Source organism: Hirundo rustica, chromosome 1, assembly GCF_015227805.2.
Source record: "Hirundo rustica isolate bHirRus1 chromosome 1, bHirRus1.pri.v3, whole genome shotgun sequence".
NCBI classification, from domain to species: Eukaryota; Metazoa; Chordata; class Aves; order Passeriformes; family Hirundinidae; genus Hirundo; species Hirundo rustica.
The window spans coordinates 29,960,204-30,032,292 of NC_053450.1; the positions used below are offsets into that span (position 1 = coordinate 29,960,204).

The 72,089-nt window shown below is 37.9% G+C and overlaps 1 protein-coding gene across 3 annotated transcripts; it reads right to left on the minus strand.

Annotated features, from left to right (window-relative positions):
- Positions 1 to 12,507: 12,507 nt before the first annotated feature.
- On the minus strand, positions 12,508 to 56,833 carry PKIA (cAMP-dependent protein kinase inhibitor alpha). 3 transcript variants are annotated; one of them, XM_040069249.2, is made up of 4 exons: positions 55,979 to 56,155; positions 29,893 to 30,002; positions 19,880 to 20,057; positions 12,508 to 15,048 (listed from the first exon to the last, which is right to left on the minus strand). In XM_040069249.2, the coding sequence occupies exons 3-4, from the start codon at positions 20,028 to 20,030 to the stop codon at positions 14,969 to 14,971; spliced, it is 231 nt and encodes a 76-aa protein (XP_039925183.1). In that variant the 5' UTR covers positions 20,031 to 20,057; positions 29,893 to 30,002; positions 55,979 to 56,155; the 3' UTR covers positions 12,508 to 14,968. The 3 variants fall into 3 exon arrangements, with proteins under 3 accessions (XP_039925183.1, XP_039925202.1, XP_039925172.1); XM_040069268.2 differs by lacking the exons at positions 29,893 to 30,002; positions 55,979 to 56,155 and adding an exon at positions 56,736 to 56,833; XM_040069238.2 differs by lacking the exon at positions 29,893 to 30,002 and having other exon boundaries at positions 55,979 to 56,152.
- Positions 56,834 to 72,089: the final 15,256 nt, after the last annotated feature.

Genomic DNA, 72,089 nt, shown 5'->3' on the forward strand with positions numbered 1-72,089 from the left:
AAATCTAATGGTTTCCATTAGAAGGAAATCACATCTCCTGTCCTATAAAGCCGATGTTTCAGACAATGAGAAAGTCAAGCCTACTGATGATATCATGTGACCTCAGGAAACATCATTACTAAGTTCTAAAAAACCACCATGTTTCAGGTAAAAAGGAATTAGCATATGACACCTTCCTCTTTACCCTTCCCAGTGAAAAAGAGGTGAGGATGATGTAGAGTGGTGCCATTACTCAGGTTCATGGGTATGTCAGTCAGGGTGGGGTTTTCCTAAGGATAAGACTTGAAGGCATGTAGAAGATGACTGTTGCTAATGCATACCTTTATATTAAATTAGTCAGCTGCTATGTATTAAACATATGCATGCAGTGATCTTATTTTTTACTGTTATATGGATTTTACCACGGTTCCATTTAGGTGACTGTTTGTGAGAAAATTTTGCATAATCAAGCTATGATGAAAGAAAAATGAACTCAGTATTATATAATAAAAACAATAGCAACAACAACAATAATAGTAAACCTCCCTCATGACTTTTAAAGTCTTAAAGTTGAATGTCAAATAAATGTGAGGGGAATGAAAATAATCAAGATCTTTGAAGAATGGGGATTTTGTTTTTGTTTCAAATGTATTGTTTGCTCTTCTGAACTTTCAGAACAATATGGTATTCTCAGATACTGCCATACAGCTGTAAGCAGTAACAGTATTTGTAGTCATATGTTCAAAGAAAGAAGTGGGTTCTGAAATATCTTCACTGGATTCTGTTAAGGATAATTTTCTAGAATACAGATATTTTGCTTTAAAAGGAACCCCAGTGCACTGCTGGACACCTTCCCCTCCCCCTCCCCTCTACCAATGGATCTGTAGTAGCAATTTTCAGCAAATGCCTAAGAATAAATGCATCTAACACAGATTTAGATCCCGATAAGATATGAATCTGGTTTACAGCATGGGTTTGATGCAGAAATTACAGGGTACAGTCAATTCCTGTCCTAAAAGCTGATAAATAAATGTAATATTCACTTCAACACCATTACCCTAAATTTACATCACAGGAGCTGAATTTCCCTCAGCAGTCTCACATCTACTCAAGAACAATGGATTGTAGAGAGACGGACTCAATGGAAAATTGCCCACTTGTAATTTTCTTTTTTCAGATGACCACTTAATTTCAGTATCTCACTTCATCAATTTCTCCAGTCACAGATTTATGGTATACTTTTCTGTCAGATCTATACCTATTTATATGCACATTAGATAAACATTTCTGTTAAACATAACTGTATAAGTTATATTTTTCCTATTAGTTTTAAATGAATATTCTTGGTGAAAAATAGATCTTTATTTTTAAAAGCATTGTCAAAATATTTGTTTGGAGTACTATAAAAGCAACTGCCAGGTCACAAAAGGACTAATTCCAAGGATTTTGTATATATTTTTTTTTTTTCTTCATCTGTTCCCAGATTTCATTCTTCCAGTTTCATGTTTCTCTTGGTGACGGATGTTTTGAGATTTTTTATGAACTATCAGTATCATACATGAAAAAGGCAGGTTGTGTTACTAAGTTAAAGACCCTAGGACAGAGAAGCAGTGAGTAACTGCCAGCTTCAAAAGCAGCTGTTTGTCACTAACCTCTCCCCAAATCAGCCTGGAATATTAATACCAGAAGGAAATCTGCTCCTGGACGCTAATGCTTAGTTGAATAGTTATAGTTGAAGGATGTTTTATTATTCCTGCTGTTGGACAGAAAATGTTGGTTACATCTAAATTTCTGATCAGTTTTGGCTTGTGATGTTTCCCATGAGAAGAGTTAATAAATGCTGGACTCTGTTCATAAGGAAGATGCAACTTTTGCAATTCTTTGTCCTTTGAGGATGCCTAGACTAACCCTGGGTTATGGGCATAGAAATGGGATCTGCAGAAGTAGTGTGCCTGTACAAAAGCCTGTAAAGAATAGCACAAGGTGATGTCCAAGACCTGCTTCTCAAGGATGCAAATGTCTCCTTTTGAGCTTGAGACACCTTTCTCTTCTTTGGCCTGACTGCTCATATTAAGTATGCAAAATCCTTTGAGTACTTCCCTTTGAAGATGAGATTACCAATTCTAGTCTTTTTCCTTAAAGAAAATAATCAGTGTAGTTTTGGACCCATTGTGAGGTATTCTAGTGGTTATGGCATTCACCAGAAGGTAAATAAGGTCTTTAATTTATTTTTTCACAGTGGGGAAATGCTTTTAAAGGAAGTCTTGAGAATCTCAGCACCAGAATACTTTCTTGTCTGGAAGGTAGATGGTGGAAATTCAAAGCCTCATGGGAATTAAGCTAAACCTTTGATGCCATGGATCAAAGCTTTTTTTTTTTTCCCAAACTTTTGTGGAAACAGACACTATTGCTACATCCAAAATAAAGTGGCGTCCTAGGAAGAATGACTGTTAGATTGAGACACAGTGTACTGTAATGATCATCTGGCCTTTGTTTCTTTCATGTATACTTGAGATACTTTCTTTAAAGAGCAAAATGCCCCAAAGTTCCTGTGGCTTTCAAAAGAAAGAGGAAGAGATCTCACCTTCACACACAAAGGGACACGGCATCTGGACCTTGAGCTATGTTTAGGACACTTACGGTTTTGAGTTTTTACTTTAAAAGATCGTTGGTAAAAGTGACACACAGCTGTCCAAAAGAGTAGGAACTTGACTTTCTGGATGAATAAAGGGTTCAGGGAGCAGTTCTGAGTCTTCTACTCAGTGGCTGTCATATTCAGAGCCACTAAATGAGCTTAGTCAAAACCAATCCTTATGCAGAATGCTTCCCTCCAACGTTTATTTCAGCTCTCTGGCAAGGATGAGTGAGCATGATGGCTTATGGCTAAATGATGGTAATTGAAAGAGAGGGCTAACCTTTCCTATGTGTGAAGCTTCAAGGTTATATGTGGCACCTTTACTTCATGTACAGCACATTTGTACTTCCTTGTGACGCATCCTGGCAGACTGGTTCATAGAAAACACAAATTTCAAGGCCCAGGCTGTCAAACTACACTATGAAAAGTTTTAAGATAAAATTGCTTCCTTGTCCAGTAATGTGTCTTCAAAAAACTTAGTGTATTATCTTTACTGGAATATAAAAACTAAAAAAGACATTTGAACAAAGAAAAAATAATCTCATCCTACCTGGACTTGTTAGGTATTATAATGCTCCAGAAAAAAAATGTTCTGCTTTTCCAGTTGATGAAACTGAAAAAAAACCAAAAAACAAAACCCAAAAAACTGAATTGCCATGTGATTATGGTTGGTGAGTTGAGCAATTTCTCTGCTTGGGAAATTGTACTGTTCTACTCATTACACATTACAGAGATATGTAATATATACCTATAATGTCCTTATATATCTATATACTTATATCTATATAAATATGGCAAGTATATCTCTCTATATGGCTATATCTAATCCATATGATTAGATGGAGATATAGATAGAAATAAAGATACATAAGTCAAAAGATTAATAAAGATATTTTAGTCATGTGCTGCATGGTTCAAGAAACAAGTATTTAGATAGGGCACCTTTCACTGCTCTGAACTCATTCATGTATTAAGTGGGCAAAAACCTATTGCTCATGACTGAATAGTGGAACAGATTGATTTTCTTAGTCAGTATGTCCCTACATTATGAAAAAAGCCTCATTGGTATCCTTCTGAACCCATTCCTAAGTGTTCCCTGTGCTGTAGGCAAAAGAGCATACTCTCCTCTGTTACCTACAGAGTGCACATGCTTCCCTCAAATTGCATATTTCCTATGTAAAAATGTTCAAAAAGCCTTTATATTTGACTTAAGCCAAATGGGCTAATTTTCAAAGTATTAAAGTATATGTCTCAGGCTTAAACAAGCAATGTCTCTAGAAAGTGGAGAGAGAAATAGTAAAAAAGGAAATCAATTATTAATATTGATACATATATTGAAACATATATTGGCAAAAAAGTATTCAATTATATTTAATTGTATTGAATTCTATTAAATATATTCAGTTTCAGATATTACCACTGGTTTCATTCATTATGCTAGTTCTGCTACATTCACTTTGCTGCACTACTCAAGCATTCAAATAGGAAACAGCACAGCATAGATGGAAAGGAAACACCTTCCAAGTTGACATATATCTTCTACCTCCTTTTACAGGTGAGTACAAAGGAATAAGACAATATGAAATACAGTAGTGTCATCCTATCCCTTTAAAATAAACTCACTGGTACAACGCAATCCACAGCTTTTTAATAAATGAAGTTTTCAAGATTTCACATCAAATAGCACTGAAAGTAGTCTAGAATGACTCTCCTTGAGCAGGGAAGCTGGACCAGATGATCCACTGTGGTCCCTTCCAACCTAACCCATTCTGTGACTCTGAAAAGAGGAGACTTGTAGCTGTCACCATGGAAGACACTTAATTGTCAGCTCGGTCATGTATTTTATGTGCAATGCAGTTGCTAAAGTGAACAAACTCCCGATGCCTGTTATTGATGCCCTTTCTTTAGAACCTTGTACAGCTGGTCAAATTAGTGCCTTTTGAGGTACTGCTTTGATTTCCAGTTCAGGCTGGGTTTTTTCAAGTTGGTAGATTGTCAATGAGCAGTTGATTATTGTGTTTATGAACTGTGACCTTGTTGTGAATTGTCTTGTGTCTAAATCTGCAAAACCCCATTCACCCAGTTAATGTGGTTCATAAAACATAATGATGACTATAGTGAAACTGGTATATATGTTTGAAATACCTGTTCCACTTGCAATATGAGCCTTCGCTATCTCATTTCATGAGAAAAAGGGCAAAATTAATAGAAAGTGAAGGTGAAAAGACAAGTTTGTGAGCCCTGATTCTTCACTGCATAAAGAAATATTTGTGCTAGACAATAAAGGGAATTGTCCCTGTAACTAAACAGAAAGTCCCACCAAACACTTTTTATAGAGTGTAATTAAACGAACCTAAACTAGATTGACCTCTTTAATCACCCTTTGGAGAAGCTTCTTTCTCCCTGGATTGCCTCTCAGCCCAAACTCGTACAATAGGATTTTCTGGATTTGAACTGGGGCAATTTATTGGATGCAACTTCAGGGTAACAAATACCCCATTAATTTTCCTTGTGATTGAAACTCGAACACCAAAAATCTATCAGCTGAATCTGCTTCTGGTAGTCAGAGTGTATCTCCATATAAGTTTTATACTTCTCCAAATCTGTTATCTTTTGTGAAGAGAGTTTTTATGAGATTTCTCTATAGCCTGTATAAATGAGATCCGCATTTTCTTTTGAAGTGTCATTTTTGCAGAATGTGCTGAGCACAGTCTAGAAATTACTGTATATGTACTGTGCCCATAAAACTCAAAGCAGTTACTTGCTTTTTGTCTAGCTTCAAATTAACTGCTCAGTTCTTTACATTCACTATTACTGTGAAAATACTCAGGAAGCTGGAATAACAACTGAATAGTTTTACATGTCCTAAAGAAATAAAAACAGCAGAGAAAAAAATTGGTTTTAATATGGGAGATAAAAGTAGTAATCTCTAAATATTTTTGGACTTCACAACACACGAACAGCAGTCACTGAAGTATTTTAGAGAAACAGAATAGTGCTTCGGAGAGCAGCCCCGAAATATCTAATGGAAGACAGTAAGGAGGGATCATAAAGAGGCTAGGAGGTCTTGGGAAGATGTTGACTGACCTTGCATGTAGCTGACATGAAAGGTCTCCTGCAGGTCAAACAGTGATAAAAATATTATGTTGGTATATCTGCATACTATAATTAGGGTTACGGTTTCTTAAACCACCATGGTAGAACAAGGTACTTTGTCTTTTGAAAAGAGTGCCTTCAGGACAGCACAGTACAAAGTGCCGACATTTAAATTAATGTCAGATATCTTATGGCCAAAAATTTGGTAGAAGAATGCTATTTAGTAAAGGATGTGGATTTTCCTATAATATTTAATATGTGAACTTGTTTTTCTTTGACAAAGAATCCCAGAATAAGCTGAGTTGGAAGGCACCCTGAAGGATCATAAAATCCAGCTCCTGGCCCTACATAGCAACATTCCCAAGAGTCACACCATGTGCCCGAGGGTATGGAATGTCTGCCTACTTTTCCGGTCTTTGAATACTTTACATAAACACACACACACATATATATGTGGAAAGTCAATAGCTTTCATCAGACAGATCTATCATTTTCAGCTCTGAGAAAACAAGAAGTTTTAAAGAAGAAAGTGTTCCCAAACAAAAGCAACAGAGTTCACAACCGATAGGATTCACAGCTGGCTATGTACATTTACATTGCTAGTAACTCCTTGGAGAAAGCTGTGCATTCAATAGAACTTTGTTTGCAATACTGAAAGAGCAGTTTGTGGTTTTTGAGTGATAAAAGCATAACACTTTTGCTATGTATTGAAGAAATTCATTACTATGAAGGTGGCAAGGCATTGGAACTACCAGCCAAAGTACTTGTGGATGCTGCCTCTCTGGGAGTATTCAAGCATGGGGCTCTGAGCAACTTGGTCTAGTGGAAGGTGTCCATGCCCATGGCAGGGGGGTTGGATGATCTTTAAGGTTCCTTCTAGCTCAAGCCCTTGCATGATTCTGTTTGGAAGTACCACTGCAAAACAACTTACCATCCCTGTCATAATTCGTATTACAATTTTCTGTGGACTCTATTTGTGAAAGCATAGATAGGCTACTTTAAAGGGAATGAAATTTCTCTGTGGCTTTGTCTTATGAAGAACTGTTTCATAATCTTAAATGATTGGTCACAAGACTTGTCGGAGAAGGAACATATTCCAGATAGTGAAAAGAGAAAAAAATTATTGATATAAAATTGAACCCACTGCAGCACTAAGTCACCTTTCAAACATCAGGAAAGAAGTTAGAAAATAGGTTTATTCAACAGAGCTCTTCTGTTTTCCCCTTCTCTTTGAAACATCTTGGGTTACTTATGGTAATAGCCACCAAATTCCTTCATTATTTGTCTTAACCCCTAGTTGTTTGGCACAGACTATGGGAATAGCACAAGGAAAGAGAGGTCTATCATAAACACTCTTGTAATGCTTTGGAATTTCCGTTCTGAATTTGCCTAGATGACATTTCTGAGAGGCTTTTGTTTGCTTGTTTGGGTCTTTTTCTTTTTTCTCCCCAGGGGTAATTCCAGTAAGCACAAACTTTCCACAAATTTTGGATGACTATTCTTTGGTTTTGCTATGATGACTATTTAAAACTATTTATAGTCTGTTTGATATACTCAGACTGTTAATTTTCTGATAGTAAATGTCACCAGGAAGGTACAGTATTTTGTCTATGCTGCCAGACTGGTGAACACAGGCTAGGATTCTTTTGGTTGTCCTCAGAGTTGTCAGAGTTTGCATGAAAACCAGCCAGTAATGCATTTCTGATTACAGTTCATCTACAGCAACCACCTGCAAGGCCTACTTTAAAACCCCAGGTTTATTTCCAGTAGTTATAGAAATCTTATTTATGGGGTATAGGTGCAGTGCCTGGGGAAGTCCTGAAAATTAGTGTGTTTTAAGAGATTAAGTACAAAAGCCAAGGCCAGAATTCAATAACGTAAAAGATATAGTTACAATACTCTACTCTCATGATTTTCAAAGATTTTCCTCAACCCCTTAATCACCCTAGACCCATTATGGCTGTTTGGACCTTTGTTTCTATGGGTTGGTTTAATTTTGAATCCGTCTCTTTAAAAATACACCCCACTGCCACCAGGAGGTGTCCTTGTGCCATTTTTTGGTTACTTTCCGGGGTGCTTGCCTTTTTTTTATGATTGGGGGGAGAGCTCCATAATGATGCCATAATTATAGCAGTTTCTATAGAATCATCATTATTAATATTATTATACACTGTTGGTGTTTGCACTTCCAAACAAATGAGGATGTTGTGTTTGTGTTCAGAGAGTTCTTAATTCTTTCCATGGATGAGAGAATTACGGATGAAAAAGACCTGTTGAGTCATCCATCTTCTTCCCTTCTGGCATGCCCTGTTCTCTGAAATATACTGTATAATGTATTGAGTGAGGATATCAGTCTGTTGCTAGGGAAATGATGACTATAATCAGATGCTACACAGTCTACATTTTGACTGCATTGCAGGATCAAAGATGAGGCTGTGAAAACAAAGATTTTTACTGAAACGCTTAAGTTGTGCCTTATTTCTACTTATGTATAATTTCCAGGAAGACGGGAGTGTATACTTCAAAAAGCTAAATATCTCACAGTATTTTTATGTTGCATATTCCCATTTGGTCTATAGTGTTTAACTGGAAAGTATGTAGTGTAGTTTCAGTGCAATTATAGGCATAAATATATACAGATCCATAAGATATTACAAATAACTACAAGAAAATCTATTACACTTCAGCCTAAAGTAGAGCCATTTTTATTACCACTTGGATATTCAGCAGTATACATCAGAGGGAATACTAAATCTATTATCATTTGAACATCAGATAGGAAGAAAGAAGGAACTGATGAAGTATGCCTGGTGATAAAAGTTACGGTTCAGTTGTACTCCACGGGGTCTCTTGAAAGTCCTGTTCCAACCAAAATAAATACAGTGTTTAGCAACAGTCACAAGCATTACCTGCAGATGCTGTGTCCGAGGGAGGACTGTGTGCAGAAATGACACTTTCTTCATGGCTGTACAGCCTGATTGAGTTTTTCCACTTTTTATTGCATCTCCTAACCAATGTATTTTGATAAAGTGCACACAATCCTTGTTGAGAAGAAACTGTTAGCCTGAAAATAATTTCTATGTTAGCCCGAAAATAATTACAACAATGACATGTTGTATGGGTTATGGCAAAACTTCTTAAAATGTTGAAAGCTTTTTAAGTTTGCCAGATCTAATTTAGTAGCCACATTTCTGTGTGGATATGGTTTTCAGGCTACCCGTGTAACACTCCAAGCTTAAAGCCCCCCTCCCCCTCCCCAAATTTATGCATAGTGTTGGTGTTTTATATTCATCTGTAACTATAATATCATTCCCCCAAAAACCTAGCATAGCCTCTTCCAGGACCAGTTACTGGATTCCCACAGGTGACGGCCATCCCAGGACATTTTAAAGTAGATCCTGACCTCAAGGGCTCATCTGTGTTCTGTTCTATTGTTAGAGAGAAATATTAAAGCAGCAGATACATATCAGTACAGTATGTGTGTTCTTGCATCAACAGCCAGCTACTCACTGAATTGGAAAGAACGTGGATAACAGAAGACATTTTACAGGCAAGTGAGTTGACTGAACTAGTCAGAAACAGTGAAATTTCAGTGAAACTTACTGGTAAGATTCCGACATCAAAGACACGGCTAATACACATTGGCTAGATACTTGCCACTTGAGAACTGAATAATAACCGAATTCTACTAAGAAAAATGCATGGTTTTGCTGATGTGCACATTCTAATACTGAATTTCTTTGCACAATCATGTGTTGTTCTTTTTTATTGAAAAGAAGAACCTGCAAATAAAAATACACAAGTAATGAAATGGGTCTGTTAGCATGCTGTGTGGTTAAAGATATCGTATTTTCTTTGCTGCCTTGGAAGCCAAGTTTTTGGGTTCATACTTAAAAACTGTTTTGTGTATCTGTTTGCAATACCCATGGTTTGATGAACACAATGAGAAATAATTTATATGCTAATGCAACAAACCAGATGTGGAAAAGTTCAACTCACATGCAGAGCTGCTCAAAGTTTGATCTCTCAACAAGGATCTCCCATACCTCTTGTAGGTCATATGTCACTATTTCCTACAAATTACTGCCAAGCTACCCTTTTTTCTTAATTTCATCTTTTTTGTATGCAAATACCTAATTAATTTTTCAAGTTAAAAAGATTTTGTTTTTTTCATCAAACTAGATCTAAGCATTAACTGATTAACCACTGATAAAACAGGTTTATTATTTAGCAAATAAAAACCACTTACCATCTGTCTTTGCTATTGAAAGAAGGTGATGTGGATTTTTTATGAATGTTTTGGTCTCAGACATTTTGGAACCAGTCAAGATCATCTGCCTCAGTTGAACTTTTGTAAAGTTACTTGTTATCACACTACGCTCATAGATCAGCACCCAGAGAACTTCCTAACAGGAAATAGGACTGAAAGTGTATACTGATGGCTAATTTGCTAAAAGCTTACCTTAAGAACTCATAAGCAAGTCATCATAGCACTGGTCTTTTTAGAAACTGGTCTTTTTCTTCAGAGTACTGAAGCCTGAAAATACCAAGAGACCATTTATATACACGTCATGTGTTGAAAAGTCTGTCCTGTCCTCAATCCTAAAACATCAGCAGCTCCAAAGCCATAATGTAAAAATCAATGTAAAAGGATAGAACATGAAGTTCTGCTGCTTTAAAATTTGTTCATATTTTGTTAACTCACTGTTAGACAGTTATACTCATCGACATTGATAATTTCTGCCATTTCTGTCTCTACTCTCTTGCAGGAAAAAACAAGTTCAGCCTGAAGATGCAGAGAACAATGAGAATGTTCCTGCCACTACCTTTATTTCTATAATTTTCTAATCTGTTAAGTATTTCTGCTTTTTAAGAGTATTCTGTGTTCTCTGTTAGAGAACAAGAGGTATCTTTGCTTTCTTAGAACCTGGTGCTACTAGGATTGGTCTCATGGGTACATGCCAGAGATTTATGGATGATTCTGTTCTAGAGTACTGTTGAGAACCTGAAGTTGGTTCTGAAATTAAAACATCAACCAAAGTTGACAATTTGTTTTCTTTTTAGCTATTATCAACACATCCTGACTGTTCATCATATGATGGAGGAAGTTGTTTTGTGCACTGGGCCCACCTGCCTTACTATTAAGAAAAGATAGCCTTCTTATATTGCTGGCCTACCTTCTTGAATTCACACTTCCTTCCTAGCTCTATTGCTTCTCTCCTGAAAAGAACTTTGAAACAGATCCATCTCTGTGCATTGACCAAAAAGATTAAGTGAAATATTTCCACTAGAAGACTTTAGTCAGTCAATATACAGTCACATAGCACTCCATGTATTTCTAGGGTATTATTTTACATCAGGGAACCACAGGACAGAAATAAACCAGACAGAAAGAGATGCAGAGCAAAACAAGTTGGCAAAAATACAGCAGTTCAACATAGGAACACTGCTAAGTAAGGCAAACTGTCAAAGCTGAAGTTACTATACTGTGCTCACTCTCAACAGCAGCTCTCAGTCTTTCCTCTGAACAAAATCCAGTGATGTTTCTGAAACATAAAATACAATCATTAAGAACATCTGAATTTCTCCAATTTAACTGAGAAAGGCATTCATAATGTAGAAATTCCATCTTAACTCCTTTTGTAGTTGCTCCTTCTGGGCACCAGATAATTATCCATTTGCACTCCTACAGGGATACACCTTTTCCCATTTCAAAATCTTGGAAAAAAAATGCAAGAGAAATTACAGAGATGAGGACCAAGTATATTGACATTTTTTCACATTCACTAATTGTGTTATCAAAGATCATGGTGAACCTTTGGCTCTAAAATGATGGCTCTATGAAGTAACAAATGTGCGTGCTTGCTGCTGTCTTTTAACACATGCTTTTAGAAGCACATTGCCAACATTAATGGAAATAAGCAGAAGAAAGAAATGCCAGTATCTCTGTCCAGTTACAGCGCTAAAAGTTCTGTTTGTTTCAAGTGGACAGGGAACCTGAACCCTGCAAGTGCAATGCTTGTGGGTACAGTAATAGACTCTTTATCATGGAAACAAGAACATGAACAGAGAGACTTTTTTAGAGATGGTCCTTAGAGTGACCAAAGCACTGAAAACATCCAAGAGACTATGAAAAAAACACCAAAACCAAAAATGAAACAACAAACCCACCACCATCCCACCAAAGCCAAACCTTTTAAGGATAAAGGGTATTCTATTATGCTGTCTATATAGCTTTCTCTGAAGATCTTTCTAAGATAAGCATGGATTAAATGGACATTTAACTATCATGAACACAATAAAATAGAAAGATGATACTGGAAGAGAAGACAGAGTGTCAGGTTAACTGAAAAAGATAACTAACAAAAGCAAAAATAACCCGGTCAAAGTCTGGTTCTGCCATCAATGCCTCTGTTATGTGATGCAATTACACAGAAGTAAAGGTGTGAATATATTTAAAGCACCTCTTCTGTAACTGCTTTGGTAACAACAATACTCAAGATACAGTGCTGTGACTTGGCACAGGCTAAGCATATGTTTACATTAAGTGAGGCCTGCTTATAGATGCTACAGAAACATCCAAAATTAAGACAGCAAGCACAGTTCAAGTGATAAATCAAGCACTCATACATTTTTTCAGAAAAGAGGAACGTAAATAGCCTTTTACTCCACTAAAATTAACAACGCTGCTTTCCATCACAAAGAGAGGTGTTTCAAAAAAACAGCAAAAGCCTCCATAATTTGTTTAAAAACAAGAGGAAAAAAAGAGGAGAAACAGAAGAAACAGGTACAAAATAGAGAGGAAAGGCAGAAATTAATTTTATTTAACAACACAAAAGAATTAAGAAGGAAAGTATACTGAAATAAAGAAAAGCAGTGAAGGAAAATAAGGAAAACCATCACTTTAATATACTATTGCCTTTTTCTGCAACATTTTTCTGATGATGTTTCATAGATCATCAATAAAATAACACTATAAAAAAACCGCTAGAATCCTATTTCCTTCTGGCATTTATGCTAGGTTGACAATAACTAGTCCATGACACAGGGCAACCAGTTCAGCTTGAAGACTTGATGCAAGAGTGAAAGGGGGAGAAATAATTAAAAAAAGGTCAATCATAATGTGTTAAGCTTGAAAGAAACACCAAGTGAAACAAATGAATAAAAACTGTTTAAGGATAACGGTATTTCCAAAGCAAATGGACTACTTCTCTTACCAAGAAGATAGGGCATTTGACAGCTAGTAAGACAGCAAGGCATTCAGCTTCCAAACACTAAAAGGTGAGAGTTTAATATTACACGCATGAGCCACAAGCATACGGCTGGCTTGTTTTTTATTAACACTAATAAATGATCTCATAATACTGATCAGAAGTGGGTTTTTCCCTCCACAAATCTCACAAAAGATTTTCAGGTGACAAGTACTATGATACATATGGTAGAAACAAACAGCTGTGGCCACAAAGATGTTTTGTTAACTGATGATTAATATATTCAGGAAGCAATCACACTATTCATTAGTAAAAGTTTACAAACATTAAAAAGTGCATAACATTTGAAACCAACAACACAAAAATATATATAATATATATATACTATATATAAAGTGACATCACCTCCTATTAATAAAAGAAAACAAATCTTCTGACCTTGTGATTGGTGCTTGTGTGATTGCCATGGTTTACTATCAGTCACTCTCTTCACTCACCTTAGTCACACAGAGGTGTGGCTGCCCCATTTTGCAGCATTCAGCCTCATGTATAGCCTTGTCTATTGGGGCAGGATGAGGGGGAAAAACAAATCCATCAGCAATAGCTACTGCAGAACAGGTTATTAATTTGTAGATATTTTAAGTGATGTCCTGGATGGACAAGCTATCCTGGTATTTTGACGAAGGCCCAGTCTGGACTGTCATTTTGGAATAGATGAAATGGGAAAAAATCTAGTCTTTGGGTGCTAGATGCCAAGTCTCTCACCTCCCTTTCCAACTCCAAGCCACAAGGCTACTGTAGCAGATTCTAGGACTTGGCTGTTCTGGTGCATCAGTAGCAGGCTACTGGCTGTGCCACAACAGCCAGTTCAAAATTCAACAGCCTGATCAACTGAGGCAAAGGCAAGGAATAGTAAAAATCAAACCCCTTGCTGGATCCATCCCAGGAGCCATTCATTGGACTGTACTGCATTCTAAAACTCATTTTAGAATACATACTTGGCAATAACCTATGCCAGTTACTTTCCCATGTGTAAACAAGGCCTATCTTTTACAATGTGTATCAGGAAAACCTCTAGCACCATGGAATTAGTTTGAATTTTAACCCATATAAGGTTATAAATGTATTCTTAAAACTACCATAACAATAAAATACTTGGAATAACATTTTAAAAAAATACCTCAGAGAAAGATTACGAAATTGGGACCAAAATTAGAAAAATGGGCAAGAGTAACATAAAAGATTCAATTTGAGTCTCTGATATGCAACTAACTACAGGCGAGTGGCAGAACTGTACCAAGGACACAACACACGCTCAAGTATTCACATTAACAAATCGTTTTGAAGGCTCATCTAGTAACAAATTAGAGTGTTGCTGAGTCATTTAGGTTGAGGCATAATCAATTTAGCGGTTGACGTTTAGATCTATCATGTGCACATCACCACCTTATGCAAAAAACCAGCCCTTTCAAAACGTGTGGTAGAAAAATTCACAGTAACAGAAATATTCTTCATAAGCAGTTGAGAAGGGGCAGTGTGGAGCATCTAAGTTGTACAATACAAAAACCATTGTAAATAACAGAGCTGTAAAACAGATGCAAAGTTTTAAAAACAGTGCTTTCTTTACAGTTCTTATAATGGGCAAACACTTTGGCCAGAGAATTTTTAACTCTGAGGATCACACAAGCCTTTGCTTAAGATACACAATTAGATCCTCTGATACTTCAAAGGCCATTTGCTACAAGATTTACCTGTTCTACTTCCTAAAAGTGTTCCCATTGAGTAGTCATTACGAAGGGATCCATCTGATGACACTATCCCAAAGAATCAATACACGTTCAACCATTGCTAATGACAGAGGTAGAGAAAATTCTGTCTTCTGTCACAGCTTGCACCCAGATTTTTAGCATTGTGTTGAGTGGGTTCCAGCAGTGAAGACACATGCACTTTCTTTTCTACCAGCTTGCTCATGGAAACAAATTCGTTCCAGCACACTCTTGTAGCCTGGAAACATCCAGCAGCTGCTCCACTCGGTCAAAGTCGGATGTCAGCTTTCTTGCTTTGCTGCCTCCCCTTGGGCCTCCCCGGTCTGCTCACTTGGATTTCGTTGTGCATCTCCTTCTCCTTCTATAACACAGGAAAAAAGGATGAGAAACCCATCCTAAAGTAAAGAGAACCCTGATTGTTCATCCATCAGTTTCAAAAACAAAGTAAAAAGAAACTGACACTAAAGTATGAAACTCTTTACTACAGAGTTTTACTTTTAGAAGGTGTCTCTTGAGATGCAAATTCCTAGCTGTAGTCACAAGTATCACTTAAAATAAATACTGAAGGTAGCTAAAAATTAATGAATTTAACAAAAACAGTAGAGTATTTTTAAAAATTTCTTCTCTATAATGCTATAACAGTATAAGTGGAAAAAACCTCATTGCACCAATCTGAACAGAGTTTGCTACAAACTTCAATAAAAGCAAGAGTTTGTTAAAGCTGCTTTGGTTCTGTGCATCCATTTTCAGCATCATAGCCACAGCGTTCAGTCCAGCTGTCTCACTGCAGACCACAGAACGACCTGAGGAACAGATCATGTCCTACAGTGAGCAGGCAACTCACAGTTGCCTAAAGATGACTAAGAAAAGCATTGTCAAATGCTTTTACTATCTATATGCAAAGTATTGCATTTTACATAACAAATAAAGACCTCACAGGTTCAGGCAACACAAAGGTAAGTGAAAGTAAGATGCAAATCCCTGAACACTGGACTGATCAGCTATACATGCACAACAAGGAATAATATTAAGACATACATTGTCTCCTGTATGTTGAAAGGATTCTGAGTAATTTGTACTGAAATGGCTTAATAAGTTAAAGGAAGAAAATTCCATGGCTAGATTGTAAGGAGATATAGATAGATGTAGCAGCTTATTTACATATAGCTTAATTTTAATCTATAGATATTTAGAATGAAGGCAGGGCTTTCCATGCAGATATTTATTGTTTCCTCATTTCAGATCACATGGTGCATCTGCAGATTTATTTCTGTTTATAGAAACAAGCATCATAAACACCTTCTCTTTTCTGTGTTAAAGAAAGGGCACGCTGGTAGTGGAAAAAACGTTCTTTGCCTTGCAAAAAAACATTGCAAACAGCTTAGATATGACAGCTGTGTTTTGTGCATGCACTGAGTATATAGGTAGGAAAATGCCTCAAAGGGTACTGTGAATTCTCACATTTAACCTGATGAAAAGTTGTGTGGAAACTTGATGACCTATTAAACAGTGAATTTTTTAATGTTAATTATGGGTTGAGCAGTAACTGTTGAATACACAATTGTTTTGCAAGGCACTTTCTCAGAAAACTCTTCTTCACTTTCACCTCTCAAATTAGAAAGGAGTCCTTCAGGATGGCTCTACACGTGACTATTATTGGACAGAAATCCCTTTTGCCCCAGTTGTCCAAACACTTTCTACAAACCTCCTACATTTGTTCTGATACCACAGATGAGTATAATTTCAGGGTTTTGTTTCTTTTTTTGCCTGCTCTGCCCTCCATTTATTCTGACTACTACTACTATGTGGGCAAGCCAAAATTTCCTGGTGGAAATTTTACTAACAAAAAGAATACAAAAAAATCCCAAAACTGAAGAGCAAAAAACACTCTTGTAAGGTATTTGTGTTTAAAAGAAAAATCACTCCTAGACAAAAAGCCTAAATATTTCACTACCTTAGTGTTAAACACGGAGCACAGAGATCCAGGGAAAGAGCACTAAGGTTCTAATACACCACTTCTTGGAAGATTCTTCGCAACTTGCTGAAAAAACTCACTAATCTAAATCCATTTAATCTATAATACACTATCTTGGTATCAGCTTCTTCTTTCTACTGGCAGGGCTCTCCTATTAAAGACTTTAAAATATATTTGCAGAGATAGATTTGCTTTTAAGTTCTGAGAATCCCAAAACTGCTAAGCACATTGGTATTCTTCCTTTAAAATCCGATGGCTAGAAACTCTCAAAAGCAAGATTGTAATTTTTACATGGCATTTTGAAACCAGCAGGCAGTATTAAAAAAAGAAACAAAATCAAATAATACAATACTCTAACCACAATACGGTTGTGTGAGTTGGTCAGCTGGCTACAGTTACCAGTTCTGCTAATGTGAAGCTTTTAACTCAATTTTCTTCCTGTGACATTTCTGACTCTACAGTGTCTTTCACTATTTCCCTTGCTTACACCCTAAACATTACTACCATGGACTAAAATAATTTACTTTCAACCACTAATTTCTACAGTCAGTTCTTCATTCCAGTTCCATATGTCTTCAACACCCTATTACCCCCACTATTTGTAGATGCTTGGACCAAGCATCTACAGGTTTTACAAGGAAATGTCCTTTTCACTTCTGTCTTTTATATCACCTAGAAAACCAGCAGTTTGTTTTAGAGACTAGATCTGCAGAGACTTGTCCTCATTCTTCTTTTACTTTTTCCTCACTACTTCATTTAGTTACAACCTGCAAGATGATCAAGTTTCTTGGATTGCACTGGTTACCTTGAGAGTGTTGAGCAGGAGAACTACCTGCTGATTTCCCTGCTAAAAACCTTTCTTTTGCTTCTGTCTTATGATTCCTCTTCCAGTTTTCTGTCTATCAGATGTACACAATGTTGCTTTTACTTAATTTAGATTAAATGTGTTGATACAGTCCTTGGAACCTGCATTTTGGGGGCTGGTATATACATCCATTCCATAGATGATAACAGGTTGTTAACTTGCCATGGACAAAGAAAACTGGGACAGTTGTTTTGAAAGGAGAGTATCATACAGTAATTATACTTATTACACATCATTATGCAGTAAACTCTTGATTATCTGTTGTTGGCTCATTGATGAGGGGATTAACCAACACTCACTTCAGGTATCAGCTACTGACTAACAGAAAAATACATTTTCTCTGAACAAGTCTAGTGCTGTTAAAAGCTGATGTGTTTTTTTACTGGAAGAAAATCTGCAGGCTTTTCAAATTGAATGTACTAAACATGCTTGGGTAGTTTAATTTACATATGTTTTATAACCACCTTTTTTTCCTTTAACATCTGCATTATCCTGCTCTGCCATTACTCCACGTGGTTGAAAGCAAACACACTTGCAGTTTTGCAAGAAAATGCATGCAGCTGTAATAGGAATAAAAGGAAAGAATTGAAACTTGATGTCTATATTTATATAATTAAGTTGTACTTAGCATAAATTATTTGACATGCACCTTGAAAGAAAAAATATATATGTTTTCTTCTTAATCCTGTCAGGTGTGATGCACATATGCATCATACAAGCATTAATATATTCTGAACTGGGATTTTATATGCAAAGTATTTTGTAGCGTCTCTTGATTTGGAATGACATGATGTGATAATACACTAATTCTCAAATGAATACTAGGTAAGACAATGCCCTTTCCAGTATTTTTGGTTTGGAGGCTTTTACTTGGCCCCTAGTTGTACTCATAATACAGAATTTAAATGTATTTTCATTTTATCTAATGGAAACTGCATAGCCTTCTGAAGAAGTATGCAGACATTTCTGTGTTTCTGCTATCTAAGATGACTTTATGAGCAGCTCTGTATACTTTTCCGCATGGATTAAGGCTTCAAAAGGGATCACCAAGAAGAACTAAAGAGACTCCTGAAAACACATTCTGGCTTATAACAACTCCGCTGTTTAACTTAAAAATAGGGATTGTTTTTATCTTCTAAATGGACAAGATCAAAGACAGTTTTGATAAGCGCAAATCCGACTGAAGAAAATTGAAGCACAAAGGAACGTTGTCATTATGCCTTTCAAATAGCACCTACTTTCCATTTTTCCAACACTTTACACCTGTCCCCACTAAAATAAAAAGACACGCCTACACACGTACTTATAAAGCTTTTTTTTTTTTTTTTTAATATAGAAATAAACTAAAGGCTCTGCCCAGCTAGAATTGCATGCATCTAGAATCTACAGGTCCCAAACTGGCAACAGCAAAAGGAATGACTTAGGATGTACATTAGTCCAGAATCCCAAAAAAGCAGCCCTCCTTCAAAACAGCACTACAGCCACCTCTACACCATGCTGCCCATATGTGACTGTCTTGTCAAGAGACTGCCTCTCAGAACTCGTCTTCATCTCTGAGAAAACTATGTGCACAAACATGGCAGCTGCTTATCAACAGTTCCTTCTTTGCTGCACTTATTTTCTTCTGCTATTATTAAAATAAGCAAAACCATGCCTTCTCTAGCATCTGAAAAGGACTTTCTAATATCTGTAAGATCCATTCATTAGCTGCTACTCATCTAACATAAAAATAAATATCCAGTCATATTACTATTTTTATTTCATGTAAGGTTCACTCTCCTGCCTTCCTCTTAACTGAATATGCACAAGCATTTAAAAATGTTGGTAATATTAAAGATTTAAGATTGTAATACTGCTTATCACCCTAAAAGAAGGACAAGTATCAGCAGAAAAGAGAAAGAGAATTTACTCAGAAACAAAGATTCACGTAAAACAAACAACATTGCATTTCTATTGCTCTGTCCTTTGGCAGATGAAAAAAAAAGTTAATTTCACAACAACCTTTTAGCAGACATAAGGCTGCTACAAGCTTCAAATCAGAGCACTTTAAAGGTATTACACAGACTTGGGTTTTGATAAAGACTTCCTTATATTCTACTGATTTGGACCCTGCCACTAGGCACTCACTGCAGAACAACTTTTCTTTTTTCAGTGATGTGTTGTACTTGTAAATAACCACCCTTCCCATTTATGAAATCTGTGATTCTTATTTCAGGCAACCATGTTGATTAGAAAAAATGTATTTCTGCTGCTGAGGGACAAGGGAATAATGTGAGCACATAAACCACGCTTTATGTACTAGTTCTCATTTTAGTTTCAAATAAATATAATAAAAGCTCAAAACACACTCACCTGTTTTGTTTATATCAAGCTCTGATAACTTTAAGGCTAGTTCACTAGAGTTCCCACCCGGAGAGGACACAAGGATATCATGTAATGCATTTCTTCTACCTGTTCTTCCTGAAGCAATAAAGTCTGCATATGTAGATTCCACATCAGTCATTGCTAACAAATATCCACATAGCAGTACCTGGATTGAAGGAAAAAAAGAAAAACAACAACAAAAAAATCACCACTTAGACCACCAGAAAAAAAGATGACTTTATGGATCAAGAATAGAACTAGAAGGTTCCCATTACAGGGTAGATTGAGGCATCTTCTTTTATTGGCTAGCCAGTCCCAAAATTTGGAGAAATTGGAGAAAAAAGACAGTAGAAAGCAAAAACACTGTGTGTATTTTATGCCATCTGTATTCAACAGTATTTTAACCAACTTCCTTCTCCATGCTTCATAAAGTGATAGTGAGTACTTTATAAAAGCAATGACCTCAGCAACATAATTTCTTTATAGAGTGTCTCAGCTTTTAATATTAGCTGAGATGTAGGAGGTAGGCAGGGGTGGAACAAAGTTCTTTTCTACAAAAAGCAGAATGTAACAAGTAAGAAAGTACAAATTGCTAATGCTTTTGCATGCAGAACCCTGTGCTCATACACAGACACAGTTATGTTTTGCATATTTTCTTTTCTGTCAGTATTAGTTTTGGCATTGCATACAGACCTCTTCAGGCTCAACTAATTTATTTAGGTGTGGTAGTTTCCCTAAAGCAAATGCATTACCATAATGCTCCTGAAATGAGTGGAGATGTGCTACCAGAGCAAGCAGAATAGCTAAACTAGAATGCAGAGGTCTGAAAGCAGTGCTCTGTGAGCTAGATATAAACTCAGAACTTCTTTTCATTAGAAAACAATTATTTCTTGTGTCATTAGGGAATAATGTGATGATGTGCATTAATGCAAGATCTGACAAAGATACAAGGAATACAAGATGATATTTCAATCTCTTTTCAATCTCTGTAAGAGAAAGACTTGCCTCTCTGCTGCATTATATGCTACAGACCTAAGCTATTACATTTTATTTTCTTAATTTATAAAATGTTAAAGAGTACGGGAAGGAGCACTTTCCCCCGCTGATTACATTGCTTTTACTGTAGTTTCATATGTACGTGTCTAAGGTTTTCTGCAAAATGCTAGGCAATCATGCTTTCCTCACATTTTGTTTCCATGCCACAGGGGAATCAGTCAAGCTTTCTCCTAGACGAGTACTCCAAAGAAAAGAAAGACTACAGAACTACTAAACCAAAGCAGCACCCCCCTCAATTGTATGCTTCCTTCACTTCTAAGCAGAATTTCTCTGGATGTGCACACTGCAGACAGAGGACATGGCCATACAGGCAGCAACTCACAGCTGCCAACAGCGAGAAACTTTAGCTGTTATTACTAAAGTAACCAAAACTTCACATTTGCATAGAATGCACAAATCTTTTTAATCAGTTCCTACCGCAGATGCCGGACACTGAAGCAGCTCTTGAAGTCATCACAAACATTAACAGCAGCAAAAAGTTCAGCTTTCTCTCTTCAAATAAACAACAAATGCCCTCATTTTTTATTTTAAAAATAGATACAAAAAAGACAACAGCCAATCCTCCACCCTCACCTCTGAATAACTTTATTTATGAGGAGTGAATCCTGTTCACTCCTCATCTTCATTCCATTCCTCACCTCCCCAAAATTCAGTCAGCTGTATGAGGGTGTACATATGATGTGTGTGAGAAGCCAAGAAAACGGTTCTACACCATATTTTATTTAGTCTAAATAAAACTATATCAAGTATCATCGCAAGACTGACTGACTTGAAAAGAAGTTCACTGCTATCAAGCTTTGGTGTCCCATGCCAAACACTGAATGGCTGACAGGCTAATTTTACTCTTATGATCAACCACTATGATATAGGAAACTGCTTAAAAAAAAACAAACCAAGAAAGAAACAAAAACTCCAACAAACCAACAGCCAAAACAAATCAACCCACAAAATCTAACAACGCCACCTAGGGTGGGAAAAGAGGTGAGCACGACTGAAAGCCCGCCAGGCGCACATAAAATAGCGCAGTGCCTCTGTTTATTAACAAAAGCTTTTATGAGAATGAAACCGCGTGCATTTCTTCCTCTGAACTGCCCTGTTATTCAAACACTGCAAGAATATTGAAGCAAGTGAGAAGACTAACATTTGTTCTTCGCCCAAGGTGCAAACACTGCAATGGCAAATATATCAACCATGCAGTAATGCAGCATGTAACTTGCAAAGGTGAAGGGAAACAATGAGGACAGCTTTTAAAAGAAAACAGCACAAGTTTTCAGACTTATCTGACCCATTCACTGAACAGCATTCACCAAAATCAGAGACTTAAAGATTTTAAGCAGAATTCACTTATATTTGTACATGCTTTTTATTGCAACTGACTTGTAGTAAAGGAAGTGCAAACCATGAAAGCAATCAGTATACAGGCTTGGATTTCATATTAGTGTAGGATCAGTCCAAAGTCACCACAGCTATCACACCCATGAAGACATTGATTTATTTTTAGCATAGGAAAAAACCCGCTACATAGTTGTTTTCTTTTCTTCTTTGAAAAGTGCTTATGAGTGCATCAGGCCCAGAATAACCAGAGAAGACTATGACTGAGGTGGAACAAGTTGCAGGGCTGAAGGACTTGCAAAATAATCCAGGTTGTACTCCATGAGAAACTCCCTTGATGTACAAACTGCACTCCACAGAATATGCTTCTCTAAGATTATACTGCTCTCGAAACATTCCATAAAAAATGGAGAACACCGGGGGAAATCTCAAGCTTTTTTAGTTTTAGCTATGAAACAAGCTATAAAGCCATGGAAAAATGTGCTTTTAGAGAACTTGTTTTTAAGTGTTCACTTTCTGTACGCTCAGTATGGGATTACTAACAACATTCTGATCAAAAAAGAATGTTATCAAACATACATTTATGACACTTCCAAATTTTCCTGTCTGTGTCTCCTCCTAAATATCAAATACCATTCTGTTTTGTATTGGCATTATCTTGAGACATTACTGCATAAACATGGAACTCCACTGACATCACTCAAGAGCTCCCCTTCCAATGAATGGCTCAGTGCCCAGCAGTTTGTACTTATTCACTGAACTAGTCATTAAGGAATTAATGTTCACTTCAAAAAAAATCTTTTTCTTTTTCTTTTTTTTCTTCCTTTAATCTCTCTGGAAAGAGTGGAATTTGTGAATTATTCTGTGAAATATAATTTGAATTTCCTAAATAATTGCATTAACAGGTACTCCTGCATTAAAGATTATGGTCACCGTCCTGGTAGTTCTACGAATTCAATTTTTTCAGAAATTCCAAAACCAATACTCTGCTATGTGGAATTAAACTGAAATAAGAGAGGTGCAAACCTCACTGCTTCTGCCGACTGAACCAGCAAACTGTAGAAAGAAGCTCTAAGGGAATAAGGATTAATGAAACCTGCTGTTGCAAGATTGGATTCCTTGGTAACTGATAAGATACTATCCCATCAGAAATCCCCCTCAGCAGTGCTTTACCTTTCCTCCCATGTAGAGTCACTATGCCTGATAATGGGTTAGAGTTTGCTTCACTGCCCAGGGGATTTTCATACAGCATCTTTTATTTCCTCAGATTCTTCGTTTCATAAATGTCTAGAAATGTGGGTGTCTTAGAGTTTAGTCTCTTTCCCTTCCCAACTCCTTCCTCACAAAAAGTTGTGCTGGAAATTTTTTGCAAGTATTTAGGAAATTACAGAGGATGAGGATGGCAGAGTTGTTACCTTGGATTTTAGCCAGTCTATCAAGATAGGCCTGTATTGTTAATGAATATTCTGTATTGAACTTAAGGGGTAGGAGTTAAGTATCCAAGGAATGCAGGAGGAGAACAGAAGATGCCAAGGAGAGGTTCAACAAGGCCAAGTGCTGCGTACTGAATTTGCATCAGAACAACCCCACGCAATGCTACAGGCTGGAGGAAAAGTGGCTGGAAAGCTGCTCAGTGGAAAAGGACCAGGGGATGCTGGTCAGTATCTGCTGAACATGATCCAGAGAGTGCCCAGGTGACCAAGAAGGCCAATGGCATCCTGGTCTGTACCAGCAAAGGTGTGGCCAGCAGGATCAGGGCAGTGATCATCCCCCTGTACTCAGCACTGGTGAGGCTGCACCCACATCCTGTGTCCAGTTTTGGGCCCCTCATGGCAAGGACACTGAGGTGCTGGAGCGTGTCTGGAGAAGGACAACAGAGCTGGGGCAGAGTCTGGAGCACAAGTCCATGCAGGGTGGCTGAGGGAGCCAGGGGTGTTTAGCCTGGAGGAAAGGAGGCTCAGGGGGAACTTCATCACTCTAAATTGCCTGAGAGTTTAGCCAGGCAGGGGTTGGTCTCTTCTCCCAAGTGATGGGATGAGAGGAAATGGTCTCAACTTACACCACGGGCAGTTTAGACTGGATACTAGGAATACTTCTTTCTCTGAAAGGGTGTCAGGCATTGGAACAGGCTGTCCAGGGAAGTGGTCAATCACCATCTCTGAAAAAGTTCAAAAGACGCGTAGTTGTGTCACTTAGGGCCATGTTTTAGTGGTGAACATGGTGATGTTTAATGGTTGGACTTGAAGATCTTAGAGGTCTTTTCCAGCATTAATGATTCCATGGGGAGACATTTTAATTTAACAGGTACAGAAAGCATCAGTATTTGTGTTTTCAGAAATTTACCAGAACACTGCTTTAACTCCACAGTCCAATTTACGTTAAATTTTCAATTTCCATGCTACATATAGCAAATGTCATCCCACAAGTTTCTGAAGATAACTGTCAATTCTCTGTAATTGAAAAAACAACCCTAAAAAGTTACTGATGAGTTCACAAATGTAGTCCAAATTTGACTGTGTTCCATAATCATCCAGGGAAACTCAGTATTATACAGCACCACTGTTCTCAAGGGTTTGGGAGGAAAAGCACAGAAATTATGTGGTACACCAGCATGAATTAAAAATCACTGTGTCCACTGCTTATGAGCTAGAGGTACCTAGGGTTGTTGAACTTAAGTCTGTTTAAGGGACTGGATGCCTAAAAGAAGGCCAAGTATTGGGCTTTGGTACTTCAAGAATTTGAAGTACCTGTACTAATTGGTATTCGTTATTATTTCAAAAGGAAGACAGAACAAGAGGGGGCACTTGACATACATACAGGTTGTCCATGAATCTGGCACATGCTGCTGGCAAGCAGCAGAGAGCTGCCATTTTCTTGGCAAACCAGTGTAAGGCTAAGAAGTACAATCCTTCAATGTATACTCCCGCTCTTTCTCCATCTTAAAGCTTAATGGCAGCATCAAATAAGAGATTTTCAAATAAAACTCTCCCAGGCTTTGGCTGCTAAATGTTGCATCACGATCAGCACATTATTTAAATGTAATTATCTATATTCAGCTTTCACAAGGGAAAAAAAAAAAAAGGAAAAAAAAAAAAAGAGAATTTGTCATTTAATAGCATGTCTGATTTAGAGAAGGTGTATAATTATGCTTTTAAAATAAATTTTGGTTCCAAATCTAGCCTTACTTAGAGACAGGGCTACAGGGCTCTTTCCAGCGAGGATATAGATCTATTCCACAGCAACCTGTACCTAGATTTCTACCTTACGCATGGCCTTCTAAGCCGAAAGCAAAACCAGAGGAACAATTTAACAAAAGCATGTTTCTTCCACAGAGATTGTATCTATTGTGTTATGCAACAATGTGCTTTTGCACAGACACAGATGAACAGGAAAATAGCATTAACTCTTGAAAGAAAATTAAAGAAAATATTAATAACAATGCAAGATACCAAGCCAGGCAGTATTTTAATCTGCACTTTGAAAATCCCTCATGTATTTTTTTTTCTATCTGATGTTTCTGAAGTGATCAGCTCCTTAAAATAATAATGAAGAACAGGTCACTTACATTTGACAATTAGCATCCCTTTAGGGTGCACATTCTATACAAAGCAATCCTCGTACTAAGATCTCAATAGAAATTAGCAGGCAATTCAGCTGGTTAAACAATAAAACAGAACAAAGAGAATCACCACTGGAGATTTTTTTTTCAGTAAGCTTGTTTAAACCTGCATAAACCAGCACTATGAAGTTATATCCTTCAGCTCACAACCTATACAAGGAGATCATTCACCAAGACAGTTAAAAGGTTTTCCTTCTATGTTATCTAAGTTGCAGTTTCCCTAAAGAGATCTACAGAAATAAAAGCCAAATAGTTACAATTCTTACCATGTCCTTGCTCAGGCAAATTTCATTATGCTCATGACTGAAAGAATTTGTTCTTTCCTCCACCACGTAATCTGAGTTCACAAATTTAGTTTTAGCTTCCACTGTTCTATAAAACTGGGCAGTGAAGTAGCAGCGGCAATAAAGAAAAAATCAAATATAACCAATGAAGCAATGCTACACAGACGTTGGTTCTTTAGAAAGATACAGTGCAGATATCACTGTTGGTCTGGAGATTAATTAAAAAATAACAATAAACGCTTTGATATGTTGTAAATAACGCCCTACGGAAAAAACTAATCACAACATTTAAATATCTACATAGGAACACTATGTTAGAGTGACCCAGTATCTGCCATCACTGTTCACTGCCTAACCTAAAGAACTCTAATGGCAGACAACATGTTTGTGAGAAAAGGCATCCACTGCTGTGTGACTTTTTATTTGGAGCTTGTGAATGAACTTCTTGTCTTGTGAAGGGAAAGGAGCAAGTTAAAGCACTACTTTTCAGGACACTCTGATACTCTCTATGAACAACTAAATCCATTGCAAGCACCTTATAATCAAAAAGATAGATAAAGGCCTGAAGCCAGATGAGAGCATTTTAGCTCATCATGTGACACCTGGCAGCCCTGCTGAGCATTCACACTTCTATCTGAGCTGAAAGGAGGTCAATATTTTAAGGTTCTGGGAGGATGAGGCCAGGTACGCAGCATCTTAGAATGCTGTGGTGCTCTGAACCAAGGAACACAGGTAGAACACCACACTGGACAAATACAGTGTTTGTTCAAAAGGACCGGTTTCAGCCTTTGGAGAAAGCCTGTTTATTGGGGTCTTTATATGGGAATCCAGAAGCACTTCTTACAGAACAGCAAGATGAAATAAGCCCATGAAGACTATGACACAAAAACCAGCCCTCAACAACAAAACCAGGCTCCTTCTCAGCTGCTGGGTTACTGGGAAAGACCAGTCTATTGAGATTTCCTAACTGACTGGCAGCTTGGAGACGCTCCGTGCAGAAAAGACAACACTTGCTGCAGAAATGTGAAGTTGATGTCTGCTTAGGATCAGGATGTTTAGTAGAGGGGATGGGGGTTAGGGGGGAGGGAAATCTGCGTGCGCTTTGCTCATGAAGCTCTGCATCTTCCTAACCTTGCCTTTAATTAAGGATTCGTGCTGTAATCGAGTTTACTCTCTCAGACACTTCTGTCAGTAGTGCCAGCATTCACAGCCAGTGATTTAAAGCTATTGATCAACACAGGTCTCATTAGGTGAGACTCTGCTCCTCAGAGAAATTGATACAAGCACGGTAGTGACTATTTTTTTAACAGCCGCATCTCCTTTAGTCACTGTTACATGCAACAGTCTTAATATGGCTTCATGAGGGGAAAAAATCCCAAATAATTGAACAGTCATGATGAGTAACCTGCAAATATTTTGGGCCAAACTGCTGTGGGCCACTCTCTTCCTTACAGACAACTCTTCACTGTAAAAAAAAATACAGGTTTAGCAAACTTTTAACTGAAGTTCTAATAAAATTAAGACCTTCAGTTAAAAGTCTGGTAAACCTGTGAATTACCCACAGATAGGTATGAGCATTCCCATCAGTGGTACATAGGTAGTAATGTGGAAGCCACTCAGATAAGGGGTTTTCTATGAAACAGATTTCCAACTTTTAGCAGAAGTTTAATGCTGTGGAAGGGGCTAAGAATGAGATCTATTAGACCATGAGTACTGCATTTGATCAGCCTTGAGAAAAGAAGGTTTTAGGAGACACCTTATCACCATCTTTCAGTATCTAAAGGGTGGCTAGAAAGAAAATGGCCACTCCATTTTTAGGAGTCACATGGAAAAGGTGAGGGGTGGTGAGTACATGTTGTTACTAGAGAGATTACAGTTGGACACAAGAGGAACGTCATTCACAATCAGAAGACTCATCCAATGGAATAATCTCTACAGGAAAGTGGTGGATTCCCCAGTATTGGACACCTGTAAGATTCAGCTGAACAGGGTGCTGGGCCATCTTGTCTAGAGATGCTTTTGTCAAGAGAAGTTGGACTAGATGATGCTCGAAGTCCCTTCTAACCCGGTATCATATGATTCCATGAATCCTACTCTAGATGACCTAAAAGGATTCTGGTCCATTGAATTTTCTAATTCAGAATCCATAAAACTCTTATCCATGTAAGATCTATTTCCTGCACTATCTTTTATTATTATTATTTATTTATTAATTTTGCTAGATATAACTTTACTAGTACTCAGGCTTTTGAGGTAAAGCAAAAGCCCCAAACCACCCTCTGCAAAAAAACAAAAAAAACCAACCAACCAAACACAAAAAACAAACAAAACGGGAAAACCTTCATTCTAATTTTAAACAAACAAACAAAACCAAAAACAACAACAAAAAAACCCACAAAACCCAAGAAAGTCCGACAAACAAACAAGAAGGGGCACAAAGACTTTGCAGTACATTGGTGGTGCACTTTTCCATTTAAATGGGAACCAGCTGTGCTTTCAAAAAAAAAATAGCTCCATGGTGCAAGGCAGCCTCCATCTCTTTAAAAGGGCTCAAATACTCAGCTGAAGTATAGATTTGAAGGTCTAAACATTCCTAAGCAGTTCAACCACAGTTGTTGCAATTCCTAACCACAGACCATGAAACTAATGTGAAGATTCATGCTCTTTGTTACAGACCAAGAAAGGTAGCTCATCTCTTCTATATTAACTTATGCCAAATCAGATAAAACACTTTGTTACGCAACATACAGCTTTGTTATGCAAAGGGTAAGAGCTTGCTCTTCATTGTTTAAAAATATCAGTAAAGGTAATAGCTAGTAAGAAAATATCAACTAGCACTGCCAGGACTTATCTATGCAGGTACTGGGCTAGGGGAATATGATGACATTTATAAATATGGATAACACAATATGGATGTGAAGAATCAGATTTCAGGTGGCGAGGTACCATCCAAGAAAGGGTCTGCCTACAGAACAAGATCGGAAAGAAAAAAAAAAGCATATGGAGATGGGGATGAAGCAGCAATTGCCTTAGACAATTCAAGAGTTCAGTTACAGAAAACAGTTTACAACCAAAAAGGAAGGCTGTAGTGGACTCTTCCAGCTGATCAACCAAAAAGCTCCCAGTGGGATAACTTGACTCAAGGACTTCACACAGGGCCGCTAATTTGAATGCAGGGCTTGGCTCCCCCGCTGTAATGGGTTGCTCCCATTCCCAAGTTAGCTAAAGTTTGCATATTGTGATGCTCTGCATTCTGTCAATTTGACTGATATGTTTACAGCACCTATAACAGCCGCTTGCAGGTAACAAAAGCCTTGGAAAGGAAAAGCATGCAGTTCGAACAGAAAAAAGAAAATGTCTAGATAACAGTATCATGACAGCACTTATAACTTCACATTTATAACAGGAGGATGCACCAGCATTTTCATAAGGCTTCTTCCACACCTATTTGCTAGGATTCTTCAATGTTTCAGTACAATGTGTAGGCTGGCTATCAAATATTCAAGCTATCTAAATGCTCTGCCAGTTAAGTTGTTCTTAATTAAGTTGTCCTCTTCCTTATTATTAAAATAAACAGCTGTCCCCCCTCCAAGGCACTTTCCTCAAATCTTTAAGGCAATATAAGCTACTAAATAGAAGCAGCATTTGTTGTATTACGTATCTTTTCAGCATTTTCTGGTGAAGTAGCTCAACTGTTTGCATGTGATTACCTTTTAAAATCATGCAGTCATGACTCATCAAGAAAGTATGTGTTCCAGCATCCAGAACAGAAGAGCTTGAGCTTATTACTGTTTCTTCTCGGGCAGCGGCAAACACTGTACTGAAAGGAAAGGATTCGCCTTTTTTGGATAGCAAGATCAACCATAACCATGTATTTCTAAATATTAAATATTGGTTCCTATTTGCTTTTAATAAAATCAATGACCTCTCACAAAAAATAAAACTGCTAGAGGATATTATGCTTCTGTTAAGATCTCACATTTCTCGTGCAAGCTTGGAGTTTCCAAAAATACACCCAATGACATCACATTTTTCAGTATTTGCAAAGATAAATACCACTGGGCTAGCCTGAAGACCTGTGAACATGAGACATCTAAAGTATATTTTCAATGCCAGGCACAGAAAAAAAAGAAAAAAAAAAAAAAAGGATGGAAAAGGCAATTTATAAAATACTGATTAATGTATTGTGGCACAAAGACATTCACATTCCTGGTTTATCTGGTTGGCTTTTTGATTTGTTAATAACAAATTGCCTCTCCCGTCCTTTTTTTGTCCTGTGGCAGGCATTTGAAACCTATTTTACATTTGAATTAGTTTTCTCAGCCATCAGACATTCTGCCTTTTAATTACTATCTAGAAGCCGAAAAAAAAAAAAAAAAAAAAAAAAAAAAAAAAAAAAAAAAAGCTAACAATTCGGCTAAAAGCATTTCAGTTTTTTTAACTTAAAAGCAGCCCAATTTAATATACCTTAGGAAACAGATTCACATTTTATATTGTGTATCATTTCACTTTGGTTTCTCCTCTTCTCAGCCTTACATTTTTCAAGGTTTCCATCATTTTTGCATTCTGTTCCCATGTGTACACTGACTACTTTAGAGACTAAGGACTGCCTGGCTCTGTTGCTACGCAACAGCATAGCCTACTTAGGGCTTCCTGAAATAATTGTCTCAAATGTGCTTTTTTTAGACTTGTTTCCAGCAGGAATACTTTACAGATTCTTTATAATGGACCACTGATATTAGCACAGGGTTAGATAGTGGTCAACTGGGAAGTAGTGGTAGCCACTTATGATTAAAAAAAAAATTATACTGCTTGCAAAATTCCAGACATACCTGCAGCATTTTCACAGGGAGGTAAATATCACAAGTATCCCTATAGTTTTACCAGATGTTATCGCTGTGTATGAGAGCCATACATTTATCAGAGGAAAAAAATATTCTTAATTGTTCTTTGTTTCACTCTATTTCATTCAAGGGAAAAGTTCTCTATTTAGAGTATGTCACACACCAATCAGGCAAAATGAACCCTCTTTATATAAAGTATATTATACATTTAATCATCTCAACAGAATTAACACATATACAAATATTCTTTATTGCAATTCACTATCAAATAAATTGATGTTAGAATTCTTTAGGACAAGGTTTCAAATTTTTAAAATCACACTTTGGATGCCACAAACTGGATCTATATTTGCTTTTTTAGGTATCTTCAAGCAGCCCCTGAGAAACTGTCCCATGAAACCTTCAGTCTTTTCAGCCTCCAACAGTATTTTTCTTGTTATAACCTCTAGTGCTCCGGCTTCAAGAGAGGAAAAATATGTTTTGTTTTCTTATAGCTGGCATAATTGGGAATCTTAAGTTATTTAATCTTTGTAAAAATACATAGAGCAATACAAATAAAAGTCTTAAAAAAGCATTCATTAATTCCAGAGGGCCAAACATCTTGGAATACACCAGGCTGAGGGATCAAAGGAAGGAGGTCTAACAGTAGAGAATATTTTAATAAAAGGAAATATTTTACCTCTTTTTCTCTTTTCTCTCTTGTTCACCTTAGCATGTTCAGCAGCAGTTGCATCTACAGAGAGCAGCGTGCCAGTCCAGAATTGTGGTAAAGAGAAAGATGTTTGGTCAGAGCCAGAGAAAATAGGAGCAAGGTTTAAATTAAGGTCCCTGCAGAGGCAAGTCCACCTGCAGTCTTTCAAAGGAAGAGGGGGAAGAGAGCAGCAATTTCATACTGTTTGCAATATCCTAAGTCTTAAAGATGACTTTTTCTTAAAGAGAGTGGACTGTGCTGGGCTTCTCAAAACCAAATGCAGGAGGTGTCTTAAAGGGGTAATTTTCCATATTCATATGCATAACCACATACATGCATAATAGCCAAGCTATCCAAGAATATGAGTCAGCAAGGTTTAGTGAGTGGGACTCTCCCAGACTTCAAGTCTCTATTCTCTAAAACCACATAAGTAGTACAGCTCAGACTCAAATCTGTAACAATACAGTTTTAAAAGCAAAGAGATCAAGACCTGAAGAGCAGTAACACTTGGAAGGATCTCCTTTGGGGCAAATAATCAGTTTGAAACCTCAAAAATGACCCAGAATCAGGTGGGGGAGAAGAAAGCATTAATAAAGTACTCTTTATAATGGGGAAATCTGTGATTAAGTGCAATTTGTATTTCATGCTTTACAGTATTTATGGGCATTTCAAAAACAGACCAAATAATTTCTAACCTAACCAAAAGAAATCCCTTAAATTTGCCACAATATGCTTGAAGATAGGAACTGTAGCAACTTCTTTTGCCTGTCCACATTTAAAAAAGAACTTAATTACACAAAGAGGAAAAAACCAAAAGAGACTACAACTCTCTTGCTAAATAATCCTTTCTCACCTAGGACCATTTCGTACACTTTGTATTGAAAACTGTGGACTATAGAGTACTTTTCTGACAATTTTCCATGTGCTGGAACTAGATGGAAACTAAAAAAAGAAATAATTGGCTCGTACATACTAATATTTAATTAGCACTTCTGCTGCATTACACAATCTGTCCATGATACTCAGATCTAAGATGCATTTCTAGATGCAAACCCAGGTACCCTGACAGACACAATACCCAGCTACAATCGAGGAACATACAGGTTCTGCAAACCACAGGTACTTAAAATCACTGTAACAGCTTTGAACTTGATGGTCAAATATTTCTTTTTGCCTCAATTTCAAGTGAAGTTAAAGCTCAAATACTTAACCCATATTCATCTAATGTCCCAATTCTTAATCTACAAAGAGAAAATGATAGTTTGGGCAATTTACAAGCCAGTGATGGAAGCATATAAACAAAGTAGAATTTTCTGGAATCTCGCAGCTCATTGATTTCAGTCAACGCTAACAAATTGCTCAATCACCTTAAAAGATGGCCTATTAAAACCACATACAGTCGACATTTTATATTCATAGCAAGAAAAGTTATCCAATCAAACACATATTTCCTGCAGTTCAAGTTCTTAATTCTCCCTTGCAACTCTCCCTTTCACAGAAGTTGCTGACCACTAAGAGACATAAGCCTAAGAAGAATCTGAATAAATAGTTTCTGCCATATGCATAAACTCAATAAAATACAATAAAGTGCAAGCTAAGTTTTCTGGTTATGAGTATAAACAGAGAGGTATAAGCAGAAACAGGAGAACTTACAGAAACCCTTAAAAATTCCTGAGAGGAATTCTTGTTGTCAGACTACACAAATCCATCTGTATTTGAATAGCTTACTTGAGCTTCAGGGCCATGCAAATTGCAGATTTCCTCCTTTTTACTACCTGCTGGTGGATAATGAAAGGAAGTACCAGCTGTCTGCTTGCAGTAAGAATGCATATGTGGGCAGAATATTTCCTAAGACTTGCAATTCTTAAATCTTGGCACGGGGAAAAACCTTACAAGAACAAGAAACACCCAGAGACGTGAATTCCTGGATACCATATTCCCCATAGAAGGCAAGCTGCAGGTATAAATTCAGAGGAAGAAGGTAAAAACATAAAAAATGCTGCTCTAAATCTGAGGGAACAAAACCCACATTTCTTAGTCACTAAGGAAGTGCCTTGTTTGAGTAAAAGCTAAACTTTAGCAATAAAGAGAATAAAATAATTAAGTGATTGGGACCCAATGAAAAGACATACAGGCAGAGCACATTAAGAAAGTGCATGAAAACAAATCCAAATGGACTCTCAGACAGAGCAGGAACAAAATCAACTTTTAGTTTAGTTTGATCTGAATAACTACTTTCATCTAGACATATTGAGCAGTAGAGTCTGTAAGCTTCGTCGATTTCCCATAAGCTGTAAGAGAACTGCCTTACATCCCAAAACTCTTGCCTATTTATTTGTGAAATAATTAGCTTTGAAGAACCACTTGTGGGGTGACCTTGGCTCATGTACACCCTGCTCTCTCATTCCCCCTCAACAGGGGGACAGGGGAGATGATGGTAAGAGTGAAAGAACCAGTGGGTTGAGGTAAAAACAGGGTGATATTGTAGTAATTATCAGCACTAGCAAAACAGACTCGACTTGGAGAAAACTAACTTACTGCCAATTAAAACAGGTTTGGACAGCGAGAAACAAAGACAAATTAAAACAACACCTACCCTCCACATCAGTCCCCTACCCTCCCTCACCCCAGCTTTGCCCAGGCTCAGCTTTACTTCTGCAGTTTCTGACTGCTCTAGCCCTTCCCCATCACCCAGCAGCCCAAGGGGATGGGGAATGAAATGTGCAGTCACATCACTCCCCAACAGCTCCTCTCTGCTGCTCCTTCCTCCTCAACGCTTTTCCCTCACTCCAGCATGGTCCTTCCCATGGGCTGTTCCCACGGGCTCCAGTGTGGGCGGGAGCTCTTTCAGGAAACACCAGGGAACTCTGGTGTGGCACACACTGGCAGGCAAATACCCACTTCTATACCTACTCTGCTGTGGTGGTCACCAGGGGCTGCAGAGGAATCTGTGCTCCAGCCTGGAGCAACACATCCACTTCTTCCTTTTCCTTCAACCTTTGCATTCCCTGTGCTGTGTCTCACTAGCTTTGTTTCTCCTCTACCCGTGTGTTTTGGGTTTTCTTACTCCCTTGCTTAAACATGTTTTCCCAGAGCCACCATGGTCCTGGCTGAGGGGCTCAGCTGTATCCAGCAGTAAATCCATGGAGCTGACTTGATCTGTGCCCAGCACGGGGCAGCCCTGGCCTTCCCTCACAGAGGCTGCCCCTGAAACCACCTATCCAACAACAAAATTCCTATCTGTCAGAAGATACTCAGTGGCTGTAGATGACCATAAGTACTTACTGTGCTTTCCAGTATCTTCCTTAAACTCCACTAACTGCTGAGACTGCCCTTCTGTCACTCTGCTTCACTTAAGACTTGGAAATCACAAACACGTGAGGTTCTCATCCCTGGTATCTCACAGCTGATAGGAGGCAGCCTCTTTCCAAGCAAAGGCTATGTGGATAAGCACATTAACACCACAAGAGATAGGCAGTAAGGCACTATTCCCTACTCAACAGCTTCTACTATCACAGACCAAGAAAAACTCAGCGCTCATGATCACTGTAGCTATGGCTTTTAACAGCACCAGAATCAATGTGTTTTTCCCCAAGACTGTAGCTCTGTTTTACATGAGACGACAATGAATTATTTCTGTTGTTTTAAATAATATTAATGCAATCTTTGACATTTTTAGGTTTTTGTACCAAGAAATGTGAAAGAGTAAAAAAAAAAAAAAAAAAAAAAAAGGTACCAGGTTTTCAAACTTAATGGCTACTTCCAAGAAAGCATTCACTATAGAAACTAAATTGCAAGATCACACCATAGTATTCAACTGAACTAATGCCTCTCAGAAGAGCCAGAAGTGCCAAAAATGCAAACACGCTGCAAGAAGTAACATGTTTGGTTTTGGGTCCACTCTAAGCATTGATTATCTTGTTCATAAAGTAAGCATTCCAAAAGAACAACAGATAAAAAGACAACACTTGCCCATATGCCAAGTTTGGGTGAATAATTAAGAGTATACAGAGACTCATATTCTCAAGTTTCTGACCAGCATGGGATACTACAAAGAACCTTATGCTTCAGAAATTAGTATGAGCAAACATTTGTAAAAGTATTGAGGGTTAAGAAGTGAAACGACATAGCAAATGCAAGCCCTCTTATCACTTCTGAAAATTTGACTTAATGTAACGTTGAAATGTAGGACACCACCCAAGAAATTTGAAGATAAAGTGCAAATTTCAAGGCCAAACAGTGATGAAGAAAAACCCCACTTAGATTTCAGCTCAGTCAGAAGTTCATCCAGACTGTAAAAAACATTAAGGGAAGAAATACAGGGGGTGGGAAAGAGAAGGCAAAGACTTTTTTTCCCCCCCTACTCCTAACCAATTAATGCCCACATTTTCTAACCTGCCTATTTACAATTTGACTAAAAGCTTCACTGAACATGAACTCCACAAGTAACCTTTAGATAAGTAAATTTTAACTTTTAGTGCAATACATTTGAAATTTGCTATCTCAACCATCAAGACCTATCTTTTTTACTGTCCCCTTTAACAAAATTTTCCATTGCTACTACGTACCTTATACCTACAGCCTCGTCATGATCCTGTAGAAACACTGCCAGTATTTTCAAACAAATAGCACTGATATTTGCACAACAGATAACATTCCATATTTGTTTTCATCAGACTCCAATGAATTCAGAGCCAAGCTAAAAATGGAAGAGCAATGTATCTTCAGTTCCAAAAAGCTTTTCAGCAGTCTGAATGAAGTAACATTCTGATAAGACACATCTTAACTATACCATGCTCAGCCTCAAAATCTTTTAAGTCTTTCTTCACAAAATGCTTCTACCCCTGTCCCCAATTTACCTGTTAACCCTTTGTGGAGAATATCTTTAAAGTATGACTTTTAGAACCAAGCAATATTGTCTCCCTTTTGTATTTTGCCACTTTTCTTACTCAACCCCCTGTGAGGATTATTCAAATGTTAGCACTCAGGTATTATAATCAATTTAATTTAAAAACATTTATGTTATGAATTATGTAGTATAAAAAATTAAACATGCAAAGTACTGAAAGGAAAATAAAAATATATCAAGAATCTAGAAGGCTAACTGCAATAGAAAACTATTTCCCCAGAGGTGGCTTTTGGATGAAGACTCACAAACTCTGGGTGCTACATTCCTGTGTGCAGCACTGCTGAATCCACATGTCTTGGTATGTGTTCCCCTCTTTTCCACAGAGCTATTTTTCATGATGTCACATGAAAAGGATTAACACATTTGTAATCAGACAACAGTGACCTACATGTGACAAGATGTTTTTTGGGAATCACTACAAATCCTTTAGCCATTTGACTCATATGCCAAATGAAGCAAACTCATCTGTAAAGTAAAATTTGGTTATTGCCTAAACCTCCATATCTATCACACTACGTAACATGATGATTCTTAGGTTCATTAAAGCTATTTTTCTAAGTTCTCTTCTTGTTTAGCCTACTTCAGGATGCCATTTAAGAGCATTCAAAAGTTAATAGGTTCAATAGAAAGTAATATCAAACTTAATCAAAATTTCCCCACAAAAAAGAAATACTGAATTGTTTTTTTTCCTTTTCTTAAAACAGATACAACTGGACTGCTGTGAACATGTAAACGTGCACAGATTCTTTGAGTCTGACAATCAAAAGAGGATACTATACAAAGACAAGAATAAATTAAGTGCTATGCCATCCTCATAATAAAACAGTAGAACAGGAAAAGGCATTCACCATATTCACTCTGGGAATTTAAGCAGAAAGAAGGGAGGTTATTTACCGTTAAAAATCCAACCAACTCTCCATAATTCCATGAATCACAAGCACACCTCTTCCACTCATCACATACAAGACCAAACAAATGCCCAATGAAATTTAGTTGGAACAATTTCAGTTAACTTTCTGGTTAAATGACAACTTGAAGAATAAATAACCCTTATAAGCTAAACAAAACAAACCACCACCTGTAATTTGATTAAATATAGATGATGATTACACTGCCAACAAAGGCAAACTGGTTTAATCTGATTATTAAGGAGGTAATCAAAGATTCCACTGAGCTCTAATATTACTGCATGAAATTTTAATGAAGCAGCACAGCATCATATCTTTTAGGTGTTACAACAGTAACAACCAAGTCTTTTAGAGCAAAACCATATGAGATTCAGGTAATTTTTGATCTGTTCAGCTTCATATTATGTTCCTTTTTCTGCATTCTTCCTACTAATTCTGGGCACTCTAAAACAACAGTAACAGAGCAGAGGAAGTCCAGAGACAGAACCATGCCTGATACTAGATAAGAATGTTCTTAGAAACAAATTGTGATGATGTACATCTAGAAGAATAAGTACTTCAAGTCATCTCACATGATTCATTAAGAAAATTACTCTCATTATGCCATTATAAGGCTGTATATATTTTTTCTTAAAACACACGGAGCCAGAAACATGTTATATGACAAGGGTATTTCTATTTACTTTGAAGAAGACTGGAAAATATTGTGCTGATCATGGTTAACACCAAATAGCTCTAGACAGAATTTAGAAGATAGTTTTGAATTTGAAGAAAGCAAGAATTACAAATAGGAAAAAAAAAAAAAAAAAAGCAGCATGCATAAATAAAAAAAATCCCAAACAAACAAAACAAACAAACAAAACAAAAAACCCTCCCGCAACCCTGTGCTCTACACAAAGTGATTACTTTGTGTAATGCCACTAGCAACATTACTACCAAATATACTTTTTTTCCCCCTCCTAATAATCAGAAAATAAGTGTTTTCTCTATCCAGAATGAATATTTTTCACTAGCTTTCCTTAACACGTCTGTACAGAAAGACTCTGGCAGCTGTTTAAAGTGAATACACTTCAGGAGAAGAAGCCACAGGGTCTCCTAGAATAATGTTGACAATATTCACAATTAAAAATTAGAAAATGAATCAAAAACCGAAACACAAAAAAACCGTCCACAGAGTCTCAAAATTCTACACTCTTTAATGGATTTCTGCGGTTTCTTGTGTCATTCCCCCCCAGTACAATATGAACGACATCCTGTTATTAATTTAAATTAATTTATCTCCCAGGGTTCTTTTCTGTTTCACAGATTTCAGCATGTGATGGAGCTTTTCTTGAATATCTTCTACGTGGGTGGATTTTATAGAAGGATAAATTTAGTTTGCAAGGCCTGTTGTCACATATCAGTGTTTTTCTGCACCAGAGTAAGGTACATTAAACAATGACAGTCATTAATACCTAAATATGGAATTGCTTATTTTGCTCATATCTCATTGTCTTAGTAAGAACTTCATGCAGCATATGGAAAACAGAAGTTATCTCTTCATAAAAAAGACCGTGGTCACGTCTTGCAGGTTCAGGAGAAAAGCAGCTTGCCACCACTCTCTTCTACACACAGGAGTTTGAGACCCATTTCATCTAGCACTTGAGCATTGCTCTGCTGCATTTGGATACTATCAGTTGCAACTGAAGCTCTGTCTCTTGCATGATCGTAGATCACTTATTCCTGTGAAATACTGTGTGATGGAAAAGCTTGTCTTCAGCATAACAACATAAGCTAAGAGGACTTCCAGAACCGCTCACGTATTTTACTCCAGAGACCATTAAAATCAACACACTTCATCTACGGAGCATGATCCAGAAGTGGAGGTTTCCCGGTCTTCAGGACACAAATCATTAGACTACAGAGTCAGGCATCCTCATCTGCAAAAAGGCACAGGGCCAGAAGGAAAACAATTGTGTTTGTACCTGATAAGCTGGTTTCAACATACCTTTTATACTGGTGGTTCTGTCCATAGGTTCCTTGACACTGAGGACAGTCTGGATTCCAAGTCTTCTCCTTCCTTAGAATAAAGCTATTATGTGGAAGATGAGCAGTGAGATTCACTTCTTCCCTACCTCCACACAGGTCTTTCAGTTAAAAACCTGACTCAGACCTTGAGTCAGGACTGATAGGTCTGTATGGGCACACCTAGTATACCACCACTCTTTGAATCACTGAAGAAGGTTGGAAGGGATACCTGAAGGCCATCAGGTCCAACAACCACTTGATGTTAGGTAGGCTAACCTCAAACTTCAGTTTGGTTGCTCAGGGGCTTCAGAAGAATTTAAAGTATCTCAAATGCTGGAGGTTCCCCAGGCATTTTGCCAAGCTGTCCCAGTGTTAAACCATTTTTAAAGTGAAAGATTTTCCTTCCACGTAGCTGGAATTTCTCTTATTGCAATTTGTGACCATTGCCACTCATTCTTTTGTTGTAGAACTCCAAGAAAAGCCTGTAACATCTCCACAGTGCCTCCTTGGGTAGTGTGTTACATCTCATGGTGTCCTTTTCGTGCCAGACAAACCCATTTCCCGCAGCCCCTACTTGTACATCATGTGCTCCAGCCTCATGTTCTTTGTAGCCTCCACTAAACTTGAGTAGACATGTCAATATATCCCTGTTGTAGCAGCTGTCCAAATGACTGCGATGGAACACTGGTGCCTCTTAGGGAGCTCAAGATCAGAGACCCTACTTACCAGGTCTTAGGTGAGACAAATACAAAGGTATGCAAATACAAAGAGTCTGGCCAGCAGTTCTAGATGCTTACTGTTTCTAAGTAAAACTAGATTATTGAATTCAGCTTCTTAAAGGCTGTATGTAGTTCCCAGATATTTTCTTGGCTCATTAAAAGCACTGGAAAAGTGAAGGGCACAGGAGCATTGGTTAATCCATGATTAGCGAGTTTAAAAAGTCATCACCACATCACAGGTGAAATACAGCCCTCAACTTAGATACGCAACTGTGTCCTAGGAAGATGATTCCCCCACATTAGTACAGCCTGCTCTAGACTTGCTTGTTCCTGACCTACAGTACAAGTAACTAAATAGCTTCCGTTTAATTACGTATCTGCACAGGGTTTCTAAAATAGGATTTTAGCTTTCTGCTTACTGGAGGCCAGGTTTACACTGAAGTTGATACTCATTTGAACCTTGGTACAATGCAAAACAGTAACATTACAGGCCATTAATCTACAAAGGATTAAACTACATTAATCCACAAAGGATGAGAGTTCTAACTCTTCACAAGAAACCTGTCCTCTCAGCTTGAGCTCTCACACAAAGACTACCTGGGTTTCTACTTACAGGCCTGAGACTCCAGGAGGCTGCCTGCATGAACCAGGCTCTGAAAGATCCAACTGTGAGACAAGACAGCATGTTTTAAATTACTGTCTGTGTAATTAGGCACAGCAAAGGCCACATTCTCATGTGGAAGAAGACCTGTTAATTACTTTGCTGCCTCTCTTCTGCTGCCATTTCTTGTCCTGAAGGACCAGCTGCCCTTTTCATCTTTCTCTGCCTTCTGCTCAGAATCTATTTCCCCTTTAGAAAAGGGGACCAGTATCTACCTATCCCTCCCCTCCCACACAGCAGTATTCAATTAAGAACATACCCCTTGATATTTTTAAGCCCCAAATTGTGTTATAGATGGAGTAAACATTAAGATTTGATTAATTAAGGTTGCAGAAAGTAGAAATATAATCTGATACAAAATGAATGCAAAGTCTTCTCAGGATACCAGCCTTAATTAACTTCACTGGAGAATTTTCACTGGCTGAATTCTCAGCAGATTCTACCAATACAGTCAAAAATATGTAATATCTCAAGAGAAGATGAGGATTTGCATACTTAACTCCTAAACTTGCAAGAACACACATTCTCTGGCCTTCAGCTTGATGATAGCAAAATGCATAACAGCCTTTAAGCTTTTAATACATATATTCTCTAATAAAGTCTTATATATATACTAATCCTCCAAGCTCAGAACACAGTACAAGAGGCAGAACGATGACCTCCTCTATAAACTGGCCCACAAGCGAGCCTTTGGAACACAATGGCAAGCAGGCAATGAAACAAGGTTTTCTTTTTAAAAGAATTTTTGAAGTAGTAAAATAAATAAAAACAAAACAAACTAGTAAGACATTTTATCTGTTAACAGCATCTGGAAAAAAATTGCTTAATTATGCAGTTTTGCAAAGAGGTTTTCTCATTAGTATATTGCAATTATGAACTTTCAAAGCCTTTGTTTTCAATCTAGGAATTTGTGAAGGAAGCTAGGAAAAAACCCCAGGAGATATATAGCATGAAACAACCACTCAGACATATGGACTGAGCCCAGAGATGACCTTCATATTTCCTTTTAGAGAGAAAACAAGAAGAAAAGGGAGGGATACAAACACAGAGTGATCTGGAACTGCGAGTGGCTGAAAACAAAGGATTCTGCAAAAGCAACTATTATACAGTGTTCTTGCCACAGTACTGCAAAATACATATTTTTTAAATTGGGAGGGCTTGAGGATTTTTTGTTTGGTGTTTGGGTTTTTTTAGTGGGGTTTTTTTTTTGGTTTTTTTTTAAGCTGCTTCTCAGAGACTCCTTGAAAGACCTTGTTCATTGTAATTGGTGACCTTTTTCTTTGCATTTTTTCATCTTGTGTTTCATATGCCAATTTCAATAACTGATTTGAAAGGCCCAGTCAGCATGGTCTGACTGCAATAGACACAAGAGGTTCTCTTCATGCTACTAGGTAACATGTATAAGGCACAGCTGGCCGTCTTCTGCTTTCACAGCAGTCAAGATTTCGTTCTATCTCCTACAAGAGGAACAGCAAAGATAGTGGGATATCAAACCACTCCCTTGATTTTTAGGCAACATGCTGATGTCTGGAAGAATCTTACCCTGTTGTAGATGGAACAAGGAACTGTAATGGAGAACAGCCTGTTCCAAAGTTTAAACTGCAAAAAGACAAATAAAACAAAGTTCTTATTGTCCAGTACAAACAAAGTAGAAAGAACCAAGACACACAAAATAATGACAAGAAATTAACGAGGTGCAAAACATTTACATGGGGCAAATAAAGTGATGAGTCAGATGAAAAAGCAACAGAGATGTCCAGTTTCAGTGTTTCAACAGTTTCACAGCAAGAAAGGGACCATTTTAGTGGATTTAATATGTAAGTTTGCAATGAACAGGATCACAGATGCATTACATGTAAACAGATAAAACTGCACTAGTCATGCAGGTCTTTTAGAGAGTCTGGGAAAACTCTTAACCTGCTTTGTGCTGCATTCATCTAACCTTTGAATTCATCTACCAAACATTCTTAGGGAGCCTTATGAAGAGGTATTTTTAAGATACTGTTGAGAAATTTGCTTATATATTATACTTATATATTCTGAGTACCAACACTTTTGAACAAGTAAATTTAGTATGCATTTCTTTGGTTTCAGAGTTCTATTTCAAAAGAAAGATTTGTGTCAAGGTAAATTATCAGCAGGAAAACAGTTCTTTCCAACTGGTACAAAACAGAAGCTGTATGACATCAGGTAGCTCTCCAGACAGTCACAGCCCTTTTGAGCACCTCTGAATTCTGTTTCTGCTCTCTGCTGTAGGAAAAACTTCCTTCTTACTTTTATTTCTTGGCAGGGCAGGTGAGGGAGGGGGTGGTAGTCAGGGAAGAGACAGAAAATCTCTTTTTTTTTGTGTGTGAGGGAACACTCACAAATATAGCAAACGATTGCAGAGACAGAGCAAAAAAGGGTGAAACAGGCACTTGTTTTCAAATAATAGTCATTGCTATTTTCTGAGGAGGCAAGACTCTTAACTCCATCTTTTAGGGATCTTTTCTGAGTGGACACAGAAAGACCTGCTTACAGTGTGGGCCAGTACTGATCTAAACAGCACTATGAAGTACTTTTTGGGACATTATCACACATATAGGACTGGTACAAAAAAGCTGCAGTGGGTAAGCTGTAGGTATGAACTGAACACATCTAAATGCTGAACAGTGATGAAACTACCACTGTGTTTGCCGGACATATGGGAAATGACATCAACTTCAGTTTCCACGCAGTAAGATAGGCTTAACAGTGTATTTCTTGTAACCTCCAAAATATGTAAAGCCAGCATGTCAGGGTCTCCGTCACAGGAACTTTTTCTCATTAACCATCAGTGATTTGCATTAATTATAATCCAGTCCTTCAATATACTTTACACTTAAAAGCTTTGCTTTTTCTGTTTTGTCTGGGATTTATCAGATCAGCAGAACTTAGTGACAGAGTCATTATGTTCACCTTTTTCTGCAGAAGATTTTAGATTAGCATTCTTTTGACTTCTGTAATTTCCTTGCTATTCCACAAAAATTTAAGTGAAGAGTACGTAAGCATGGAAGAAGGAATGGAGAACAGTCTAATTTAAATTTTAGTGACACTGCTGGATTTTTTTAAGCAAGTTCATCCAACAAGCTGGGACAAATAAATTCCACTCTTTTGGTAGCTTATAGTAAGAGAAGACTAGAAAATTGGTCAGAGAAGCCATCTGAAGATGAGAAGAATACCACAGAAGCTCCATAGAAATAAGTGGATGTCCTAAAAGGCTTGTAGAAAATCTCCCTTGAATATAAAAACTTTCTTGCCTATGTCTTCTCCCGGGAAGCCTGAGGAAGGAGTCAAGATTATTTCAGTTATTAGGTGAAGTATCTTTTCAGAAAGATACTCTGACTAGTGAAAACTATAAATAACAATCTGGTTAAATACTTTCTTTTTTAAATGGGTTACTTGAAGGAATACAATATCAGCTCTCTCAAAGCACCTAGCAGAAAGTTTGCATGTTGAGATAAGTCTTGTAACTGTAAATATGTATTTTTTTATTCAGCTTCAGATAGATGTGAAAGCACCAAGTACATTCTCTTCCAAGCAATTGTGGAAATTGAAACTACTTGCCAAAACGGTATTTTCATCAGAAAACTAGGGCTAAACCATACTTTCTAATGGATCCTACTGGATCTGCTCCAGCAAATGAAAGGTTTGAAGTATTACTCAGTGCAAGTAGCAGACTAGCTTTTGTCATTCTTTCAATTATAAGCAATAAATTTTAACAAAAGTCTACCTATAGAAAAAGCAGCAAAATGTGACAGTCAGTGAGACCAAACAATAAAGTTGCATATTTCACAGTTACTTTGCAGATGTATCATGATTAAATGATAAGGATGAGACCTAGGCATTCCCATTCTCTGCACTCTCATTCCAGTTTCCATGGAAAGGACATGCACGTGTGCACAGTCCAAGTAAGAGTGCTGTGGATGACCCAGGTGCACATGGTGAGGCACCCCGTTAGCACTTTCGAGCTTATTCCAGTCTTTGTTTATTCCTGTGGTGTTCAGAGACAAAAGGATTTTCAGAGGATGACAAAAGATCCTTCAGGAGTAACTGGTTATTGTCATATTTACTTGCGTGCAGATTTCTCAAGCGAAATCAAGCAAATGACTACAACAGCAAGAATTATATTTTCATCAAGTTTGACATGAAGCTCTGGAAGCAATCAACAAATAGGGAAGGAGAAATACAAAAAGAAAGTAGCAGGTGTTCTGCTCTGGTTAGGTTTTGAACAACCAAGCACTTGAAGGAATAAAACTTGAATTAAACTGGTCAGAGTTACCCCTTTCAGTTAACAGACCAGCCAGCATTCAGCAAGGACTGACATGAAACCTTCTTTATTTATAGAACCACATGGATGCTGACTTCAACTCTGGCCCACTCTCAGATGTCATTAATGCCACCTTATATAACCAACAATTCTGGTCAAAAGTGTCTAAAACCATCCTTAAGGGTAGGAGAGAAGAGACTCTTTTTACACTCAGCTGATTGTGAGCAGGTAATGTAACAGCCACTTCAACAGTTTTATTTTATCTCTAATAGGCTTCTTTTCTGTCTCTCTTTATACTTGATCACTTGTAAACCTAAGACCCTCATTCAGTAGCTGAAAGGATTTGAAAAATCATCTTTTCTGACTCCCATTTTACATTAACTTCCCACAATTAATGCCTCTTTCTTTAGCTTGCTTTTAGCTTTCAAAGGCTGCTCCCGCATGGAATAAACCCTTATGCTTTGCCATTTAATCCTACTGAATCTTTTCATGCTTCTCTGAAATCTTTTTCCTTTAGTGATACATCAGCTGGGTTACATATAAACAGCCTTCAAGCCAAATATAAGATTTTGGCTTTCAGTGAGCTGGCTAGTTGGAGAGAATAGTAGAAACCTTTAAGAAAACCCAACACAGAAGCCTTTGTTCCTCAGCTTGTAAGAGGTCTTTATGCCCGAACTGTAAGACAGAAGCACCTAATACCCAAACACGTATATACACAGAAAAGAAAGAAGGAAGAGTTCAGAGTGGAGATCACGGCTACCTTTACTTTGGGTTACTCAAATTTTGTTATTACTAATCTTTGTAAAAGGAACTACACCTTCACTCAAATTGGGTTCACAGTTGTTAGTTCCACAGAGATGGCACATCATATGGAAGAAGTGAGAAAAAGTCAGCCACTGAACAAACAAATGACACATCAGCATTACTGTGTGACATACAATTAGGTTTTAGATCTTATGTTTTTGACTTATCCAGAAGGACATGCACTAGATCCACCCTCCCATTCTTCTGGTGACAATTAACTCCTACTAACAATTTTCCAACCTGTCCACATCTATGTCTTTACTTACAAGAGGATATCTCACAACACAGGAGTCTTGGTGACAAAATAAAAGCTAGTATTTTGGCCATGGTTATCAGAATGCTAATTACATTATAAATTAGCACTATATAGGGATAATCCAGAAACTTAAGGTGCTAAATTAAGACTTGGATTTTCACATCACTCATAAAAAACCCCACATGTAGAATGTACAACTACTGAAAGTATCTACACCTGTTACTATGAAAACTATGACACTCCAAAATATTTCTGCTTTCCTTAACAAGGTTTTCAAATAAGCTCAAAAATAGAGATAAAGTAGAACACTTTATTGAAATTACTGCTGTATGAGCAGAGCAGGAATACTTCAGAAAGGAGGATGGGAAAGTGAAATTTCTTCAACAGAACAAGTGGCAGATATGATTAAGTGTTCAAGAAGAATGTCACAGAAACAACATTAGCTAAAAGACAGGTATCACAAGACGCATAGAAACATTCCACTGTTTTCAGCCGTTTGAACAGAGAAAAGCCAGACAAATTAACTAAAAACCTGGCCTGCTTCAACAGCAACCACATTAAAGGAAAGTCAGGTAAACTAAGAGGCTTCTAAAAGGAGAATTTATTTTCTAAAAGCATACAAATCACCTACTGGGAAATGGCACCTAACCCACAACAATTCCAAGAACAAGTTTTGCCTTGTTCAGAAGAACAAGTTGACGTAAGTCAAAAAAGCACAAAAATCCTTGGCAACAGTTTAACAGTCATATATGAAACTGTCCTTCTCCTCAGCAGAATTCAGACATTGTTTATAGCAAAGATTGCAACTCCGATCCTGCTGATAGCCATTCCATACCAAAAAAAATCCCACCTAAACTCAGAATACCCACCCAAAATACAGAATACTTGCCACCAGAATTCATACAAGAATAGAATTATGAAAGATGACACTGAAGAGCAGCCCTGAGAGTGTAATGAATCACTACTAAGTACAGAGACAGAAGCAACTGCTCTTCTCAAGAGGAGCTGGATAGAAGAGCTCACTTGCCAGAAACATGCTTGGACACCAAAATGAATTGCTCAGGTGCCACCTTAGGCTCAAAAAATACACAATATTCAGATTACACAGTCTGGGAAGCAGAGAAAGCTGGGGATGTTTTTGGCACTTCTTTTTTCTCCCACTACAACAGGAAATTAAAGCAACATACCACCACAGGAAGATGGGCATTCATTCGGACACTGACCTCAGAACACTGCTAAAGTTTTCTTTCTATTCTGCCTTGTAGTTGGCTTAAGAAAGCATATGCAGTTATTTAAGATGTGCAAACTGCTAGTCTCCAAATAGATGTTCAAGACAGTAGTTAAGAAACACGGTACTACCAAGAGGAACTTTAAACTCAAAACTTTAAACTCAAAAATTTTACACTAAAAAAAGCAGTAGAAAAATATACTTGCAAAACAAGTACCAGTACCTGCCTTAGCCAGACCAAGAGTAATAGAGGGGGGTGGAAGAACAGAAAATGCAAACAAAGAATGGACTAGGAAGACCTAGAAAACTTACACAAAATATATTTGCATAGTGTGTTATCCCACTAGAAACGCTGCTTAACAAGCAGAGCAGCAGTCTGTAACGGATGAATGGTCTTCAAAAATTGCTTCTATGAGGCACAAAAGTGAAAGGAAAGAGAATTTTCTGCCTGGAAGGAAACAGCACGGTTCAGTGTGCTGCAGCAGTCATCAGAAATCACTACCTTTTTCTGGAGATTTGCATAAGTTACTCCCTAATCTGCAGCTTTATTGGCTATACAACTGTGGGAAAACAACATTTAAATAAATAACAGCTTTCATCCCTTATTTCCAAATATTGTCAATGAAAATGGAAGTGCTGAAAAGCGTTTTGGGATCTTCCACGATGAAAGGGGGCACATAAATAACACATTTCTCCAGTATCTGAGAAAAAGAGGGTAACAAAAATGTTTCTTCTTGCTCTTTGGTCTGTACAGCAATTCCCTAAGTGTGTAGATTGTACAGTTGAAAAGTACATCTAGAGTGACAATTAGCTAATGAATTATACAATGCAAAACACTTTCAATTCCTTTCTTAAATGTTAATGAAGTCATTCCCCATTATTAGCTAATATTAAAAGCCTACTGTTACATGAACATGCAACAAATGCTAAGGTATCAGTGAGGAAGTGATATTACATGCTTAAATTTCTTATACAGTATCTGTGTTCCTCTGGGCGCAGGCTATCATGTTCATCTTCTATAAATACCCATTCAAGCTCTATCTGTTCTGGAGATGCTTTGTGCACAAGTTGGGGATGACTGAAGGCTTTGCACCTGTTTTTCACCATGTAGCAGGGATTCTGCTTTTGTACAACTGAAGAGAATACTGCCACTGCCCCGGTCAGGCCCAAGCAGTACCACATTAGGTATAGACAGAAAAATTAGACTTTAAAAGGACACGTAGCAGTGGTGGCATAATTTTTGCATATTGTCACTTAGAGTGAATGACACTAGCATCAATACAATTCTTACTATCATATAATGTTATAGCTACCATTCAATAAATCAACACCTGCAGTCCCTACAGGCAAATAAAAACATAGGAAAAGGGAAAAAAAAAAAAAAAGTATTCCATAAAGCCTAAAGCTAATCAGAATAACTTAAGAGAAGTCCCTATTCAGGGCAAATATTTTGCTTGGAAAAGATTTTGGTTTGTGTAAACATCATTAGCTTGTATATAAACAAATATATGATAAAATAGGCTTATTTCACTGACAAAAAGCTGTAGTACCCTTAGGCTTTAAAGGCATGCTGTAATCATTTTGATAAGTTATGTCTCTTTCTCAAATCATACAGCTTCTATATTTATACAGACTCCATTCACATCTCTTATCACGCTTTGACTCCATGAGACCTTACAAATAACAGTTACTTAAAATGCAGCAGTCTATTTTTGGTTTTGTGTGGTTTGGTTTTGGAGTTTTTTTTTATATGAAGTGTTTCACATTATGCCTGTCTTTTAGAGTCTGAATTATTTTCACATGCTCCAATTCTTATATGCATTAACAAATCCTATTCATTTATTTTCTCTTCCCCATGCCTGAGCTCAAAAACATTAGCCCAACTCAGTAAAGCTGCCCTTATCCAAGTATTTTAAAACAAGAGTAACACAAAAAAAAGGAAGGGCTTCTGACTGAATTTCTCTGTAAGGCTACACACTACAGTTTGTTCTTTCCTACATTTAAAATGCATTTTTGGTATCCAGCTATCAACTTTTATGTCTCCTGTTAATGGCACCAGTACCTTAGTGTCATGCAAACATTATTGTATTGATCCTACAATGAAAAGGAACCTCATAGGGACACGAGATCAGACCAATTGAAATGTAATTACTGGAAAAAATATGCGTAGTGAAAAAAACGGGAAAGAAATGGGACATAAATATGAAACTGCTGTACTACTTAATAGAGTTTCTAAATCCTGCACATCAGATATAAATTTTCAGGAAGTATAAAAACAGCATCAAAGAATAAATCAAATATGAACTAGAGTCCATATGTACAGAAAGAGTACATACAGGAAGACGATTCTGTTCTTGAGGGAAAAGAATGTGACAGAAAATCTTGACTCCTGAGAAACTGTAAAGGAAACAATTGTTTAACATTACTCACATTGTGTCACTTAAAAAGGTGTCCAATTAAACCATCAGGCAACAAATTTTAAGCGAAAACAAAGAGACTTCCTCACACTCCACATGCTCTGAATCATGCCAAAGGATACTGTGGAGCCTGTGAACAGAAATCAGATCAGCCAAACACATGCAGCAAGGACACGATGTCTCCTGCAATTAAACGTAATAGTGCAAACATTGCATTATGCCCACAGAACTCCTAATCAATGCTGAGCACCAAACACTGGGAGACTGTACCAAAAAATGATTACTCCACCTAATTTAGACATTACTTCTCTAAGCATCCTTTACTGGAATCTTGCCAGCCATCTTATTTTAATAGCAGACTTACATTCTTACAAGCTACATTGTAAGACGCCACAGAGTTTTTTCACTGAACAAAAAGAGCTTTTTGCCCATCCTATAGAATTGGAACTGGCATTTGACGGTCACTGTTCTAGTGTGAACAACTACTTCTTTAATTTATCAGCAATACTAAATCCAATCAATCAATGCCATCTGTCACGTACCACAGGAAAAAAGGTTTTCATATATATTTCAGTTAAAAAAAAAAAAAAAAAATCACAAAAAATCCTGAGCTACTCATACTACTAGTTATGAGGAACTTTTGCTGAACTATGAAACATCTTTTGTCCTTTTTGTTGTTGTTGTTGTTATGTATTTCTTTCAGTGTATAATAGTGTTTTGGAATCCACTAGCATCATACAGATATCAAGAACTTTCTGTGCCTCAAGTGAGCACCTTGGGAAATTTGAAAGTAGCTGAATCTGTTTAGCCTGACTGCACTTTCAAATTCGCATCTCAGGAAAATGACCCTTAACATCAATAATTTTTCTTGGTCTACCTGCAGATAGATGATTTCAAAGTAGAAATACATTTTTAGCTTCCATTTTACCTGAGTTAGAAAAAAAAAAAAAAAAAATCCAAGACAAATGTAGAGAGCTGCAGATCAGAAATATTAGGCAGAACTCTAGAAATTCTTTAAAAGTAAAACTGAGAATCCAAGTGCCTCATGAGATTGAACAAAGAAAACAGGAATTGATGGAACATTTATGTATCTAAACTTAATTTAATGAGTTTAGAAATTACTTTTCTATGAAAAAAAGATACATATATATTAGGCAACAGCCTTGGTCAAGGTTGAATTTCTGGTATTATTTACTTTCCCTCGCTTTGAAGTGTGAAAGTGCTGTTGAGCTTGGCCTGAAGGAATTCACTTCAGCTGAACGCAAGACTTACGAGCGTAGATAATCTGTGTGCTCATGATTTTTGCAGCTCCTGGGGTTGGCTAGTTATCCAAAAGGCAGCAGGTATTTCCACAGAACACCTTGTGAAGGATTCAATGACAGCTCACTTGATGAGCATCACAGCTTTGACTCTTCTGTGGAGTTTACCTCTCCTACCTACTACTGACCGACAAGTTAAGTCAAGATGCTGAACGGGACTCAATTTAAGGCTGCTGCTGAAGTAATAATATCCTTTGCCAACATGATCCACAGTATTTTAAGTGAGGTTTCACATGTACTATAAACAGTATCATGGAAGAACCATTAATAAGCATCTGTGCTATTTTAAAACAACAGGTGGTGAGATCGTTTCACCAAAGTTATGTGCTCACCATATGTGTAAGTGGAAATACCGTAGGAGGCAGAAGGCAAATGAGTGAACAGTTAGCAAATATATATATTATATAATATATATAACTATATGGATATTTTAAGATCTATATGATCTCATTAAAGCTACAGCACATTTCATGGGCTAGCCAACACCTGCCAAGATAACTTCGATACACCTTTGAATCTTTTGGAATAGTTGCTAGAACAAAAATGTCACAAAAAGAAGCAGTCAGAGTAAGAGAAATTAAGACTCTATGTTGGCATTAGACCTATTTGCCGATCACATCTGATTAATCACTGGGACACGAATGCAGAAAGGGATACAATACAGCGCAGACACCAGGCAGTTGCCACAAAGGCAGGTTAAATTACCCATGAGTCTTGTAAAGCCAAAGAACAGCAATGTAGCCGATTTTTAAATTCTTTTTAATAAAGGTTAGAAAACAAACCAAATTCTGCTAGAGAGAACTACAGCGCAGCTGACATGGAAATTTTTCTACTGCAGCCCTTCCTCATAGTTCACATTTTATACTTGGTACAACCAGGGAAGAAGGGCAGAGATACCCCAGAACCACTTTACAATCACAGAAATATGACCAGCTCAGAAATGCAGCGTGCCTTCAGTATTTTAAGGAAGACAAAGCCCACTATCATATCTTATTGGTTCTACCACAAGAATTAAAGGAAAAAGAAAAAAATTTTTTTGGTCTGGCATTTGGCTGGGACAGTTGCACAAACTGTCCTATAAAAGTCCATTTTGTGCATCTTTCTCCTTTTGATATGATTATATTTTAAGACTGGGATATATACTGGAAACACAGTTCTTGTACAATCATATCATTTTTTCTATAATGTTGTCTTAATAAAGTAATTTTCTAAGAGTAGATGATACGGAGGCTTTCTCAAAGCCAGTCTCCCAATGCATCCCAAAGCAATACATATAAATAGGTCCATGCTTGTGCTGCTGTTTACGTACAGTCCTCTTCAAGGAAAAGGCTTCAACCAGCTTTCTTTTGCAAGAAGCATACATGAACTCTGTATTTCTATCTCCATATTTCATATTAAACTCAGGGGCTCATTATCCAGGTTGTGAAGTGCTGACTTACTTGACTGTGTCAAATTCAAAGTACAAAGATTATCAATACCTGTCTTGTTGACACCACTAATATACTGTAAATAGATAAAACTCGTAGTTCTCCTTAATGATTGCTACCTTTGCAGTTGATTGGGCACTCACATAAAGATCCTCTATTGACAGTTAGTCCAACATGAAATCTATTTGCATAGTATGAGACAAAGTTTCACTTTGTGCCTGGCATTTATTTTTCAGAAATATTTTTTTTGTCTCCCAGAAACATGAGCTACTGCATATGAAGGACATGCATGTGGAAAGTGTGAATGCATTTCTTCTTCACAATAAAAATGGTACCACAAATGTTGAAATACTCTTGATTTTTTGCACACGCTAAAGTATATAGTTTTAAGTTCATTGTGTAATATCCTGCCCCCTTTTACCCTGCTCAAGCCTTTTTAAATAGAATTCTTTAATAGGAAAAAATAATCCAACTGAAAGCCTAGAAACAACAGAAGTAAAAAAATGGCCTGCTTCCTCTGAGACATGGTTATTTCAGTTAGTTCAATCAGAACTTGGTAACACCATTTTAAAAATTCTCATAATAATAGAAAATATATTTAACTGAAGTGTTTCATCTCAGCCCTTCAGCCCTTGGAAAGGACCACAAGTAAAATCAAACCTACGCAACTTCAGGTGCATTCAAGGTCACGGGTTTTTCCAGTTTGTTCTACTAAGGAAACAAGCTCTTCGCAAACATACCCATCTGCTCCGCACTAATAAAATTGGGTAAATGAACCTGCTGGTTCAAGGGCTGACAGCAGCCTAGAAACCTCAAAGACAATTAAGCTCTTACAAATCTAAAGAACAAACCCAGATGAAGTATACCAAAATAGCAGAACCTCTGAGGAAAAGACAACTAAATCTCAGCTGCTACCCAGTCTGTCTGGCACCGACCAGCTGACCAGCTAGGCTGTTCTTCCAGTCAGTGGTGCTGTTGCCCCAGAGCGACCACAATAAAGATGCTTTCCTTTCGCTGGCATAAGTATGGCAGTTACAGTAACAGAAGGAATAAGAAGAGTTCTGGGAAAGAAATCTGTAGGAAGTGAATTTACATCAGTTATACCATTGAACTAAACTCACATTGATAATTAGAGTTTTTCTTCTATGGACACATACACATTATTACCATTTGCCTTTAGAGTACACAAGATTAAAATAAAAGCAATTCAAGTTTGCAGTGGGGCTGTTGGTCAACCACTACTTCATCTTTGCTACCATATTTTTTTTAAAAAAAGTTAATTAAGAGTCTTGAAATATTAGGCTTGAAAGGAAGCATGAAGAGCTAAATTTGCTGTGATAACATTGCGCCAACATCAGTGAATAGTCGTACTACCCCATGCTTGCAACAACTCACTGTGAGACCATTACTTGATTTCTTCACTTCCATAAAGAAATTGACTTTATATAGAATGGATAGGCTAATATGTGAAGCATCTGAACTCAGCTACATGACTTCTTTTTCCAACCAAATGCAACTAGAGAAGAAATCAGCCAAACATTGCAATTTGAAACTGTCAGCCATGCTTAATTCTAGAAAGGAAAACCAATAGAAATGTCCTAACCAATGCTTCAAAGTTTTTACAGGAACAAAATATATGATAGATGAAACACAGGTTTGACAAAATGATTTTTTTTCTAGTTTGAAATACATACATTGCATGTGCCATGACATGCTTAAAGCAACAAGCCTGTACAGGATCATAGTTAATGGCTGTGCTTTGGAGAAAAGATTTGTCTGTTGGACTGATTTCTGATGCTGCAATTCATCACTCGCTCTTTGTTTCAGCCTTGTGAAGCCTCAGCTGTTTTTAATACACATTTTCTGTCTCCGTAGCTGTCATTTGCCTTCTGCATACCCAGCAACAGTACTGACTGTATGTAAATACCTTCCCAGTAATAATGACAACAAATAAAGCAACTTCCTGTTACCCCCCTAAGTATTACTTGTGTCACTCTAGCACCATGTCCGAGGCTTCAACCACAACCAAAAATCCAGCTGTCTGAGCTTCTCAGTGAATGACTGGCAAACAGGCTCCTTGAAGATGAACATATAGTTAAATAAATATTGAATAAAATAACCTTCAGCTTCCAGTATCCTGCTTCCTTTTTCATTACGAACAGATTAATTCCCAATTCTTTACTTCCCAGAGACACAGACATTGCATCCATTTCCAACCACAAGAGCCACTACATACGCAGATAGTGCTTATTCTAATGAGCCGCCTCTGCACGCCAACCTCCCGTATTGCCATACCTGCTTTAGGGCAAGTTTTCTTTTTTAAAGCAGACAAAGTTATAAAATAATAACAAACCAAGCAACAAAGAAACCAACCCAAAACAAACAAACAACAACAACAAAAAATAACCACAAACCCAACAAAAACCACCAGTGCATCAGACATAGAAATAGGTCAGGCAGATTTTTCTCCCTTCTTCTCAATTCCAAACCACTATTCATTACATATTAAGACCTATGTATGTACCACAATGTGCAATGTTAACAGACAAGCTACAATATGCATACATTCTTGTTTTTTTCCACTTCTACAGGTGACATGATGGAACAGCAACGCACTAATTCTTCCATTAACAAACAAACGCATTTGAATTTTGCTGCTATTTTGTTTGTCGCGAACCTTGGGCTAGGTGATAAAACTGAATAAAGGGAAAAAAAACCACACGAGTCTTCGAAGAAGACGACAGAATCCATTTTGGTGTAAGGGCAGGTTCCCCAACTTCTACACTCTTTAGTTTCCTGTGAAGCGACTTCCAAATCCCAGGAACGTGTGTGAGATGACATCTTTTTGTGCTTCTGTTCGCCTGAAGCCCTTCTGCCCTAAGATGTCTTCCCCGTCACTTGCGGATCGCGCACGGGACTGGGGAGCGCCCGGGCAGCGCGGGGCGCAGCGCCGCACCTGTCGCAGCCCCGCCGCTCTCGCCCCCGTCCTGTGCTGCGCCACAGACAGGCTGCCCCCGACACGGGCACGGAGAGCAGCCCGAGCGGCAGCTGGCACCGAGCCACCGCACATCCTGGCCACGGGAGATAAAACGCAACACTGTGGCGCTCCGGAGAAGGCAGCCCTGCCGCTTTTGGAGGGAACCACGGCGGAAGGGAGGAGAGGGAAAGAGACTGAAGCTACGAGCCCCAGCACCGCTCCGGCTGGGGCTGGGCAGCCGGCAGAGCCGGCGCGGGGGCTCGCAGCGGCAGCGCCGCGTTCCTCCGGCCGGGCAGGGCAGCGTTCGCCGCCCGCCCCCGCGCCCGGCAGCTCCCGCTCACCTTTCAGCGACCGGCTCAGCGCATCTTCCTCCCTCCCTCCCGCTCTCCCGCAGCGGCTGCTGGTGGCGGCTCAGAGTCCCCGGGCTCGGCGGGTGCCCGGCGCTGTTCCTCCCTCAGCCGGCGGCAGCTCCCGCTGTCACTTCACCCCCACATCCCGCCGCCGGCGGCGGCAGCTGCTGCTCCTAAATTCACGGCGCTCCGGCGGCATGAAGTCATCCTCCCCGCCCCCTCCGCGGGCCGCCGCACTCCGCTCCCGCCGCGGAGGGGGAGACGGCCCCGCCGCCCGGCAGCCCGGGCCCCGCGGGGCCCTGCCGCTCCACCCGCACCGGAGGGGCCGCCGCTCCCGCGGGAACACCGGCGCCCGGCTGCCCGGGAGCCTGCGAGGGGCGGTACCGTCTCCCGGGCGCGGTGGCGGTCCCGGGGACCCTCCCCAGGCACGGCGGCGGCATGGGCCGCTCCGCCCCGCGCCGGCCGTGCCCTCCCGGGAGTCCCCGCCGCGGCCGCGGGCAGCGCGGCGCTCCCGCCCCGCGGATGGGGCTGCGCGCCCCGCTAGACCGCTGTGCCCGGCCCCGCGCCCTCGCCACCCGGCCGTACCGCGCTGAGGCGGGGAACGCGGCACGGCGGCTCCCGCCGCGCTGCAGGGCCGGAGCCAAGGGAGAACAGAGCGACCCCGGGGAGAGCCCGGGTCTCGCCGTTTGAAGGAAAATGCGCTGTGATCCCTGGTGCTCGTGTGTGGGCTCCCTGTTCCCACTCTCACCTCCCGGCCTTAGAGCGCTCAAGCGCTCCTGAGCTCGTGCCCCTGAAAAATGCAGCGCTCCCTGTGATGCATTGGAGCTCCTTTGGCAGTGGCTTCTGCTCTGTGCCTGGAAGGGGAGAACAGAGGGCAGGCACTGTGCTGTGCTCAAGGTCACCCGGGCATGCTTCCCCCTTACCAAGGGCGCCCTGATATTTCTGAGACCCAGCAGCAGGCAGCATGTCTATTTTTGTTACTTACAGAGTGCCCGACGGGCTATCACAGTTTACAATCCTGTGACCCATCCCATGTGCACGACAAGCGCAGCTACCCTGGTACATAAATGACACCGAGCAGTCTAGTTTGGATTGATAATGCATGTCACTGGTGCATGCCAATTCCTTGTAGTCTGAGAGCTCTTAGGAAGAGCAAGGCAGGGTTGCTCCTGGTTGAGAGAAGCCGTACTGGATGAGCTCCCAGAAAAAACAAATAGCAGAAAAACCAAACATGGGAGTTTCCAAGGTGCTGCACCTGCTCAGTTGACCCAACCCAGTGGTCAAGTGCTCTCAGCAAGGTTTTGGAGTAGACTTGTGGTGGAAATGTTGACAATTTCCATTGTGGTAAGGTCTGAAACGTGCGTGAAGTGCTGCCCCATTGGTCTAGATATAGGTAAGAAGATTGTCTGTAGTACTAGAGGATAACAGCAAAGAGAAATCTCATTAAGGTAAAGTTCCTAGTCTCTCAGATGAAATATAAAGACTCTGAACTTAAGTTCCCTTTTGGAAATTTATCATGTTTATTTTATGGTTATGGTACAGCTTTCCACCTGTGCAGCTCTACAGTTGCTCTATTTTTGGTTGCTTCTGTTTATGCCCCGCCTTGAACCTCTTCTGTAGATTGGCATTGCAGACCTGAATATGCAGCACAGGCAGCATCTCAACAGTGATATTTAATCTCAGTTGACAGTGTATTAGGTTAGGTGATTGAAGGCTCATTTCCACAGGCACAAAGGAGTTTAGGGGCACTTGGGCATGTGGGGGAGCCAGGTCGGGCAAAGAGAGCCCATGCCCAGCCCCTCCCAGGGAAGCCGCAGTTCCCATGGAGGTGGGGGACACAGCCAGCAGTCAACCAAAAATTTCTGTGTGGGTGTTACTGCCTGGGGCTACACGACACATTATGGGATGGATAATAGAGCGTCTTGGGGTTAAGACTTATGGGATGTTTAAGGCAAGAACCAAAGATAGGGAAAGGAAGGCATCAAGGAGATATGGGTATGAGCAAGTGTGAGAAAATAGTGGGAGGCAAATAGGGCCAGCCTGGTGTAAACAAACTGCTGATCATTCTGCTTGTCTGGCTATGTCCTGCACCTGATCAGCACAATCTCTGCTAGACTAGTCTCCTAGACTAGACTATTTCTAAATCTTACTGTGTGAGAGGTCTCCCTGTGCTATATGTGTGTCTCTGCATGGGTGTAAGTGCCAGCAGCAGGAGTCACACCTCAGGTTACAGGGACTCATGCCAGAGAGGAGGACAGGATTTAACTGTTCATGCCATCTGTGTTTGATTGAGTGTTTCTGTCTATGTAGATCGGTGTGGTTGGCCTTGTGCTTGTTTATGTACGTATATTTGTGCGTACATACTTTCGGTGTGTGTATGCCTGTTAGGAATATGTGTTCAGACTTGCTACTGACAAGGCCTAGAAAAATGTTGCTATGGCAGCCTCTCTTCTATTGGGCTATATGGTTCAGCAACTCATAACACAATTCACTAAATGATTAGCATACTAGAAAATCCTACATCTGTGCAAAAGCAGGAATTATTATTATTTATTTTTTATTATTCCTTTGGTAGCAGTAAATTCCAGAGTCATGAGAAGCAAATGCTCTTGGCCCAAGGGTTTTAATTGATATTATTCAATATACATGATTGCAAAAACAAGGCAATGAGTGAGACACCTATAGGATTTTATTTTAGTAGAAAAACCTATAGATATTCATCATTTAGCAACATTCAAAAAGCCTGTTTTACTCAGAGGACATAATCTTTGATTTACCAATCATGGATTCAATCAGTTTAAAATGAATGTCAATATAAATTGATTGAAATCCAAGCATTTCAGCTTTAAAAAGTATGCTGTAGGGAAAATAAAAGAAATAGTGAGGATCTCTTGAATATCTGAATATGGGGAAGGTCTGGAAATGTCTTTGGTAAGTGAGAACGTTGTATAAGGAAGACTGCTTATTTGCAAAGAAGAGTTACTTCAAAAACGTTAACAGAAGTTGTAGGGGGAGAATGTTGTGTCTTAGAGGTTAGAAACAGCAAGGATGAGGTGATATTTGCCAACATACAAGTTAGGTTGTTTAAATAAATAATAAACAGCAAAAGGTGCATCACTTGTAAAAAATTAAAGAAATCCTGAAATGAAGCAGTTAAGCTTTTTTGGGGAGCAGGGCACGGGGAAGGAGTGAAAAATCAAGGCTCTCTTACTCAAACTGAGTACTTTATGCCAGTACTTTCCTGATAGTTGCTGACTGGAATAAAAGGTGAAGCAAAAGAAAAACAATGAAGGGGAATAAATTATTATATACAGATGGCTGTTACTCTTGTCACAGGGAAATTAAAATCAAGAGTGTGTTCAAGTCAGAGGAATAAAGCTGCATCAAAATTTGTGAATTCAGAGGTGCTGCCCTACTCCTGGAGATTGTCAGGCAGTACCAGTATTTATGAAATGAAAAGAGACCTAGGAATTTACAGTTACATGACCTAGTTGGTGATAGCATGCAACACCACAGCCAGGAGTACAAGAACATAAGAAGAGACAACGATCACTGTACACAGGCTTCTTTAAAGTTTATACTCCTGAAGCTATAGAAAATTGGTTGTACTGCTCATACAAAAGAACTCTGATTTCCCATTCACTTTTTTTTTTTTTTTTTCTGCCTAAATACCCTAATTAGGGACCTGCTTATGTGGCAATCACTTATGATATGTTGTTTCCATGTCTTCCAAAATTCAGATTCTTTGAGAGGCTCTGCAGTGCATGCCAATGTACTGTTTCCTGAAGATTAATAGATAATTCTGTTATAACCAGTTTATTTGTCAGTTTGCCATAAGCTTTTGTTTTCTTTTTAATATTAAACTAAGTACCACTGTCCACTAATAACAGGATTTCCTCAGACTGCATTTAAATGAAAGCAAGGTGATGGGTATACAGTTCTTACGAATTTTTACCATATTTTTTTAACAGATGTGGGCAAAAATTTTGCATAACATTCAGAAAAATGGCTGAAAAAAACAGTTGTCACATGTCAGTGGCAGTGCAGTTTAAGATACTGAGCATTAGTTTATGGTTCCCATGGAGAATATAGTAGAGTACAGTAGAGTATGGTAGACTACAGTAATATTCCTACTGAGCATCAAAACAGTCTTACTCATGTTGAAATACAATGTAGGAATGCACCATAAGAACTCTTAGTTATACCCAGTAATAAGTTAATAACCGGCTGATCCATCTGGAACTGTTTATTTGAAGTAATTTCACATCCCACAAATAAGATTATGCACAAAATAAAAATTGCTATAGGGTTTTTACTGAGAAAGCACATTTAAAAATCTTGATATTGGAAATGTTGTTTCTGCAGATATTTTTAAAAAGCAAATAGATTAATGTTTTTTCCATGACCACTGTTTCACTTCCTTACTCTTCCTTTCTTTCTTTATTTTGTTTCCATTATAGCTTTATAAGCTATAATGTATATAAAGTAAATTAGGTATGTTAACACATTTTGTTCAATGGGTTGAGGTGTAATATATATGCCAGAAACAGTGACTCGAAAGTACTATGATGAAGAAAAACATTGCATGACGAACTGCAATGTCAACAATACTCAAATAGACTTCTTTATAACTGAACCATTATCGAGAGAACATTTTTAAAGTAGTGCTATATTTCTGCAATCATTTCCAAACCAATTTGAAGGGAATAATATTTTAAGTAAATTCTGGTTGGTCACTTAACAACTAATAAAAGAATATGAATTAAAAAGCATTCAGTATATTATTTTCTAAACTTCAGCAATAGAAAATTTGAAGTAATATGCTCTGGTTGTACATAGTTTACAGTAACTAAACTCTGGATGCAGACAGTCTCTGCCAGACTTACTCAGTATCCTCCTCTTAATGCTAGTTGCTTATTTTCTTAGACTGGGATGCTCAAATTTTCAAGGCAGGGACTGTCAAAGATTCAGTTTGTACAACATTGTTAGGCATGGACAAAATGCATTCATAATAATTTATGACACAACAATACTATGAACTTTTGACTTTGATACACAGGGCTCAGCTGAACCCTAAGCTGCAAGTTATTTCAGCTGAAAGCAATGGTAGCTGTGTGCGTACAGGGGCAGAGCCTGGCCCTTAGCCTCCTTGATGTCAGTAGAAACAGAAGTGTTCTCCTTTCCTTTCTCTTGGGGCTTCCATCATTGTCTTATTACAAAGGAGTCTGACTTTCTTAATGCTTTAAATTGAAACCTGTTTGGGTTTTCTGATTTTCCACTGTCAGCTTCATTGCTTATGTTTTCTAAAGTTGGTAGGAATAATAGTCCCATCATAGCATTTTCTATGCTTAAAAATACATTACTAGAGTTGTAATATAAAACAACCTTCCAGTGGTAAAAATATCTTATAACAATATAATTATGCTACAATGCATATGCCATAAGGGGAGAAATGAAGATATTAAGCAATCTCAATTCTGGCATTAGCCACAATGTTTTCTGAGTTCTTGACTTGTCAGCCTCTGTTTTATCACATTTTTCAAAGTAGTATGTGAAATCTGTTCTTTTTTAAAGAAAAAAAAAACTCTCATGACAATTCTTATACCTACATAGGTCTTCAGTATTTTTACTTATGTGAATAGATATTTAGTGACCTGGTGTAAAGTTGTCCCTGCCCATGGCAGAGGGTTTGGATTAGGTGATTTATAAAGGTCCATTCCAACCCCCAAAATTCTATGATTCTATGATATTAAAGTGAGATATAGTACTTTACCTTTTGCTTCTATTACTGCTTGTCAACAGTACAAAAACAAAGATGGGAGAATCCTGACATTTGTTGCTCATGCCCTCTTCTAACTCTGTCTTTGCATCCTACTGGATCTTCAACCTAATTCCCATCTCCAGGTTTCTTATACCAGCCTATTTCTTTGACTGTCATTAATACAAATGTTAAATTCTGTAAAGTTTTATTCCTGATTTCAGATTTCTTCTCTTACACCTGTTTGTTTTAGTGGAGGAACCCATTTAAGATGAGTTAGGGAGTCCAGGTGCTTATTGTTATGTAAAAGCCTTTAAAAAGAGATTTGTCCAAAAGATTGTCTTCTCTTCATTTGCTATGCAGCAGAGAGCCTCTTGCAATACAGATCCTTAATTAAAAAAAAAAAAAAAAAAAAAAAAAAAAAAAAAAAAAAAATTTGCTATCAAATTTTGCAGTGCATAACAAGGAAGAAAGAAGCAAAGATTATGTGAGCTACCAAAATTTGGTGTCTTTGTAGATGCAGAAAATTTGACAGCAAAAATGTGTCACAGAGTTTCTGTATTTCTTTGATTATTATTCACTACTAAAACAATAATAACCAGCTAAGAAACATGAAAATCCTGTCCATCTGACCAGAGAAAATACATATTTTCCTAATTCCAGATCTAGCACAATTTCTCAGTAATGTCTCAGCACCCTTAAAACTGTGCCTAAAGCAATTTCTAAAATTGAAGACTGCCTGTTTTCATTCTGTATATTAGGTTTGCTTCCAATTTCCCTCTCTGTACCCCTCTGTTTAGTATTCTTGGGCAAAACATTTCAGTTCAGAATTAAATAAAAACCCCAACAATTTTGGATGGTAACTAATCTTAGTTTTCTAAATAAAGGGAGCTTGTGGGTTGCTTGTAGTTTTTTAAATGTTGGTGAGTAGGTGGCATTTAAACATATCCAGTTCTGGTTTTCAAGGCATTTACAGTTCTTGGTTGTTTCTTTGAGTACCATCTTTTGAAACTTTTGATTAGGTCCCTCCTCCTGCCTTTTCTTCTACAAGTGTAATTCTTCCTGACTTTAGTGCACTCAGGACAGAGTTGGACATTTGGAGTTCAGGTTGACAGTCATCATTAGGAAAATATATTCATTAGGACAGCTGCCTGTTTCCTGAGGAATTTTTTCTCGGTTGTACAGGTATGTCATTTTACAGGTTTGTCTTTTTTTTTTTTTTTTTTTTTTTTGTCCCTACAGATTAAAAAGAAAAAAATTCATTAATAATTTCTGTGCCAAAAGCTGTTTGGTGGTTTTGCTAAAGCACTCGAGTTGTTGGGGCTTTCTGCTTAAAAATAATTTTTTCCCAAACCAAGTACTTTAGTGATTTTGTATCAATGATAGTGAATATTCTTTTCCAAAATGTAATTGTATAAAAACTAATTGACTTGTAATTTGTTTGTCTTTAATTTTGTTATTTATTTGAGTGTATGTTAGAAAATTCTGTAGCTGCTACTTATGCCTGCCCACTCACAAGCTTGATGCCTTTGTAGGAATCCCACTTTCAAGTCACTCTTCTGTTATGATTACGGATTTCTTTGAGTCTGTTTATGTTCCTAGAACAAACTGTGTCAGACATGAAACAGAAGAAACAATAGTCTTTTGGAGATTACTTTCTCAACAATAGTTTAGTGGAGCATTATTTTGTCATATGAGGGTAAAAAACACAGGCTGGAAAAGCAGAACATGTCAGCAAGAGCTGCATGGAAGGTACAACTGTCACAAAATTCTTCTGCAAGGACACTTTTTTCCAGTCAAGAAAGAAAGGATTACCAAGGAACAATTTGTAAGAGATGAAGTAGGTGTTTTAATGAGCTCAGATATTATTGTTGTGATAAACAGGGGAATGAAATGGTACTATCAGTGGAATGTTGACATTTTGTAATGTGTGGAATTTCATTGTACTTGTAGAGCTATGAACGCTCAGACAGATAAAATTATATGAAATGAGCCTTGGATGCACAAGCAATATCTTCCAGAGGTGATATCAAATTGCATGATAGGAGAGCATGCTCCACCTGAGAAGTGCTGTTGGACAGTGTATGCCAGTAATCTCAAGGCAATAAAAGATTAATTAAGTGGATAAGTAGCTGACTAGCACAGACTTGTAACTTTCAATTTGTAGGCCAAATATATATATATGTCTTTCTAATCTAACCTCTGATGCTGATGCCTGAAGTTACAGTTTTATTCACTTCAGTTTTATTCACAACAATTTTCATCATGCTTTGCATGTGGAACCACAGATGTAGGAATGCACAGAAATGTATGCTGCAGTCAGAGTTATGGGATAGAAAGTTTATTGTTGTTCAGTGTTATGACTTTGTACAGGCAGGGCATGTGGCAAAGCTAAAAAAAGATATTGTGGTAATTCATAAGAACATAAATGACATTTTTGGTTGCTTAAAAAAATAGAAAAAAGAAACCTTAAGCATATTTTAGAAATATTTTGAAGACAGACCATGGTTGAAATAAAATATGAAAGCATAACAGAAGAAGAGTAAGGACAGTACTCTGAGAAGGCAAAGACAGGAGCTGAGAAAGCTACTTTGAAGGCCATCCTAAAAGAAGTGGGAAGAGACCAAGGACACTGTTTCAGACAAATGAAGAAAGGACAAGATTCCATGGTTCAACAGGTTAAAAATCAGTGGGAAGCAGGAAGTACTACTGGTTGTGAGATTTTTGTAGAATGGTGGTAGGAAAGAGCAGAAGTTGGTTTTTTCTTGCTTTTTGCTTTGTTCCCCCTGTAAAAATTCTCTTCCTCCCCCTGCAAAAATTCCCTTCCTTTCGTTTCTTAATACAACAACTGCATGAATCAATAATACTGTTCATTTTTTTAGTTTACTCTAGAATATTAGTTTTCAGGGATTTAGTGGATTGCTCTATATTGCAGGGCTTTTCAGCTGAAAATTGTCCTTAGATGGGGAACAGACTCTCCATTTTTACAGTTATTTTATTTCAAATGTCTCTAAGAGACTTTGGATTATGGTCTTCCATTTAATTATTGTAGAAAACATTTTCTAAGTGAAAACTACATCCAAAATGTAACATACCTTTGTAGTATGGGCTTGGCAATATTTAATTATGAAATGTCAAAGATTATCATGCAATGAGACAATAAAGAAAGTCCTTTTACAAACAGCCACAGCAACATTTCTGTGCCTTAAGTGTTTGATGCTGGTTATCTGTGAATGTTCTGCACAGATAATGTCCTTTTGTTAATTTTGCAGCTACAAGAATCTTCATTAACCTAGCTGATTAATTGTGTTTTTTATCTTTAAAGTGACAAAGCTAATAGACTTGTTTATCAGCTTGTTTATTCATAGATTTGTTGTTATTGCTGCATCTTCATTGAGAAGGATCTCTGATGGACAAATTGTGAGATACTGTCTAGAACTCTGAGTAGGCAATGTGACTGGCAAATGTATAGAAACAAAACAAGTACTTTCATTCCCTGGTATGCAATAAAGTTCTCAAAGGAAGTCTGGACCCCACAGTGTTTTGGATGTTGTACATATACGTAATGATAAAAATGACACCCATGTCACCTAGATTCTGCCTTGCCTTGACTCTCAGTACTTAAATTTTGCTGAAGTTCAAATTGGAGCGGTTGTCCAGAGAATACTTACTCTCTTTGTCCTTAAAATTCTTTGTATACCTAAAATTAGGGTATGGATATCCTGAGGAAAGCCCCTGATGGAGCATAGAGATCCTTGCCTTTTGCTGAAGCCCTGTGCAGTCTACAGTTTGTGCCTGCTTACTTAAGCCCTCGAGTAATTCTGCCTTAGAGCCTGGAGAGCAGTTAACTGGAGCTGACAGTACTGGTGTTACTAAAAAGCATGGCATGGTCCTCACCTCCTGCAACTCTGCAAAGGGATTAGTGTATGTGTGGTGTAGATAGAGGTGTATATCTCAGATATCTTATAATCTGAATCATTAATTCACAAAGGGATAGAAGAAAGAGAAAAGGAATCTTTCATTTCTGCTTTACAAATGGAGAAATGGAGAGCATTAAAATTTGAGCAAGGTTTGAAATCTGCTGAAAAAATCTGCTTCGGCTTGCCATTCTGTGTAGGTATGATGTTTGCAAGTGAACTTAAAGCTTTTCCTAATGTTTTCTCAAAGCTTCACCAAACCAAAAATAATGACAGTGCCAAAATTTATCCATGTGTGCCTGTCCCTGTCAGGCCACTATTGACTTTTCATTATTCCAGTTCTACATTGAATACAGCCTCAGGGAAGGAAATATTTATGTAAGAGGGTGACAGTGAAAGAATCTCTGTCCTGATCCTGAATGTGAAAAACAGGCCTTGGAACCAGCATGTCTTTAGCTATTTAAATGTAGCCATTCTTCCCCTTCGTGAGATGTTTTTCCCTGCAAGCTACCAGGGAGCTTCATGGTCTTTTTCTTTTGTCACGGAATAACTTTGGATGAGGAAACTAAAACTTAGCAAGTAAAAGAAGCCTTGATAGAATTAATTTTATGCCGTATTTGTGTGCTTGTATCGGTGAAAAATTTGTAAAGCATATTTGTGTAGGGAGCATTCCCTGACAAAGTTATTACTCCTGTATTGCTGGGTTTCTCTTCTACCTTTTCTCTATTTATTTGCTATTTGGAGAAATAGTCTTTTGAGGAGAGTGTTTATACTGATTTTATAGGGAAGTCCTAGCCTCTTTTGATTATGACAATAACATAATAAAGAGATTCAGAAGACTAGTAATTTTTACGCTATTTTTCAATAATTTATCATGTATCATATTTAATAAGAATAATTTAATTGATGTCTGATAGCTCAAATTACATTGATTTGAATCAGCACAACATTTGAGACCTCTCACTGGTTCTAGAATAGGTAGCTGCTGGATGTGGTTATTTAAATCTACAGTATGTGAAAGAACAAACATCATGGAAGAACTAATGTTTAATTACAAATGTTACTGAAAATAATCCAGTTGATTGTTAAAATTCAGAAATACAGATTGTGCACTTAATCACACAAAAGCTAAGTTCATCACTCATTCAGCATTCTTTGAGTCTAACAATGCCATGGGAAAACAAAGGCATGTTTTTTCTCCTAGAATGAACTGGGCAGCTCTGTTTCTTGCCTCCCTTGTTTGATTTACAATATATGTATTGTCTGAACACTTTGCATGAATGTTTTTTGCAATGGATGCCTTTTCTGCCTTGGAACTGTCTAGATCCAGTGCTTTAATATTCTGAAGCTTTTGTATGCATTGGAATCTGTATTTTATTGGCAACCCTCATATCTAAGCCTCAGGAGAAGAAGCGAAATAATTGTGAAAACCAAACCTTGTTGTCTGGGATTAACATGCACTATAAATTCATGCTCACACACACACACACATACATATCTAGGTAATGCGGGGTATGAATTTTATAGCTAAAGATTTTTTTTTTTCCCCTGGGACATCTAGTAAAGTAAGAAAAGCTGCATTATCCATCTGTTTAAAAAACTCTAACTGTTGCAAATAAATTATCAAGAGAAGTCATCATTATGGGGATAATGAAATATTTTTATTAATGATCAAATGATATTTAAATGGAAATTAATTGATGATTGAATGAAAAAATGGTGATAAAGAAACAGTTTAATGTTCATTAAACTGCGATGCAAAATTAATAGATAATTATTTATATGTTCATTGAAATGATAGTTTAGGTGGTGATCAGACATTGATTTAGACAACAATTTAGGCAGTAGTGAAACACTGCTATTTGCCACGCTTTTAATAATTAAGCTACAGTCGGATATATGTAAATGACTTTAGTATACAATATATTTTAGGCCTAATGTGAAGTATTACTTACCTTGTTTTAGGTATCAGATGCTGGGACCTTGAGGAGTAACCTTGAGCAGTGGCCCGGCTCATGGAAAGTTGAGATCGCTGCTGTGCAACCAGCAGTGGTGCAGGAGAATGCAGTGGCCCTGGGTGTTTGTTTAAACCACGTTTTTAGTGTAAAGTGCTTGACTGGCAGGCAGCCCCCCCCCCCTTATGTAGGCGCAGCTGCGTGGCTGTAGCAGTTTAGTGCTGTCCAGCCCCAGCTCGGGCTCTTTGTTCCTGAGAAGATGCAGCCCAGCACAGAACTCACAGCCTGCCCAGCAGGGCTGCTTCCAGTCCAGGCCCATCGGTTGCTGGTGCTTGAACCACAATGCTCTTCATCCCTGCAGGGAGGGTGTGTTCATCACACCAACTTGTCCTTTAGAGAACACAAGGAGAGGCAAGAGCAGAGAGAATGAGGAAAGAGGCTGTGGGGTCTTCTTCTCTGGAGTTACTGAAATCTGTCTGAATGCCTTCCTGCTTCAGGTGACTGTGCTTTGGCAGGGACTGTAACCAGATGACCTCCAGAATTCTCTTCCAACTCCAGCCATTCTGTGATACTCTGAGTTTTGACTCCCCTAGAAATGCCTATTTTGAGCACAGCAAAACATTTTGTATACACTTTGGGTTTGAGTCGTTCTTCCTTTTTTTCCAGTAAGTTGAAAAACTAGAATGCCATACGTAAATGGAACTTTTTAAAAGACTGTATAAAAGCAAGATAGAGAAAGAATACAGCTGGTCTAACAATGAAAGAATGCTGGGGGTTTTATAAAAGATCAGGTTATGACTTGTCCTAGGTCTCAAACACAAAGAACTATTTTTTTTAATCCGAGTCGTTTAAATTTGCCAAACAAAGTAAATTTGTCAACCCACATGAAAACTTACTGAACAAAATTAAAATCTTGGCTAGCATGACTGTGAGAAAATACAAACAAACAAAAGAAAGCAAAAAAAGAAACAAAAAAACCCCAAACCCAAAGCAAACCCCAAGCCAGTTTCCAATTCAGAAAACAGAATCTGCAACAAAAAGAAGCAAAGGTCAAATTTGGAATCCATGACAGTTGTGTTGCCAAAATCACACCAGTCCTCATGAGATCATCCAATGCTGATGTCTGTAATATGGTAGTGTAACTACAAAGGATTGGTCCAACTGCAAGAGTCAGTAGAATATATATTTATACCATACACAAAAGAGAATCCTCCAGCTCAGAAGAGACCATGGAAACAATAACATCAGTAGAGCAAAATTTTGAGTTATTCCTAGCCAATTATTGATGCATATACTTGCAAACTATACTCACCAGTTATATATCTTACATGGTGTTTACTAATCCTTAATCTGTTGATAAAATTTAGTTTTGTCTTTCTTTGTCTAAATGAACGTGGTATTTTCTAACATACACCATGTGAAAATTATAGAAAACACAGCTGAACTTCATAAATGTGGAAAAGTGATGCTGAAACATCCTTAGTAGTTAGCTTGAAAATATACTAAATAAAAATTTATAAATGTTGTAAGGCTAATATGCCATGGTAGTGATTGTTTTTTATTTATTAATTAACAGGAAAGACATGAATTTTTTTGTCGTGAAACTTATCCTCATATTTTTCATTACGTCAATAATTTTACTATTGTGCTTCTGGTCCATATGCCTGTGTGTCTGTAGCAGGAAGTAAGAAACATTTAGTTGGATTCTCCAAAATTTGGTTGCTATTTGTTTATAATTTTTGCAAAGGGATTTATCAAGAGCAATGTAGTTGACTTGCTGTGAAAATGCTGTTTGCACAGGGTGTAGCTGTTAGAATTCACCCTCACTCCAGTCCATTTTCTCAGGAGCTGACAATTTTTTTCAGGAACTGAATTTTTTTTCATGCAGAAACTAATGGATTGATGTGATATTCTGCAGCCTTTAGTATTCAAAGGAGTGTTAAAATGGAAAAAAAATAGCATATGCCCAAATTAGTGTCAGAAATAAGAAGTGCCTGTTTGCACATAAACCCAAAAGCACTTGGCATGGTCTAAACATTTTGACATTTTAAGTTCTTTATTATAAGCAATATTGGTTAAAAGTGCAAGTCTGGACTCCCCTTTCACTGTTATAGGAAAGGATATGAGATTATACTTTTTTGGCTTTCTCAAAGATTGAGAAATGTAATATTCATAGTATGTGTGTTGTGACATCAAATCAACCATGATATTAAAGCAGCTATTAGAGGACTGTGTATATACCAAAAAACTAAGGAAACATCTGCGGCTGATGGTGATGGCACCTTGGAAAAATTGAACTTAGATTGGTTGTTTTGTATTGGCTGCAAGGAGCAATGAACTTGTTGTTTGTGGTAAAATCAGTTAAAGGTTGGAGTTGATGGTCTTTTCCAACATAAATAATTCTGTGAAAATCCTCTTCACTGTTATATATAATTAAGCACACTGGTGGATGATGATATAAAAGAAGAAAAAAAGTTTTAAATCAGATTCCTGGTCTATAAGTAACTTTGCTAAGTTACAATGTTGCATAAGCAATGTGTCATTGACTTCTTCACCCTTCATGGTACACTGAACACCAGTGTCTGCATGGTAAGGAACTACTGTTAGAATTACTGGGATCTTGCAGAGGTCTTAGGGAATATTCCAGAGAGATGGAGGAAAAAACACAAAGATACAAGGAAAACTGAAGAATATGAAGATTATGTTTAAAAAGGTCATTATGGAAAAAACTGCCATTTTCCCAGAGTATTAAGACCTTTTCTCTCAAGTCTAATTTTTTTTTAAACCCTTTTTATTGCTTGGATATATAAAATTCAGCATGTCTCAAATTGCTGTTTAAATGGTTTCCAGTTCTAATGTATTTCAAAGCTCACCCCCCCAAAATATTTAGTACATAAATATGTGGTTGAAATAGGTTTGACATTCAGCCTGAACAGAATCAATATTTAGCAAGATTCTCCAGTCTTCCAAAGACTGTTTACTTGAGAAAATCTGGTATAAGGATAGAAAAATTACTGATTTCCTAATTTTCATACTCTGTTGACTCTCAGTTAAAGCGTCCCTTATGCAAACAATCTATAGTACATCATCTGTCAGACTCTAACCTTATAATAATTGTAGTGGTTTTGTGAAAAGTAAAATGGTTACTTTATACTGGAGTTTGGGGTTTGGTTTGTGGTTTTTTTCTTTTCTGACACATGAATGTTAAGTTTGAAAGCTATATTGAGCTATATTAAGTTTGAGAGTATATTGCTAAAATAAATATCTTTATGTTTTGTTGTTGTTGTTAAAATATATGTTGCTTAAGGTGTATTAAATTTGTGAAAAAATAATTTGCCATCAACTTTCCTTTGGTGCTTAACCATCAATGCATTATGTCATTAAATAAATGGAAATCGTTCTCAGTCATAGAGAGTTTCTTCCAATCCATCTTCTTCATCTTTAGAGAGACTAAAAATTGCAGTTTCTTCTCTAGGGATAAATTTAGTTTTGGAAAGTAACAAACATTTTAAGCTGCTTTCAGCTCTAGAGATAAAGGGATGCACATAACTTTTCTAAGTGTCTAAAACTAGCAAAATGACATAGCTCCCATTATCCTGAAATTTTGGAATATGAGAAAGAAATGTAGTATTACATCACAGGCGGGACAATTTTATGACTTGTAGTGCATTTTGCTCTGTAGGAAATGGACAATTAGCTAGAAGTGAATATTTGGTTTTATTCTCCATTAATTTGCAGAGTAATACCTCACAAAGCTGATGGCTGCCCCAGGAGAGCCCCAGCCCCAGTATCCAGGCATAACATCCATCATCATGACTCACTGGGAGTAGACTAAGAGGTGGAGATGTGATGGGACACATGATGGGATGCAGAGGAAGGACTTCTTGGGATGAGACAGTAGTCATGGTATTCCAGGCAGGAACCAAAGATGAAAAGGGAGGGATTTAGGAGGTTTGGGAGGAGCAAGTGTGGAAAATAGGGAGAAAAGGGAACGAAAAAGGCTGGTAAAATATAAATGTTTGGGGGGTTGGTGCATTTGTCCAGCTGTGCCATTTGCCTTATTAGTGCAATCTGAAATTCTTAATTTTTTTCTAAAATCAGTGTTTTGATCCATTTTCTATAGGAGGCGTGTGGTCTTATTATGTACTGTAAGCTACACATTTCGTTGAGCAATGGATAATTTGCCCACATTTTCTTGATGTTAGATCTTGCGTGACTCCACTTCAGAATTGCTGAATCCCATAAAAAGATAATGTAGACTTATGGTATAATGACCTAGAGCAATCATACAAGATTTCTTGGAATATCTTGGAGAGAAAGAATGCTTTCAAGTTAGTGATGCTAATGTATCTATTTTACTAAAAACTGTAATACCTTTCAAAAGACTTGCGGTTAGCTCTGTTTCTCCTAAACAGATACCCAAGAATATACGTGCTGCCAATAACCCAAATACAATAAGAACTTGTGATTAA

Coding starts and splice junctions, on each gene's coding strand:
- PKIA (XM_040069268.2), bottom strand. CDS start 20,030: ATGACTGATGTGGAATCTACATATGCAGACTTTATTGCTTCAGGAAGA. Junction 15,049..19,879: donor GCTTGATATAAACAAAACAG/GTGAGTGTGTTT, acceptor CCTGTGTTATAG/AAGGAGAAGGAGATGCACAA.